Raw genomic sequence first — 72089 nt, 5'->3', positions numbered from 1 at the left:
GTCTGTTAACTTTTCCATAAATTAATTTTCATGTTTTTGCTCTAAGCTTGCTTTTCTATGTTTTTAGTTAATTTAGGGACCCTTTGCTAACACTACACTGTCTTATTTACTATAGATTTACAATGACTCATGATCTGATAAGGACTTTATCAAATTCTAATTCAGGAGTTTCTTGGATCATTAACCTTTGATAAACATTTTAGAATGGGCTTCTCAGATTCCACACAATCCTATCGGGATTTCCTTTGATATCAAATTGGGTTTAAAGGTCAATTTGTGTGATAATTAATATTTATGATAGTGGAATTCTTAATCTATGAATATGGTAACTTATTAAAAATATTAATAAAGCTATACAATTTTGTCTAACATCTTTTGATATTTGTAGATATTTTATTTTTGGATGCTGTTATATTTCTTGAAATTATATTTTTACTTTTTTTTGTCTTTTTGAGGGTTGCACCCACGGCATATGGAGGTTCCCAGTCTAGGATCTAATCAGAGCTGTGGCTGCCAGCCTATGCCACAGCCACAGCAGCACCAGATCCAAGCCGTGTCTGTGATCTACACCACAGCTCATGGCAATGCCAGATCCTTAGCCCACTGAACAAAGACCAGGGATTGAACCAACAACGTAATGGTTCCTAGTCAGATTTGTTTCCACTGTGTCATGATGGGAACTCCCATATATTTATTTTTATTGATTTTTGTATATTACTTAAGTTTAACATTGTGTCATGATTCTTCTAAATTCTATCCATACACAAATCACCTCTGATTAAAGACAGTTTATGTTTTCCTTTGGATTTTATTTTTTTAATCCTTCCTGATGAAGGGACCTCCAGGGCAGTGATGAGTAGAAGTGATGAACAAGAGCAGCCTTACTTATTTTACTGCCTCTGTATAGAAATTTTTAATAAATGGCTTGGTGTGCTTCAAAAGAATATATATTCTGCAGTTCAGTATAATGTTCTATACATCTCAGCTGAATCAAGTTTTTAGTTATATTCAAATCAAATACCAGATTAAGTAAAGTAATTTGTGTGTGTGTGTGTTCTTACACCATCTATAAATTTTTGGCAAAAGCCCTTACATTGATGATGGAATGTTAGTTCTTTGTAATTCCTCTAAGTTTTTGCTTTGTCTATTTTGATGTGATTACATGACACTCTGTATGATGACTGGAACCTTTAACATTCTGTAGGAACCCTCTTTATACTCTTTGTTTCAAAGTCTGGTCTTATATCCATACAGCAGTTTTCTTTTGGTCAGTAGTCACATAGTTCAAATGTTTATTTCCAAACTTTTCTATATCCTTGTGTTTCAGGTGTTTGTTACTTTACAAATCTGTGTTTCTTTAAAATATTTGAGATTTACTTGAAGCATAAATCCATGTATATTCATTTGAAATATTACCACAGAATATTTTGTGCTTTATATATTTAAATTTTTTTTTCCTTTTTGAAGGATTGAGGATTGTTTTTCTTTTTTCTTTTGTCTGTTGCTCTTTTTGACTGCTCTTTTATTGCTTTTGTCATAGTAATACATCACATTGCTTATCAAAGTCTGAAGTCACTCATCCCCTCCTTAGTGATCCTAGTCGCTGTAGAACACTCACCACTGACATCACCCCCTCAGTTACATGCTAGTGTTATCGTGTGCTCTATGTCCAGATTGTGAGTACCTGCAGGACACCATTTCTATTATCTTTCTGATAGATGCCTAGTTAGTTTACCTCACATATTTACAATTTTTGGACATTATTTCATCTTGATGTCTTAGATCATCTCAGTTTCCTTTTTTGCCTTGAGTATATCTTTTAAAATTTCTTTCAGTGAAAGAAAACTCTCTGCATTCTGGCTTTCATTGTAGCTATTGAGTAGTCCACTGATAGCCATTTCTTTGAAGGTTATTTGGCTTACATCTCTGTTTTTATAGTTTTGCCTTAACATTGTTAATTTCTGTAGTTTATAATGTACCTAGGTATCTATTAAGGTTTTTTTTTTTTTCTCTTATTCTACCTGGTATTTTTCTTATAGGTGTATAGTCTGGCCTCTTCCATCAGTTCTGGAAATTTTTGGCTACTTTCTTTTCTTAGACATTGCCTCAACCTCTTTTCTCAGCATTAGATTCTAAGTAACTTATTCAAATATAATCATCCAATCACTAATTCTGTCTTCACTTGCTTCAATCTTCTGTTAAACCCTCACACTTAGTTTTAATGCCTGGTATAAGGTCATGGACAAACAGTACAGTCCTACCAAGATAAATTATGGCTTCATCTTAATGTCTGGTAAATTTTCTAGTTCTGCTTTTGAAAATGTTTGTTTTTAAAAATAATTTCCCGCTCTTTATTAATACATTCAATTATATCTATACTCTGTTTCTGTGGAAAAAACCTAGACACGCAAGATGGGGAAATTAAAAGCAGGGCTGGGACAGATCTTGAGTCAAAAAAATACCTGGGGTGCAAGATTTAAGAAGATATGCTCACAATGCAATGCAGAATCAACCTGAAAATGAATTAATCCCTCTTACATTATGTGCTTATTTAACTATAGTCTTATCCTACTCTTAGCACTAATGAAAGTAAGGAATAGAAAATGGAAATCATTGGCAAGTTAAGTTTGAATTACTTGTCAATGGGAATGAAATGGGATATTAAAACAATCATCACAGTTTTATAAAATTTCCAAATTTTTATGTTATGTGTGAATGCTCCATGAATTCTCTGCCAATACATTTTTAGTATTATCATTTCTCCTCTGTGGTTCTAATAGCAAGAGAACACATGTCTATGTGGCAAACAGTGGTAAAATTTGGCTACTTCCTTTTGTATGCCTTTTCCTTCACTAGCACCACATGATCTAAAAAGTAAGGACCAACAAGATGTTTCTAACTGGGAGCAATATAGATCTTAGAAAGTGGTTGTGGGGGACAAGATGGTGGAGGAGTAGGGGGACACACTCACCCTTTCCCACAAACACAACAAAAAAAGCACATCTACAGAAGAAATGACTCGCACAGAACAGCAACCAATCGCTGGCAGAGGAACCTAAACTCCAATAACGGCAAGAAGTTCGTGACATTACTGGGCAGAACGGGAGAAAAGAGGAGAGTGAGAGAAGGTGAATCTGAGCGGGACGGGCGCTCCCGAAAGGAAACTGTGGAGGAGAAAGGGATCCCGCACCCTGGAAAGTTACCTACCGGGGGAAAGATCAAATGAACCGGAGGAATCTCCAGATGCAGAGAAGAGTGTAGCAGTAAGTTGGAGTACGGAAAAGCCGATAAAGAACTGAATGGACCATCTGAACTACGGGCACAGTCACCAAAAATTGAGATGCCTGGGTGGGGGCTGGGCACCAAATCCTGGGCTCCAGAGGTTAGTCCCCGGGAAAGGGCCAGGAGACGCCTGGGTGGGGGCTAGACACCGAGACCTCGCCTCTGAAGGTTAGTCCCTGAGAAAGGGCCGGGGGATGCCGCCTGGGTGGGGGCTGGGCACCGAGACCTCGGCTCCAGAGGTTAGTCCCCGGGCTGGGTGGGGGGGAAGAGCGGAAACTGCTTGGGAGGTCTAGAAACCATTTGATGGGGCAGAGACTGCCTGGGAGACTAGAAAACAAAGCTGGCGCAGAGGAAGGGAACAATACTCTAGGGGCGGGGAAGTGGAAAGCCGCATCAGAGGGAACCTGGGAGAAGAGCCTGGTCTGCGCCCGTGCTGGGGAGGGGAGAGAAGAAGGGGTGGGTCCCCATAGAATAGCCCCCATGCCACAACAAGCTTACAGGCCCCCTAGCTAGCAGAAAGCTGTGCTTCCCAGTGCATCCCCTCCCCCCACCCCCGCCACGCCCTACGCTCTTGCCCAACCTGGGGCTGCCTGCCATCCAGGAGGGCTGGCCTCAACAATTGCCTGAAGCCTACCACCGCAGGGGCTGTCCCTGCACAGGCCTGCTTGCCCTTTGGAGGGGCTACACTTCCGCAGAGCAGCACCAAACACCACCAGCCCCTGAGAAAAGGCCTGCAGCCCAGAAAAGCTAGAACAAGCCTAGCCAGGCTGTGAATAGATCTGCCTAATTCTTGGATGGGTTTTTCTGAGTCAGGCTGCCCCGGGGAGGAGCCTCTTGGGTCTCCAAAGGCCCTGCTACCCGCCCAAGTCCCCAGGGGGTGCCCTAGTAGATCAGCTGCATAGGACTGCCAGCTCCAGGCAGCACCCCCTGCAGCCCAGAAGAGCTGCAACAAGCCTGGCCGAGTCGGGAAAAGATCTCAGACGGTCTCTCTGAGTCAGGCTGCCCTGGGGAGGAGCCTCTTGGGTTTCCAGCGGGCCTGCTACCAGCCCAAGCCCCCAGGGGGTGCCGAGACCTACTGGATCAGCTGCATAGGACTGCCAGCTCCAGGCAGGACCCCCTGCAGCCCAGAAAAGCTGCAACAAGCCTGGCCAAGTCGGGAAAAGATCTCAGACGGTTTTTCTGAGTCGGGCTGCCCTGGGGAGGAGCCTCTTGGGTTTCCAATGGCCCCGCTACCCGGCCAAACCCCAAGGGGGTGCCCCACTCCCGTGAAATAACTGCTCAGCACCACCAGCCCCCTGGAAGAGCCCCCTGGCTGCAGCCCAGAAAAGCTGCAACAAGCTCGGCCAGACTGTGAAAAGATCCGCCTACATTCGCAGGCTGTCCTTCTGAGTTGGGCTGCCCTAGGGAAGAGCCTCTTAGGTTCTCAGTGACCCAGATAGCTGCTCCAGCCCCCAGGGTGTGCTGCACTCCTGAGAAACAGCTGCCCAACACCGCCAACCCCTTGCAAGAACCCCACAGCCTAAAAACACCAGAGCAAGCTCTGCATGACCAAGTGAAATCTGCTACCATCGTGGTGTGGACCTCCCAGTCCTGTCTGCCCTCAGGAAGCCCTCCTTTGCTTCAAAGAAACACTGTTACCCCATCAACACTCCAGAAAAGCCACACTGCCTCAAAAAAGATTGACCAACAACACCAGCCCGCAGGAAATATTCCATGGCAGTGACGAGGCAAACACTGCCCGATAACGGAGAGTACAACTCCCTCAGGAGAAAGAAAACAACAAGCAAGATGAAGAAGCTGAGAAACCACCCCCAGTCAAACCAACAGGAGAACTCATCTAAAACAGTCAACAATGAAACAGATCTCTGCAGTCTGACAGACCTGGAGTTCAAAAGAGAAATAGGGAAGGTACTGAAGGAATTAAGAGAAGATATGAACAGTAATGCAGATACCCTCAGAACGGAACTAGAAAATATAAGGAGGAGCCAAGAAAAACTAGAACATTCATTTGCAGAGATGCAAACTGAACTAGGGGCAGTAAAAACCAGAATGAATAATGCAGAAGAACGAATCAGTGATATGGAAGATACAATAATGGAAATCACTCAATCCGGTCAACAGACAGAAAACCGAATCAAAAAACTGGAAAGCAATATAAGAGACCTATGGGATAATATAAAGCAGGACAATCTATGCATAATAGGAATTCCAGAAGGAGTAGAAAAAGATTAGGGGATGGAAAATATATTTGAAGAAATTATCGATGGAAACTTCCCAAATCTAAAGAATACTGTGTTCAAGATACAAGAAGCACAGAGGGCCCCAAACAAACTGAATCCAAACAGACCCACACCAAGACACACCATAATAAAAATGGCAAAAGTTAGTGATAAAGAGAGGATTCTAAAGGCAGCAAGATAAAAACAGACTTTTACCTACAAGGGAACCCCCATAAGAATATCAGCTGATTTCTCTACAGAAACACTACAGGCCAGGAGGGAATGGCAAGAGATATTTAAAGTGCTAAAAGGAAAAAATATGCAACCTAGAATACTCTATCCAGCAAGAATATCATTTAAATTAGAAGGGGAAATAAAAAATTTCCCAACAAACAAAAACTTAAAGAATACTGCAACAGAAAACCCAGGTTAAGGAAATATTGAAAGGGCTTCTCTAAACCAAAAAGAAAGGAAGGAAAGGGAAGAAAAAAGAAAAAAAAAAAAGAAAAAGAAGAAGAAGAACTAGGACTGAGGAAACCGCAATCAGAGAGCAGTCACTCAAATAAGCCAGCATACAGATTTAATCAGGAACATGCTTCAAACAAAATAAAATTAAAAAGAAAAAAATAAAAAAAGAGTCATCAAAACCATAAAATGTGGGCAAGGGATGTTAGGAAGTAAATAATCCATTTTTTTGTTTGTATGTTTCTCGTCTTAATTTTAATATAGTAATGAAGTGTTTGAACTTACAGGACCATCAGGCTAAAACACACAATTATGGGAAGGGGTTAGCATACTTAAAGAACAGGGCAACCACAAGCCAAAACCAAATATTGCATTGGCAAAAAATGAAAAAAAAAAATACACTCAAGCAGATAATAACAGACCATCCAACCAAAAAAAAAGAAAGGAAGAATGGAGAACCATAGAATCAACTGGAACACAAGGTTCAAATGGCAATAAATAATCATCTATCAATTATCACCTTAAATGTCAATGGGCTGAATGCCCCAGTCAAAAGACATAGAGTGGCTGAGTGGATAAAAAGGCAAAAACCTTCCATATGCTGCCTACAAGAAACTCACCTTAGGACAAAAGATACATATAGATTGAAAGTGAAAGGGTGGGGAAAAATATTTCACGCCAATAGACATGACAGAAAAGCAGGAGTCGCAACGCTCATATCAGACAAAATAGACTTTAAAACAAAAGACATAAAGAAAGGCAAAGGAGGACACTACTTAATGATTAAGGGATCCATCCAAGGAGAGGATGTTACTATCATCAACATATATGCCCCAAATACAGGAGCACCCAGATACATACAACAAATATTAACAGGCATAAAGGGAGATATTGATGAGAATACAATCATAGTAGGAGACCTAAATACCCCCCTCACATCAATGGATAGATCCTCTAGACAGAAAACCAATAAAGCAACAGAGATCCTAAAGGAAACAATAGAAAAGTTAGACTTCATTGATATCTTCAGGACACTACATCAAAAAAAGCAGAATACACATTCTTCTCAAATGCTCATGGAACATTCTCAAGAATCGACCACATATTGGGACACAAAGCGAACCTCAATAAATTTAGGAGCATAGACATTATCTCAAGTATCTTCTCTGACCACAATGCCATGAAATTAGAAACCAACCATGGGAAAAGCAAAGAGAAAAAACATACTCCATGGAGACTAAACAACATGCTACTAAAAAAACAATGGGTCAAAGAGGAAATCAAGAAGGAAATTAAAAACTACCTTGAAACAAAGGATACTGAAGACACCACCTCTCAAAATCTATGGGATGCTGCGAAAGCAGTGCTCAGAGGGAAATTTATAGCAATACAGGCCTTTCTCAAAAAAGAAGAAAGATCCCAAATGGACAACTTAACCCTCCACCTAAACGAATTAGTAAAAGAAGAACAAAAAAGTCCTAAAGTCAGCAGAAGGAAGGAAATTATAAAGATCAAAGAAGAAATCAATAAAATAGAGACTCAAAAATCAATAGAGAAAATGAATAAAACCAAGAGCTGGTTCTTTGAAAAGGTGAACAAAATTGACAAACCCCTGGCCAGACTCACTAAAAAGAGGAGAGAAAGAACCCAAATCACCAAAATTAGAAAGGAAAAAGGAGAAATCACAACAGATACAGCAGAAATGCAAAAAACCATAAGAGAGTACTATGAACAACTGTATGGCAACAAGTTTGACAATCTGGAAGAAATGGACAGTTTTCTAGAATCTTACAGCCTGCCAAAACTGAATCAAGCAGAAACAGACCAACTGAACAGACCCATCACTAGAAATGAAATTGAAGAGGGCATAAAAACACTCCCTACAAATAAAAGTCCAGGACCAGATGGCTTCACAGGTGAATTTTATGAAACATATAAAGAGGAACTGGTGCCCATCCTCCTTAAACTCTTTCAAAAGGTTGAAGAAGAAGGAATACTCCCAAAGACATCCTATAATGCCACCATCACCCTCATTCCAAAACCAGACAGAGATACCACCAAAAAAGAAAACTATCGCCCAATATCATTGATGAATATAGATGCAAAAATTCTCAACAAAATCTTAGCCAACCGAATCCAACAACATACCAAAAAAATTATACACCATGACCAGGTTGGGTTCATCCCAGGTTCACAAGGATGGTTCAACATACGCAAATCAATCAGCATCATACACCACATTAACAAAAAAAAAAGTCAAAAATCATATGATCATCTCAATAGATGCAGAAAAAGCATTTGACAAAGTCCAATATCCATTCATGATCAAGACCCTCGCCAAAGTGGGTATAGAGGGAACATTCCTGAATATAATCAAAGCCATTTATGATAAACCCACAGCAAATATAATACTCAATGGGGAAAAACTGAAAGGCTTCTCACTCAAATCTGGAACAAGACAGGGATGCCCACTCTCACCACTGCTCTTCAACATAGTTTTGGAAGTCCTGGCCACAGCAGTTAGACAAACCAAAGAAATAAAAGGCAACCATATAGGAAGAGAAGAGATCAAACTGTCACTGTATGCAGATGACATGATACAGTAGCTAGAAAGCCCTAAGGACTCAACCCCAAAACTCCTTGAACTGATTAATAAATTCAGCAAAGTAGCAGGATATAAGATTAACATTCAGAAGTCAGTTGCATTTCTGTATACCAGCAATGAAGCATTAGAAAAGGAATACAAAAATACGATACCTTTTAAAATTGTACCTCACAAAATCAAATACCTCGGAATACACCTAACCAAAGAGGTAAAGGACCTATATGCCGAGAACTATAAAACCTTAATCAAAGAAATCAAAGAAGATGTAAAAAAATGGAAAGATATTCCATGTTCCTGGATTGGAAAAATCAATATTGTGAAAATGGCCATCCTACCCAAAGCAATCTACAGATTCAATGCAATCCCTATCAAATTACCCAGGACTTTTTTCACAGAACTAGAACAAACAATCCAAACATTTGTGTGGAACAACAAAAGACCGAGAATCGCCAAAGCAATCCTGAGAAACAAAAACCAAGCAGGAGGCATCACTCTCCCAGACTTCAAGAAATACCACAAAGCCACAGTCATCAAAACAGTGTGGTACTGGTATCAAAACAGACAGACAGACCAATGGAACAGAATAGAGAATCTGGAAATTAACCCTGACACCTATGGTCAATTAATCTTTGACAAGGGAGGCAAGAACATCAAATGGGAAAAGGAAAGTCTATTCAGCAAGCATTGCTGGGAAACCTGGACAGCTGTATGCAAAGCAATGAAACTAGAACACACCCTCACACCATGCACAAAAATAAACTCCAAATGGCTGAAAGACTTAAATATACGACAGGACACCATCAAACTCCTAGAAGAAAACATAGGCAAAACACTCTCTGACATCAACATCATGAATATTTTCTCAGGTCAGTCTCCCAAAGCAATAGAAATTAGAGCAAAAATAAACCCATGGGACCTCATCAAACTGAAAAGCTTTTGCACAGCAAAGGAAACCCAAAAGAAAACAAAAAGACAACTTACAGAATGGGAGAAAATAGTTTCAAATGATGCAACTGACAAGGGCTTAATCTCTAGAATATACAAGCAACTTATACAACTCAACAGCAAAAAAACCAATCAATCAATGGAAAAATGGGCAAAAGACCTGGGTAGACATTTCTCCAAAGAAGATATACAGATGGCCAACAAACACATGAAAAAATGCTCAACATCGCTGATTATAAGAGAAATGCAAATCAAAACTACCATGAGATACCACCTCACACCAGTCAGAATGGCCATCATTAATAAATCCACAAATAACAAGTGCTGGAGGGGCTGTGGAGAAAAGGGAACCCTCCTGCACTGTTGGTGGGAATGTAAACTGGTACAGCCACTATGGAGAACAGTTTGGAGATACCTTAGAAATCTATACATAGAACTTCCATATGACCCCGCAATCCCACTCTTGGGCATCTATCCGGACAAAGCTCTACTTAAAAGAGACACATGCACCCGCATGTTCATTGCAGCACTATTCACAATAGCCAGGACATGGAAACAATCCAAATGTCCATCGACAGAGGATTGGATTCGGAAGATGTGGTATATATACACGATGGAATACTACTCAGCCATAAAAAAGGATGACATAATGCCATTTGCAGCAACATGGATGGAACTAGAGAATCTCATCCTGAGTGAAATGAGCCAGAAAGACAAAGACAAATACCATATGACATCACTTATAACTGGAATCTAATATCCAGCACAAATGAACATCTCCTCAGAAAAGAAAATCAATCATGGACTTGGAGAAGAGACTTGTGGTTGCCTGATGGGAGGGGGAGGGAGTGGGAGGGATTGGGAGCTTGGGCTTATCAGACACAACTTAGAATAGATTTACAAGGAGATTCCGCTGAATAGCATTGAGAACTATGTCTAGATACTCATGTTGCAACAGAAGAAATGGTGGGGGAAAAACTGTAATTGTAACGTATACATGTAAGGATAACCTGACCCCCTTGCTGTACAGTGGGAAAATAAAATTAAAAAAAAAAAAAAAAAAAAAAAAAAAAACAAAAGACATAAAGAAAGGCAAAGGAGGACACTACTTAATGATTAAGGGATCCATCCAAGGAGAGGATGTTACTATCATCAACATATATGCCCCAAATACAGGAGCACCCAGATACATACAACAAATATTAACAGGCATAAAGGGAGATATTGATGAGAATACAATCATAGTAGGAGACCTAAATACCCCCCTCACATCAATGGATAGATCCTCTAGACAGAAAACCAATAAAGCAACAGAGATCCTAAAGGAAACAATAGAAAAGTTAGACTTCATTGATATCTTCAGGACACTACATCAAAAAAAGCAGAATACACATTCTTCTCAAATGCTCATGGAACATTCTCAAGAATCGACCACATATTGGGACACAAAGCGAACCTCAATAAATTTAGGAGCATAGACATTATCTCAAGTATCTTCTCTGACCACAATGCCATGAAATTAGAAACCAACCATGGGAAAAGCAAAGAGAAAAAACATACTCCATGGAGACTAAACAACATGCTACTAAAAAAACAATGGGTCAAAGAGGAAATCAAGAAGGAAATTAAAAACTACCTTGAAACAAAGGATACTGAAGACACCACCTCTCAAAATCTATGGGATGCTGCGAAAGCAGTGCTCAGAGGGAAATTTATAGCAATACAGGCCTTTCTCAAAAAAGAAGAAAGATCCCAAATGGACAACTTAACCCTCCACCTAAACGAATTAGTAAAAGAAGAACAAAAAAGTCCTAAAGTCAGCAGAAGGAAGGAAATTATAAAGATCAAAGAAGAAATCAATAAAATAGAGACTCAAAAATCAATAGAGAAAATGAATAAAACCAAGAGCTGGTTCTTTGAAAAGGTGAACAAAATTGACAAACCCCTGGCCAGACTCACTAAAAAGAGGAGAGAAAGAACCCAAATCACCAAAATTAGAAAGGAAAAAGGAGAAATCACAACAGATACAGCAGAAATGCAAAAAACCATAAGAGAGTACTATGAACAACTGTATGGCAACAAGTTTGACAATCTGGAAGAAATGGACAGTTTTCTAGAATCTTACAGCCTGCCAAAACTGAATCAAGCAGAAACAGACCAACTGAACAGACCCATCACTAGAAATGAAATTGAAGAGGGCATAAAAACACTCCCTACAAATAAAAGTCCAGGACCAGATGGCTTCACAGGTGAATTTTATGAAACATATAAAGAGGAACTGGTGCCCATCCTCCTTAAACTCTTTCAAAAGGTTGAAGAAGAAGGAATACTCCCAAAGACATCCTATAATGCCACCATCACCCTCATTCCAAAACCAGACAGAGATACCACCAAAAAAGAAAACTATCGCCCAATATCATTGATGAATATAGATGCAAAAATTCTCAACAAAATCTTAGCCAACCGAATCCAACAACATACCAAAAAAATTATACACCATGACCAGGTTGGGTTCATCCCAGGTTCACAAGGATGGTTCAACATACGCAAATCAATCAGCATCATACACCACATTAACAAAAAAAAAAGTCAAAAATCATATGATCATCTCAATAGATGCAGAAAAAGCATTTGACAAAGTCCAATATCCATTCATGATCAAGACCCTCGCCAAAGTGGGTATAGAGGGAACATTCCTGAATATAATCAAAGCCATTTATGATAAACCCACAGCAAATATAATACTCAATGGGGAAAAACTGAAAGGCTTCTCACTCAAATCTGGAACAAGACAGGGATGCCCACTCTCACCACTGCTCTTCAACATAGTTTTGGAAGTCCTGGCCACAGCAGTTAGACAAACCAAAGAAATAAAAGGCAACCATATAGGAAGAGAAGAGATCAAACTGTCACTGTATGCAGATGACATGATACAGTAGCTAGAAAGCCCTAAGGACTCAACCCCAAAACTCCTTGAACTGATTAATAAATTCAGCAAAGTAGCAGGATATAAGATTAACATTCAGAAGTCAGTTGCATTTCTGTATACCAGCAATGAAACATTAGAAAAGGAATACAAAAATACGATACCTTTTAAAATTGTACCTCACAAAATCAAATACCTCAGAATACACCTGACCAAGGAGGTAAAGGACCTATATGCCGAGAACTATAAAACTTTAATCAAAGAAATCAAAGAAGATGTAAAGAAATGGAAAGATATTCCATGTTCCTGGATTGGGAAAATCAATATTGTAACAATGGCCATACTACCCAAAGCAATCTACAGATTCAATGCAATCCCTATCAAATTACTCATGACATTTTTCACAGAACTAGAACAAACAATCCAAACGTTTATATGGAACCACAAAAGACCCAGAATTTCCAAAGCAATCTTGAGAAACAAAAACCAAGCAGGAGGCATAACTCTCCCAGACTTCAAGAAATACTACAAAGCCACAGTCATCAAAACAGTGTGGTACTGGTATCAAAACAGACACATGGACCAATGGAACAGAATAGAGAACCCAGAAATAAACCCTGACACCTATGGTCAATTAATCTTTGACAAGGAAGGCAAGAACATAAAATGGGAAAAAGAAAGTCTATTCAGCAAGCATTGCTGGGAAACCTGGACAGCTGCATGCAAAGCAATGAAATTAGAACACACCCTCACACCATGCACAAAAATAAACTCCAAATGGCTGAAAGACTTAAATATACGACAGGACACCTTCAAACTCCTAGAAGACAACACAGGCAAAACACTCTCTGACATCAACATCATGAATATTTTCTCAGGTCAGTCTCCCAAAGCAATAGAAATTAGAGCAAAAATAAACCCATGGGACCTCATCAAACTGAAAAGCTTTTGCACAGCAAAGGAAACCAAAAAGAAAACAAAAAGACAACTTACAGAATGGGAGAAAATAGTTTCAAATGATGCAACTGACAAGGGCTTAATCTCTAGAATATATAAACAACTTATACAACCCAACAGCGAAAAAACCAATCAATCAATGGAAAAATGGGCAAAAGACCTGGGTAGACATTTCTCCAAAGAAGATATACAGATGGCCAACAAACACATGAAAACATGCTCAACATTGCTGATTATAAGAGAAATGCAAATCAAAACTACCATGAGATACCACCTCACACCATTCAGAATGGCCATCATTAATAAATCCACAAATAACAAGTGCTGGAGGGGCTGTGGAGAAAAGGGACCCCTGCTGCACTGTTGGTGGGAATGTAAACTGGTACAGCCACTATGGAGAACAGTTTGGAGATACCTTAGAAATCTATACATAGAACTTCCATATGACCCCGTGATCCCACTCTGGGGCATCTATCCGGACAAAACTCTCCTTAAAAGAGACACATGCACCTGCTTGTTCATTGCAGCACTCTTCACAATAGCCAGGATATGGAAACAATCCAAATGTCCATCGACAGATGATTGGATTCGGAAGAGGTGGTATATATACACAATGGAATACTACTCAGCCATAAAAATGGATGACATAATGCCATTTGCTGCAACATGGATGGAACTAGAGACTCTCATCCTGAGTGAAATGAGCCAGAAAGACAAAGACAAATACCATATGATATCACTTATAACTGGAATCTAATATCCAGCACAAATGAACATCTCCTCAGAAAAGAAAATCATGGACTTGAAGAAGAGACTTGTGGTTGCCTGATGGGAGGGGGAGGGAGTGGGAGGGATAGGGAGCTTGGGCTTATCAGACACCATTTAGAATAGATTTACAGGGAGATCCTGCTGAATTGCATTGAGAACCTTGTCTAGATACTCAAGTTGCAACAGAAGAAAAGGTGGGGAAAAACTGTAATTGTAATGTATACATGTAAGGATAACCTGACCCCCTTGCTCTACAGTGTGAAAATAAAAAAAAAATGTTTAACTTTTAAAAGACATTAATAAAAAGAAAGTGGTTGTATATCTAATATAGTGTTCATAATTTGATTCTGAAATTAAGGAAAGCAACAGACACATTTCAAATGAAATCATCAGTCTTAAATGGGAAAAAAGTCAGTTTTCCTCATGCCTCAGCAGTTAATGAAAGCAACTATATCCATGAGAACACAGGTTCAATCCCTGACCTCACTCTGTGAATTAAGGATCCGGCATTGCCATGAACTGTGGTGTAGGATGCAGATGCGGCTTGGATCCTGCATTGCTGTGTCTGTGTCATAGGCATGCAGCTGCAGCCTCAATTTGACCCCTAGCCTGGGAACTTCCATATGCCATGTGTGTGGACCCAAACAGACAAAAAAGGGGGGGAGGATGAATATGCAAGAGAATAAAATGTCAATCTTTATCACTTTTATGAATGAAAACATTTAACATTAACATATTACTTGAACAAAACTATTCCCAGTGCCATGTAAGAATTATCAATTTAATAATATATCTAAGGTTAAACTTATGAAAATCAACATTTAAAACTATAAATTATTTAAAATATGCTTCACAAATTTGTCAAAAATATCGAAAGCAGGAAACATACATTTAGCTAGAGAGTATGGGAGCAAGTATATTTTACTTCAGTAATCAGTGAACTTAGACTCAACTTCTCTTTTATTGAGATAGAGTTGGACCATATAGGAATTTTAAAAAGAAAGATGGTTAGCATGATATAGCTTTAAATAATATCTTGGAAAACAGGAAACAAAAATCAGTGTAAGTGAACTACTCTTGTGTTAGTGAAGGACTGGCAATATCATATTATTGAATTTTTTCCTAATTTACTCATGTTATATTACAGATGAAGAAACAAAGGCTCAAAGATTTACAGGACTACACTAAAAATATTTCATTTGACTAAAAAGATTCATGAGCATTGTAAGAAAGGTAACAGATCCATAGCAATTTTCAAGAGGAAAAACTACCAAGAAAATAACAAATGGAGGAGTCCTGCTGTGGTGCAGTGGGTTAAGATTTGGAGTGCAGTGGCTCAGGTTGCTATGGAGGCACAGTTTTGATCCTGGCCTGGTGCAGTGGGATAAGGGTCAACATTGCTGCAGTTGAGGCATAGGTCACCGCTGTGGCTAAGATTTGGTCCCAGGCCCAGGAACTTACATGTGCTATGGGTGCGACTATTAAAAAATAAATAAATACATGGTGATCTGGAGAGTCAAACCATATTTTTGTTTTTACAATGATGTTGCTCTAGCCTCTTAGAATACTAATAAAATGACTAAAACACTCCAAATAGAAACATCTGGGGATTGAAAACAACAGCAGTCCAAGAGAAGAAATCTCATTAATTTAGTTAGTTTTCTTCCAGGGGATATATGTGTGTGTGTATGTGTGTGTGTGTGTGCGCACGCACGCATTCATGTGCACACACACATGCTTGCATGTGTGCCTTATCTGTGGAAAGAGGAAATTTAGGATGAATTTTTACTCTTCCTTGTTTATCAGACTGCCTCAGTGTGACCAGACTGGCTTCTAGGATCAATGCATTTGCAATCATTTCTGACATATGAATATTACTATTTATGTATTTTCCACTTCTCCAGTTTAATCCCCATGTAAAATCTCCACTAGAAATTTCTTTTAGAGCCATTCCATATACTTTCTGAATACAGCCCAGGATAAACAAAATTTTATCAACAGCCACTGGAATATCACTGGCAACTGTCAAGAAGACCCAGAGCATTGCCTTATGATCATATATTTAATGATTTGCACTTCTTGACAATTCTATTGTGCTTCTCTATGCATTTCTAATTCAGTAGTTCTGTATTGTAAAGGGTCTTTTCACACACATTTTCAACTACCCATTTGAATCCTTCATTCTCCTGTCATCAGTTGATCTTGAGTATACATGTCCCTGATTTTCCAGTCTGTAGTATCAGATAGTTAAAAGATTGTTATAATGGTTATTGAGTACATGAGAATTAAATAGTTTTTGGTAAGATACTAGGTGGAAAGCATAATACGGTTTTATTCAGAAATATTATCTTGAGAACACTGACCCAGAAATAATTAAGAGGATTTAAAGCTATGAAAATAGAGGCATCTTGGAGGATGTTCATTACCTATGTATGTGTGTGGACAGCACAAAAAATGGTGGCTTTTTGTTTTACCTTGCATGTTGTGTGAACCTCGAGCACTTTTCCTAATCCTCAAAAATAATAAATGACTGTTCTCTCAGCTAAAAGTGAGGCAGTTGCTCTTCCAACATGCTGATTTTTCTGTAATTTAAAGCATATAGTGTACATAAAATAACTTGTACAAGCTCTAGCTTTCATAACTCTATAGTTACTAAAATTAAATGAAAAAAAGTTTTATTCTTCTGAATTTTAATCAAATTTCCACACAACATGAAATACTACTGTGAAATTAACTATTCTTTGTATCATGTGATTAATTAGGGAATGGAGTGTGGGTTAAAGAAATCATTAAGTATTATGAAAATCCCAAACAATTTAAATTTTAAGTTGCAAATTCTCATGAATGTTCTGACAATATTTTTTGTTGTAATATTATCTTTACTCTGTGAAATCTAACACCTATGCTATGCATAGCTATTCAGCCTTTAGTGTTTCAATTTGCCTGATTCATTTTTTTTTCACCTTTAATGGACACAAAGTTATCTGAGAGGTAAGGGCTCTGACCCTTTTCATTTTTGGGATCAATACAGATCCAAAAAAAATACAGTACAATTAATATATGTTTAGTATTTGATGTTGGTTGAATGAACTCTCTATTTTTTATCTGCCCTTACTCCAGTCCCCTACCAGGAAGTAGATAGTTGCTTTAATTGAACATTATTTGCAATAAAATACATCTTCATTCAATGTCTTGCATTATAAAATCAGATATCAGTAGTCACGAGAAAATTATTATGGACAAAATTATCAGAGAGATTTAAGTTTTATCATCATGTCCCACATCAGGTTGCAATGAAAGAGATGCATTTTTAAGATGCTGTATATATCATTATATATTGGAATTTACTGGGTTTAATCACATAAGAATGATATTTTAATGTATGTTCTTTCATATAACTTAGGTAAAACTAAAAGGAAGATACTTAGATTTTGGTTTAGATTCCCTTGCTCAAATCTTGACTTCATAGCTCATTAGTTATTCAGTTTGACCTAAGAAAAATTTGGAAAAAAAAGTCATATTTCATATGTTAGATTCTTTCATATATAATTAATACTTTAATAAAACCTATTTGAATGTACCTCTTAAATTAGAATTTTGTAATCCAGCTATGTTCATATAGTTGACCAAGACATGAATAGACATCTTGGTCAATCTTGGTAATCCTTTGATTTGAAGGATAAAAGTACTTTTCTAGGTCACACTAGGTGGGAAATCTGAGATTTCAATATAAGGTTTAGAGTCCAAATATAATTTTTTTTTTTATTTTCCACATAGTGTTCTCCAAACACATGAGTTAAATAAAGATTAGAATCATTATAAGGCTAAAGTTTCCCAAAAAGTATGTCAATTAACATACATATTTTAATGGATTCCTTTAGTAGATCACCTGTGGGTGAATTTTTCAAAATTTGCTTGTGTATTTTTATTTATTTTCACTTTCTTTCTATCACCTAAATCCTATTTTGTATCTGACTCTCTTCTGTATATATTTTATATATAATATATGGATTATTGAAAGAAAGAGGACAAACAAGAAATTTTGATTATTTATTTATTTACTTACTTATTGGCTGCACCTGAGGCATGTGAAATTTCTTACATCAGGGACCAGAACTGCCACAACATTGAACTAAGCCACTGGCAGTGACAAAGCCAGATACTTAAACTAATTTACCATAAAAGAACTCCAAAATTTTTAAAACATAAATGTATTTTTAATGTACATACAATACTTTAATGAATTTTAGTGCTAGTAATTATTTATTTTATAAGATATATTATTAATATAACCATTCAAACTAAACTAGAATTTTTATAATACATTCATGTGTGTATTTATGTTTCCATGAGTAATATGTCAGTGGTCTGAATTAACAAATAAATCAATATTTGGCTTAATTATATATTTTTACTGTATAATTCTATAAGGAGTAAATGAGCCTTTTTTTCTTTTTTTTTTTAAGTTTGGTAACCCCACATTTAAAAAGCTATTATTTCTATGTATTAAGATAAATTTTTGCATGAATCTGGGAGGAAATTTCTGGGGAAATAAAAATATGTGACTTTAGTTTCCTTCAAATGGTAGTTTTAAGCTGATTTGCTCATCTTCTGTTTGATATACAGAAGCCTCAAAATAACAAAAATATAAGTGTTTAATGCTATGAAATCATTGGTAGGTCATTGGATTAGACTTAGTCCTATGCACAATAGATTTTTCACTTTTTATTTTGATCTATAACGCCCAGAGGAAAAACAATAGTCACCATGCAGAAATCTTGTTTCTAAATACAATAAATACAATATTTAATTGTTTCAATGATAGAGGCTTTAGATACAGATACTAGTGACTCTAACGTTTTGATTGTTATGCACCTTTCTTTCTTCACACTCCACAAAATAAGCAGCAATCTGAAGGCATGGGGAAAAAAGGCAACAATAAAACACTACATTGTGACTTATAGAGTGATGTACTTCTTTAGCAATAGCTTCTATAAATAGTTTTATCTACTATCAAGAGTTATTTACAGTCAGCCCTTTGGATACAAAAATTCCACTTCCTTTGATTCAATCAATTGTAGAGCAAATGTATTGGGAAAATAGTAATTTTCAGATTTTCCAAAATTTTGATTGCAGTGAGTCAGCAACTATTTACATAGCATTTACACTGCATTGGTAATTTCAAGTATATGGGAAGAAGTGTATGTAGGTTATATGTACCATTAACCCACTTTAATAAGAAACTTGAGCATCCTCTCATTTGGTTATGGGGGAGAGGGGTTCTGGAACCATCCCATCCCCCTGAGGGAAACTGTATTTTATAGTAATTACAGAAACTTCATAAGCAACTCTTATATATTAAAGGAATAACCATAAATAAGTTTTGACAGTAATATGTCTCAAAATACACCAAAGGATTTTGTAGGAATAATGAGAATAATCATAGACAATAAATTTAATTGGAATTAGGTTAAAATTTGAAATGAATGACAGTAAAATAAACTGCATTGGCCAAAAATTTACAATTTTCTTTTATGTGTTTCAAGAAACAGAACTATAAAACAAAAAACAAAAACAACAAAAACCCCAGTAACCTGTATTTTTTCCCAAAACTTTGTGCATTTATCTCCAGAATAGTCAGTTCATTATATCCAGAAATATAATGAAAAGAGATCATAACCAATAAACAGGACATAAAATGATTTTATTGGAAAAAACCTTTCTCATATGACAATTTGAAAAGTAAATCCCAATAATCTGGGACATTTTAGAGTAAAATAATTTTCACATTGATTATATTCAATACGATCTTGTGATATAGGAGTATTTGTTCCCATTTTACCAATTGTAAACTTCATGCATGTTGCAGAAAATCTACGATTAGCATTCAGATGTGTACTTTCAATTACAATATTTTGTATTAAAATTCCTACATTCATTTTTTTGTGAATTCTAAGATGATGTGATATGAAAATAAGAGGTGGTAAATTTAACAGAAAATGAACTTGAAATTATTCCAATGTGCATAAATCAACACTATTTTAATCATGACATACTTAACCAATAACAAAATTAAATAATGTCTTCAATTTATTTATACAAGGTAATGCATCCACTTTGACTCAAATTTATCATTACTGCCTATTCCTTCAGTGCCTGAATCTCTTCTTACAAGGTCAACAGTTATATTGCATAAGACCCACCCCAAAGCCATAATTTTCAGTTAATTGCCTCTTCAAAGACCCTCTCTGGAAAAACAATTATATTCTGAGTTATTGGGGCTTAAGATTTCAGCCTGCAAGTATTGGATTTATTTGTATACAAGCACTCACACAAACATGCTTGTGTACATGCATGTGAACATGTGCAGAGGCATATGCATGTTTGATCTTAACAATGAATGTATAGTGTTATCTTTCTTCTCCATAAAACTCCAATTGGATAGGCTCCAATTGCAATTATAAGTTACCTTCCAATTATATCTGACAAGCCTGAGCAATTACCATCTCATGTATAGCAAAATCACGGCTCATGAATTCCCGATCCACTTTGCATGGTAACATTGGCATTTGACTCCAGATTAAATCACTTTGCTTCATCCTTATATCTACACATTTACAGCAAATAAATCCCAGCCTTTAATTCAGAGACCACAGATTCTGTGTTCAAGTTCCTGCTGTCATGACCATGCCATTTGAGAGGATGTATTTATTTTGCCTTTATTTTTTCAATCAGAGCACTGACATTAAACCCATTCTGTATTTCTTCACAACATACAGAGACTAGATATTAAGATTTATCAAGATCATATTTAAATTTAAAAATGACAAGACCAGGAATTCCTGTCGTGGCGCAGTGGTTAACGAATCCGACTAGGAACCATGAGGTTGCGGGTTCGATCCCTGCCCTTGCTCAGTGGGTTAACGATCCGGCGTTGCCGTGAGCTGTGGTGTAGGTTGCAGACGTGGCTTGGATCCTGCGTTGCTGTGGCTCTGGCGTAGGCTGGCGGCTACAGCTCCGATTCGACCCCTGGCCTGGGAACCTCCACATGCCACGGGAGCGGCCCAAAGAAATAGCAAAAAGACAAAAAATAAATAAATAAATAAAATAAAAATGACAAGACCTATCATCATTGGTTTCCCTGCTGGTTCTGACTCATCTTTGGTTCTGTTCTATTGGTTCTGACTTTCCTGAGAACTCTGACTAATGCAGACTTTGCTACTGAGAATAGCTCTAGAGAATCAGAATTTTAATGATTAATTACCTAAATGTGTTTTGGAATCTCTGTGGTTGGCTGCCTAAGATGATTAAGCATTAGTATTATCTAAAGATGCTAATATAGTTTCTAGTTATATTCTAGTTTTCTTCACTGATAGTCTATGACATGGTCTGACAACAGATATATGAAATTATTGCAATTGGTTATTTGTAATAAAGTAGAAGGAAAAAGGATCTGGGGGACTAGATGCCTGATATTTTCACACATTTTAATCTGGCTAATGAATAGAATAAAGTTGACTTCCTGATTCTAAAGTCATTGGAAAATTTAAGGAATGGAAATGACAAGCTTATGGATTAAAATTCCCAACTTGAGAGCCACATAAATGGCTTCAAAATTTCAGTGCCTGCTCTTATCTCCAGTAGCTGCAGAAATGAGTTTTCTGAAAATACAACCCAGTATCCCTCATCCTCGCAGAGTGTCTACTGTTAAAATGAGGGCACTGATTGTAGGAAAAAAATGGAATCCTTAAAACTGTAACAAGAACATGTGAGAAGACCCTGATGAAGTTGAGACATTGATCCTACAAATTTTCATAAGTCTATATGTCCAACAGAAGCACCATTCTGATTACTCTGTTGGAGATAACTCTGAAGATATAGCTGATAACTCTGCAATGGCTGAGGGAAGGGTTATGGCCTCTTCTGAGGCAGTCATTGTGCAAATCAATGCTGATTCTCATCAGGACCCACCCCCTCCACCCTTCTTTGCTTCTGGACCTATAAATAGACAGGAGTCCCATAAGCCCATAAAGGTGAGGTTGGAAGTATGACCCATATGGAGGTACACTACACTATGAAAGAACTGATTTCTCTCATTTATATAGACAGTAATATGGGGAACATGGCTATTAAGGGTGAGGGACAATGGTGAAAGGAATATAGTGTTAGAGTAGACCAAATTTATTGCTTGGGGCCTACAAAGGCAGAGTTAAAAATAATTCTAACTCCGGCTTTCCTATCTTATCCATTGGCATGACATATCTTTTCCCATCCCCTCATTTTCAATTTATATTTGTCCTTTGCCCTAAGGCAAGTCTCTTGTAGACAGCATATTGTAGGCTCTTGCTGTTTTATCCAATCTGCCCCTCTATGTCATTTGATTGGAGCATTCAGTCCATTGGCATTTAAGGTAATTATTGATAAATATGTATTTATTGTCATTTTAAACCTTGTTTTCCAGTTGGTTCTGTTTCTCCTTTGTTCCTTACTTTCTTTGGTTGGTTGATTTCATTTTATTTTATGCTTGTGCCTTTTATTTTAGCTTTTGTGAATGTAAAGTTTGGATTTGATTTCTGATTGCCCTGTTTTTAAAGTATGTTAATGATTTCCTATATCTACTTGCTTTAGCCTGATAGTCACATAGGTTAAAACACATTCCAAAAAAAAAAAGTCTAGATTTTCTTAATTCGTTCCTCATATTCTATTATTTTGAAGTTCTTTTTAAGCATATTTGTCCTTTTTCTGTACCTTGTGTGTATCATCACTTTTACAACAGTTTTTTTTTTTTCTTTTAGATCTATATACTGGCTGATTTAAGTGATTGCTTTACAATTGTGATTTCCCCAACACTATTTCTTCTTACTTCTTTTTTATTTAGAGAATCCCATTCAGTATTTCTTTTAGAATGGGTTTACTATTGCTGTACTCTTTTAGTTTTTGTTTGTGGAGAAATTCTTTATTTCTCCTTCTATTTTAAATGATATTCTTGCCAGGTATAGTATTTCAGGCTGCAAATTTTTCCTTTTGACCTTTGAATATATCTTGCCACTCTCTTCTGGCCTGTAGTGTTTCTGTAGAGAAATCAGATGACAGTTTTATGGTGGTTCAGTTGTAAGTAATTCCTTATTTTTCTCTTGCTGCATTTAGAATCTTCTCTTTTCTTTATCTTTTGCCATTTTTATTATGTCTTCATGTGGGCCTATTTGGGTTCAACTTGTTTGGGACCCTCTGTGTTTCCTGAATCTTGATATCTGTTTCCTTTAGATTTAGAAACTTTTAAGACATAATTTCTTCCAATATATATTCAATCAACTTTTTTTTCTCCCCTTTCTGGAATCCCTATTATGTGTAGATTGGCACAATTTTTATTATCCCATAGATCTCTTATATTGTTTTCATATTTTTTTCATTTGGTTTTCTATCTGCTGTTCTGATTGGGTGATTTCCATTATTCTGTCTTCCGAATCATGAATTAGTATCTCTGCATTATTCATTCTGCTCTTTAGTGCCTTTAACTCAGTTTGCCTATCTGCAAATTAATTTTCTCTTTTTCTATGTTCCTACTTATATTTTCTAATTATTTTCTAAAGTAATTTGCCTTACTGTTTACATCCACTCTTAATTCCTTCATATTCATCCTTAATTACTATCTCCATTTTTAACTCAGTGTCTATTACATTGAAGAGGTCTGTTTTGTTGCTTGCTGCTTCAGCTAAATTCTCCTGCTTTTTTAACTGGGAATGGTTCCAGAGCTTCTTTATTTTATGTGAGTTTAGGGAAACCAAATATTCTAGTCTGGGCAGGCTATTTCTATGCAAAACACCCCTTTGTATTTTGTGGGGTGGGTTACTATTTATTTTTGGTGTTGTATTTTGGATACTTGTCTCTTTCTTCAGTGTGATCAGTACATCCCCTTGATAGAGTGCTGAGTGTGTTTCCAGGGAGAAGGAAACATAGGGCTAGGAAACATGGTCAGGGCTAGTTGTCAATGCCTTGTTGCTGGGCTCTTGGCAGTAGCAAAGACCTAAAGGAAGGTGGCACAGGCTACTCCTAGTTTCAGGGCCCTGGGAAGTTGTAGTGAAACTCAGGAAAGTTTGGGCTTTGCCTGGAGCATTTGGCAGTGGCAGTGGCATGGTGTGTGAGTTGCAGATGAATGAGAGCAACAAGGGGTGGTGCTTGGTCACAATGCCCCTCTATGGTGCCCTCTGAAGTGATTGGCACTGCAAGTGGTACCTGTTCACAGACCCCAAGTGGTGGCAGCCACACCTACCTCTAGTGTTAGAGATAATTGTAGTGGTTTTTCCCTTCCACCTGCAGACCACTCAAAAGGTACCCTGTCCTATTTAGCCCAGGCAGGAGTTGCTGCACAGGATGCTTCTAGTTGCAGGGTCCTGGGAAGTGACCATAATCAAGCATGTGTGGGGCTTCCAGGAAAATTTAGCAGTGGCAACAGCAGGGTGGGTGGGTTCAAGGAAGTGAGACTGTCAATGGGTGGTGCTCGGTTGTAGTACCCTCCTTTTTGCCAAACTCTGAGGTGTCTTGGGCTACAGGTGGAGGCTGTTCATAGACCCCTAGTGGTGGCAGGCCATGCCCCTGCTCTGGGTTCTGAGATAACTGCTGTGGTTTCTTCCCACCACCCATAGATCACGCAAGAGGCACCACATTATGCCTAGCCCCCTGCAGCCCTTAACCCACACAAGACAGGAAAGCAGGAGTTGCAATACTCATATCAGACAAAATAGACTTTAAAAAGAAGGCCATAGGAAAGACCAAAAAGGATGTTATTTAATGATAAAGGGATCCATTCAAGAAGAGTATGTTAACAACCATCAATATATATCCCCATCATATAGGAGCACCTAGATACATACAACAAATACTAACAGATTTAAAAGGAGAATTTGATAGGAATACAATAATAGTAGGAGACTTTAGCACCCCAATCACATCAATAGACATATCCTCTAGAACATCAATAAGGCAACTGAGATCCTAAATGACACAATAGAAAAGTTAGACTTCACTAACATTTTTAGGTCATTACATCCAAAAAAAAAATCAGAATGTTTATTCTTTTCAGGTGCACTTGGAAAATTCTCAAGGATTGACCACATACTAGTACACAAAACTAACCTCAAAAAATTTTAGAGTATAAGTATTATTTTAAGTATCTTCTCTGACCACAATGGCATGGCTAGAAGTCAACCACAGGAAAAGAAATGAGAAAAAAATGACTACACAGAGATTAAAAACATGCTACCAATAGGTCAATGATGAAATTTTAAAGGAATTTTAAAATACCTTGAGACAAATGATAATGAAGAAAAAAATCATTCAAATCTATGGGATGCCACAAAATCAGCACTTAGAGGAAAGTTGATAGCCATACAGGCCTTCCTAAAAAAAGAAAAAAACCTCAAATTTCCAAATTAACCCACCACCTAAATAAATTAGAAAAAGAAGAACATGATTTCCCATTGTGTTGCAGCAGAAATGAATCTGACTAGTTACCATGAGAATGTGGTTAGATTCCTGGTTTTGCTCAGTGGGTTAAGGATCTGGCATTGCCATGAGCTGTGTTGTAGGTCACAGAAATGGCTCAGATCCTGCATTACTTTTTCTGTGGCATAGGCTAGCAGCTATGGCACCAATTTGACCCCTAGCCTGGGAACTTCCATATGCTACAGGTGTGGCTCTATAAAGAAAGAAAAAAAACAAAGAAAGAAAAGAAAAGGAAAAAAAAACCCTAAAGTCAAAAGGAGGAATTAAATCATAAAGATCATAGAGGAAATCAATAAAATAGAGATTCAAAAGACAATAGAAAAAAATCAATAGGAAAAAAAAATAAGAGCTGGTTCTTTTAAAATGTAAATAAAATTCACACTCCTCTGGTCATACTCACCAAGAAGAGAAGGGAGAAAACCCAAATAAACAAAATAAGAAATGAAATACGAAAAATCTCAACAGATACTACCAAAATACAAAAAAAAAAGAGAGAGAGAGAGAGAATACTATCAACAAATATACCAATAAATTTTACAACCAAGAAGAAATGGACAACTTTCTAGAGACTTATAGCCCACCAAAACTGAATCAAGAAACAAGAGATCAACTTAACAAACCAATCACTAGAGAGTAAATTGAATACATAATAAAAACAAACCCTCCAAACAAAAGTTTGGGGCCAGATGGTGTCACAGGTGATTTCTACCAAAAACGCAAAGAAGATTTTATACCCATTATTCTTAAACTTTTTGAAAAGGAAGAAGAAGAAGGAGCACACCCAAAGACATGCTATGAAGCCACAATCACCCTTATACCAAAACCAAAGATACTACCAAAAAAGGAAATCATAAGCCAATATCTTTCATTAATATAGAGAAAAAATTCTCAGCAAAAATTTATCCAATTGAATCCAACAACATAAAATTATTATACACCACAACCAAGTGGGATTCATCCCAGGTTCACAAGGCTGGTTCGACATATACAAATCAAACAATGTCATACACCATATTAACAAAAGAAAAGTCAAAAACCACACGATCATCTCAATAGATGCAGAAAAAGCATTGGCCAAAGTCCAACCTCTATTCATGATAAAAACTTTTTACCAAACAGGGTATAGAAGGCACATACTTTAACATAATAAAAGCCATTTATGACAAACACAGTAAATATACTTAAAGGAGAAAACTGAAAGCCTTCCTGCTAAATCTGGAACAAGACAAGGATGCACACTCTCACCACTTTTATTCAACATAATATTGGAAGTCCTAGCCACAGCAATCAGATGAATAAGAGAAATAAAATGTATCCAAATTTTAAGAGAGGAGGTAAAATTGTCACTGTATGCAGTCGACATGATACTATATATAGAAAACCCTTAGCACTCCACACAAAAACCACTCAACTGATCAATGAATTCTACAAAGTATCAGGATACAAGATTAACATTCAGAAATTGGTTGTATTTCTATATACTAACAATGAAATATTAGAAAAGGAATGTAAAACAACAATAGCTTTTAAAATAACACCCCCCAAAAATTCAAATTCAAATACTTGGGAATAAACCTGACTAAGGAGAGGAAAGTCTTATATGCTGAGAACAATAAAACATTAATCAAGGAAATTAAAGAGGATTCAAAAAAAAGGGAAAGATATTCCATGATCCTGGATTGGAAAAATTAATATCATAATAATGGTCATACTACCAAAAGGAATCTATAGATTCAATGCAGTCCCTATCAAATTACCCATGACATTTTTCATAGAAATACAAAAAGCAACCCCCCAAAATTTTATGGAACCTTAAAAGACACAGAATTGCCACAGCAATCCTTATGAACAAAAACCAAGCAGGAGACATAACTCTGAGAATTCAGGCAATATTAGAAAGCCACGGTAATCAAGACAATGTGGTACTGGTACCAAAACAGGCATATAAACGAGTGGAACAGAATAAAGAACCCAGAAATAAACCCAATTACCTTTGGTCAATTAATCTTTGACAAAGGGGGAAAGAACATAAGATAGGAAAAGGACAATCTTATCAGTAAGTTGTGCTGGGAAAACTAGACAGCTGCATGTAAATCAATGAAAATGGAACACATCCACCTGTGCTCAAAAATAAACTCAAAATGGCTTAAAGACATAAATGTAAAACAAGACATAATCACTCTCCTAGAAGAGAACATAGGCAAAACATTTTCTGACATCAACCTTACAAATGTTTTCTTAGGTCAATCTCACAAACAAATATTAACAAAGGCAAAATTAAACTAATAAGACCTAATCAAACTGACAGTTTTGCAAAGCAAAGGAAACCATAAAAAAATACAACCTGTGGAATGGGATAAAATAGTTTCAAAAGATGAAACTGACAAGGGCTTAATCTCTAAAATATACAAACAACTTAACAACAACAACAAAAAAACTAATGACGCAATTGAAAAATGGACAAAAGGACTGAATAGACATTTCTCCAAAGAAGATATACAGATGGACAACAGGCACATGAAAAAACGTTCAACATCACTGATGATTATAGAAATGCAAATCCCAACTACTCTGAGCAGTTCCCATTGTGGTGCAGTGGGAAAAAAATCCAACTAGGAACCATGAGGTTGCATGTTCAATCCCTGGCCTCACTCACTGAGCTAACTATCTGGCTTTGCCATGAACTCTGGTGAAGTTCACAAAGCAGCTTGGATCCCATGTTTCTGTGGCTGTGGTGTAGGCTGGCAGCTGTAGCTCTGATTTGACCCCTAGCATGGGAACCTCCAAATACCGCAGGTGTGGCCCTAAAAAGAAAAGAAAAACAAAACAAAACAAAAAACAAAGCAAAACAAAAAATACTATGAGTTACCAACTCACTGATCAGAATTGTCATCATTAACAACTCAACAAATAACAAATGCTGAATATAGTGTGGAGTAAAGGGAAATCCCCTACACTGTTGGGGTGTATAAATTGGTTTATCCACTATGGAAAACAGTAGGGAGGGACCTCAGAAAATTAAATATAGAACTACCCTATGATCCAGCAATCTCACTTTTGGGTATATATCTGGGCAAAACTTTCCTTGAAAAATATACATGGCCCCGTATAGTCATTGCAGCACTATTTACAATAGCCAAGACATGGAAACAATCTGTGTCCATTGACAGATGATTGGATTAATAAGATGTGATATATATACATAATGGACTACTACTCAGCCATAAAAAAGAACAAAATAATGCCATTTTCAGCAAAATGGATGGAAGTAGATACTCTCATACTAAGTGAAGTAAGTCAGAAAGAGAAAGACAAATACCATATGATATCACATATATGGAATCTAATATATGGTACAAATGAACATTTCTACAGAAAAGAAACTCATGGGCTTGGAGAAAGGACTTGGGGTTCCCAAGGGGGAAGGGGAGGGAGTGGGAGGGAATGGAATTTTGGGGCTTATATATTCAACTATTTCATTTGCAGTGATCAGCAAAGATATCCTGATGTATAGCCCAGGGATCATTATCTAGTCACTTGTGATGGAACATGTGAGAACATTATGCTCCATCATGTTCCATATGTAGTGACCTATATATGACTAGGTCACTTTGCTGTATAGTAGAAATTGAAAAAAAAAACACTGTAAATCAACTATAATGGAAAAAAATCATAAAAATAAATTCTAACATGTTTTAGTGGTTAGTTGGATAAAACACAGAGCAAAAGTTGAACTAATTTGTAATGGGGAACCTGCCTTGGTTTGATGTAGGTAAAGTGACCAAAGTCTTATGGAGACTGGAATGTTAGAGTGGATTTCTCATTCAAGATCTATTCACTCACACTGGGAGTGTGCAAAAGACATACCATTCACCAGCAAGGTACAAAATACATTTGAGAAAGGAGCTCCAGCATTCTTAAAAACATCCATGATTGCTCTTCTCTATAGTTTAGATCTTACAAGGGCTGCAGCTGCTAAACTGGGTATTGTAAATACAGTGATATGAATTGGATCTCAGAGTGGCAGGAGCCACCTGGCTGTGCTCAACTCTTAGAAGTAGAGTGGTCGTTGGAGTTCCATTGTGATTTGACAGTTTAAGGATATAGTGTTGTCACCACTCTGGCTCTGGTTACAGATTGGGAATGAGTTTTATCCCTGGCCCAGGAACTTCTACATACCACAGGTACGGCCAAACAAAACAAACAGACAAACAAACCCAAAAAACTGAGGTGGTCCTAGTTACTGCAATGAACAGCAGAGTCAGAATAATTTGATTCATACAGATCTATGACATTGGTTAATTTATCATAGTTTTCTTAGATGTAAAATTAGGAAACCTATTAAATTTTTACTTGATCTACATAAGCAGAAAAGATTCAGATCAAACCAAAGTCTAAGTAACATTATTAAAATGCATAGTCACAGCTCCTTAATTCCCAGACTTGAGCCAGTTCACAGACCCGGAATCCTTTCAATGAATTGTTCCCTTTAAGGAAGCACCCTAGTTAAATACCCCAAGTTTATATTTGTAATATTTACCCTGACCTTTATTAAATGGAGATAGTTTTTCTGGGGTACCTACACTTGGGAAAGGAAATTATCACAGTTTTCTGGAACTACTGAGCACTTACACTGACCTGGTATTGATTCCAGTAGAGACCCAAACTATCACTATGGCCTTCCAGTCAGAGTAGAACTTTATGGAGGGCAAGTGAACAATAGAGTTTTAGCTCAAGTCTGTCTCACAGTGAGTCCAGTGGGTCCCTGAACCCATCCTGTGCTTGTTTTCTATCAGTTCCAGAAGACATAACTGGAATATATATATACTTAACAATTGGGAGACTCCCCACATTTGTTCACTGAACATTGGAGTTAGTGGTATTATGGTGGAAAAGTCCAAATGGAAACCATTTGAACTGACCATGCATGGGAATATGGTGTGTCAAAAGCAGCACCATATTCCTAAAGGCATTGCTGAGATTAGTGCCACCTGCAGGGACTTAACAGATGCAGGGATGGTAATTCTAACTATACTCCCATTCAACTCTCTTTTTCGACTGGTGCAGAAGACAGAAGTTGAAGGAAAATAATGATTATCATAAGCTTAACCAAGTGCTGACTTCAGTTGCAGCTGATGAGCCGGATGTGGTTTCATTGCTTAAGCAAAAGACCGCATCCCCTGGAGCCTGGTCTGGATGCAATGATCTTCACACTTGTCTTTGAGATCTACCAGGAACCATTTGCTTTCAGTTAGCAAGACCAGAAATACACTTTCACTCTCTCACCTCAGGGGTGTGTAAATTCTCTGACTCCATGTACTGATTTAGTTTGCAGAGCTCTTACTCACCTATCCCTCCTAAAAAGATAATACTTTTCCATTACACTGATGGCAAGATGCTGACTGGTGCCAGTGAGAAAGAAGTAGCAACTACTCCAGTTTATTGGTAAAGTTCTTTCCAATCATAGGATGGGAAATAAATCCAGGTAAATTTCAGGGGGCTTCTACCTCTGGAACTTCTATAGGGTCTGTGATGTGGAGCATGTTAATGTCTCTTCTAAAATGAGTAACAATTATGCATGTATGTGTGTGTGTGTATTCACTTGGTTGCACAGCAGAAATTAGCACAATATTGTAAACTAACTATACATTAATTTAAAAAATAACAAAAATTCTACACCTGGTGTCTTCTACAACAAATAAAGAAGCATAACATCTAGAAGGCCTTTCTGGATTTTGGAGGCAACATATTCCATATTTGAATGCGTTCCTACTGCCCATGTACTAAGGGACCCTAGAATCTTCTGGTTTGGAGTGGAGCACACAGCATGAGAAGGTTCTGCAACAGGTCAAGGCTACTGTGCAAGCTACTCTATCACTTGGTCCGTATGTTCCTGTAGAACCAATGGTACTCATTGTGTCTGTGGCAGATAAGAGTGCTCTTTGAAACCTTTGGCCAAGCCTTTTAAGGTGATTACAGTTCAAGCCCTTAGGATTTTGGAGAAAGCCCCTTTCATCCTCTGTGGATATATACTATTCTTTTTAACAGTGACTCTTTGCCTGCCACTGGGCCTCAGTAGACAATGAACACTTGACCATTATCAAGCAAGTTACCATAAACCTGAGTTACCTATTAGGAACTGGTATTATATGATCAAAAAATTAAAATAGGAATTCTTGTGGCCCATTGGATATGAACCTGACTAGTATTCACATCCTTGGCCTCATTCAGAGGGTTAAGGATCCAGAATTGTATTGAGCTCTGGTGTGATCACAGATTCATAGATGTAGCTCAGATGTGGGTTTGCTATGGCTGTGGCATAGGCCAGCAGTTGTAGCTCTGATTTGCTCCCTAGCCTAGGAACTTCCATATGCCTCATGTGGGGCTCCCAAAAAATGTTAAAAATATTTTCCTTAAAGACACATATGTATTAAAATTAAAATAAAAGCATAATGTTAGATGTTTATTCTTATAATTACTACATTTTATATTTATTTCTAAATTGAAATTTCTACTTGCATCATGCTACTACAGGCAAAAAAATTTGTTTGACATTATTGGTAGATCAATATTGATAGGAATAGATTTTTTGTGTTTGTTTTCTTTTACTGAAAGTTTCTAATGTTTCTATTTGAAATCTTTAAATTATTTTAACATTCTATTAATGTGTAGCTGAAGCATAATAAAAAGCAGATATTAGAAGCTCATAATTTGACATAATTTATATGTGTATATACCAGTGAAGCCATCATCTCAAACAAGGTGAGGAACATGTCTATCATACCTCAAAATGTTCTCATGCTCTCCCTTTTCCCCATTCCCCAAGCCTCAGAAATAATGATATTGAAATTTAATTCTGTTGTAGCCATAGAATATATTGTGTTATTTTTTAATAATACTATTTTTAATTAGTGCTGTTTTTGGTCTATCTTGATGAATATTTCCTTTAAAAGATGCACATGGCATTGTGTTGGGAACTGCAGACTAAAAATTTTAGGTCATGCACTTTGACCTCAGTTTCAATATCTAATAATGTGTGTGATTTGTGCTGTTGTATGATTACTGATGACTTTTCAAATTGTGATCTTGACTATTCAGCAAAGAGAATTTTATTTCAGAGAAGAGTCAGGTTGTGAAAGAAATGTCCATATATAAAGCAATTCAAAAATCTACCATGTATGAGCATTCCAAAATAACAACTAAAATGCACATTGCAAAATAGAAAGAGATTGTTACATTTTTAAAGTCTATGAATAATATACAGTATAGAGAATAATAGAGACATCTGAATAATAGATCCCCAAACTCTTTAAGTATCACTTTGTAAATCTATTGAAATTTCATTACATCTTTATATCATGAGCTTTGTTTTTTGCTGTAGTTCTCTTTCATTTTCAGAAGTCTAGACTGGATTTTTGACAAAGGGATGGAATGATTTCCATTGTTGAAGAGGATAATTTGGAATGATGAAGTGCTACTCATGTTTCTTAATGTTCCCTTGGCCAAAGTAACCACATAGATAAATCAAGAGCCAGTCTAGAAAAGATGATAAAAAAGTGGATACAAGAAGAAATCATGTATGGGGGCCTTTATTATATAGATATAACATGATTTTCTAATGAATCCATAAATTTACATTATAATAAAAATAATATTTATTAAAATATTTCTCAACATGAACTTTATTTGCTTTTTTTGCTTAGAAAAACAGTACAGCTATAAACATTATAATACACATAAGTTATTTGTATTACTACTTTTTTACACTTATATCCCTATACATTTAGCCCTTTTTTTTTCCTGTGAGGAAGTCACTTAGTAGTGAGTCTGCAGCATCTAAGAGTGTTTTGTTTCTGTAATAATGTTATGGTAGTGTATATAAAGGCATTAATAAAATATAAAAATGGCATAATTTCAATCATAGAACATATTGCCTATCACATCATCTGGTTTAATTACACATTTCTATACACTAGCTTACTGTTGGAGGTATTCATCTTTATTTTATTTATTTATTTTTTTAATTTTTATTTTTTATTTTTTGTCTTTTCTAGGGCCTCTCCCACAGCATATGGAGTTCCTAGGCTAGGGATCTAATCGGAGCTGTAGACACAGGCCTATGCCAGAGCGACAGCATTGCTGGATCTGAGCCACATCTGCAACCTACACCACAGCTCATGGCAATGCCAGATTGTTAACCCACTGAGCAAGGCCAGGGAGCAATCCCACAACCTCATGGTTCCTAGTCAGATTCATTAACCACTGAACAACGACGGGAACTCCAGAGTGGGGAGGATTCATCTTTAAATTAAAACATTGCCAAATAAATGAACACTTCAGCCTTAAATCTTAGGACATAAGGCTCTACTAAAAGGAAACTATATCACTACCTTATTAAAAATTTTAAAACATTACTGAAAAGTATATTTCAATTAGGACTACATACTAAATAAATACTTGAAAGAATAATTTGTATTTTCCAAATGTCTCACAATGCCAATAATTTTGGAAGAAATTTCCTCATTGCCTTTCTCACATCTTTGTTCTGCAGATTAAAGATTTGGGTCAAAACTGTATAAAAATAAAGGGCAATTTATCTATTCCTTCATGATGATTTGACTTAGGTTTTAAATATGTGACAGTGGCTGATCCATAGAATACAAGTACAACTATGATATGAGAAGAGCAAGTGGAAAAGGCTTTGGTTCACCCTGTTTTTGATGACAATTTCAAGATAGTGGCAATAATTCTGATATATAACCCAAGAATCGACATAAAAGGAAGAGTGACAAATAATGCAGCAAATATATATACCACCATCTCATTCACAAATATGTCTCCACAAGACAGCTTCAATAATGGGGGTATATCACAGAAGTGATTGATTTGGTTAGAACCACAAAATGGCAGAGAGAAAATCTGGCATGTTTGTCCTATCTCAACTGGAGTTCCACTGATCCATGAGGCAACCACCAGCTGGAAACAGACCTTGGAGTTCATGATTAGAGGGTAGTGTAGAAGGTTACAAATGGCCACATAGTGGTCATAGGCCATCACAGATAGAAGAAAAAACTCTGTGACTCCCAGCATAAGGAAGAAGCACATTTGTGTAGCACAGGTTAAAAAATAAATATTTCCTTTCCGGGTCCAAGGCTCCATGAGCATCCTGGGAAGAGTGACAGATACATAACAGATTTCTAGGAAGGAAAAATTCCTGAGGAAAAAATACATGGGGTCTGAAGAGTGGCATCTACTTTTGTTATTAGAATAATGATGCTACTCCCCAATGGACTAATCAAATAGATGACTAAGGAAACCACAAAAAGAAACCAGTGAAATTGGGGTCTATCAGCAAAGCCCAAGATAACAATGTCCATCATTATAGTAAGATTTGTTTTGGTAATTTTCAAACTATTTTCTCTCTGTGCATTTATATTTCTTGACTGCATTTTCTTCTTTTATAATTGGATCAAGACATGGGCTTTCATTGTAGTAAATTCTTAGTTACTTTGTCACCTTGTGTTCTGTGATTCTGGGAGATATGTGAAAGCAGAAGCTATAAACTCATCTGCAGAAAAAATAAATTCAATAAATAAATTGCTTAAATTATGTTCCATGTTAGATCTGCAATTTAATTATGCAAATATTAGTCCTATTCCTAGATATTTTAATTTAAATTGTGGTATGAGAAGAGAGTATGCAGATGACTTATTTTTTTTTTTTTGGTCAAAACTCAAATTCAACAATTACTTGGCCACGTTCATGGTTTTCTTTATCAATTATCTGGTCCATAGCATAATATCTGTCCTATAATATCTAATGCAATGTCCTACTGACTATTTACATATCTGTTCTAACCTTGACATTAAATGCAGTGATTCAATATGTAAAGAACACAGCACAAGGTTCTGTCTAATATGTTACTCCACAGATGCTTCTGAATTAAATTAAAAATAAAAATTACAATTAAATCTAGAAGTGAGAAAGGATTATTATAAATACATAAAAGTCAATTTTTTTTACTTTTCATCACCCTGTAATTTTCAAGTAATATTATTTTTAATTTTTGGTATTAAACTATATCACATTGCTGAAAAAAACACAACTTTTGGCCTTTAACTAATTTTTATTCTAATAATATTTGGGATAATGTTTTATTTCAAGCCAAAATTAAATGTTCCTAGGGAAAAGTAAAATCAATAAATTGAAGTAAGTACTAGAGAAACAAACTTCCAGCTGGAAATGTAGCTATGTGCCTGTCAGAGAGACAAGCCATATCATTAATTCAGTGTGCCACAGTGGGAACACCAGAACCTGTGAATTTTTAGATTCAAATAATCTTCTACAGATCATAAATGGTGAAAGTCCATCAGAAAAAAAAACCCCTGACAATTATAAGTATTCTACATGGTTAATTTCATGCTCTGTTATTACTTTTATCTCTAAATACTTAATCTTTTATTTCCCTAACCAAGATTACTTGATAAATAATCCCTATTTTTGAAAACTTAATGGAAATAAAGAATGATTGGATAAAATATCCATGTTCCCAAATAAACTTGGTAATTTCTACCTAATTACATATTAATTCTTGAGTAATCTTAGAACATGATTACTTAGAAAGTATCCTAATATATTCTAACTGTAAACTTGATCTACCATTTGAAAGTTCACTGATTTCATTAATACAAAATTTAGTTCAGTAAACTAACCAGTGACAGAAATGAAGGGACTTTTTCCTAGTAATTACATTCCATAGAGCTTTTTTACTCCCTTATCCTGAGTCTGTAGATCAGAGGGATCAGTATGTGGATCACCACTGTGTAAAACATGGAAGCTCCTTTGTCCTTATTGAGGGAGTAGCTGGAAGTAGGTCTCAGATAAATATAGATGGTGGTGGAATAGAACAGAATCATAGCTGTTAGGTGAGAGGCACAGGTTGAGAGGGCTTTGTGCCTCCCCTCCTATGAATGCATATGAAATATGGAGAAGATAATGTAAGAGTAGGAGGTGAGGATCACCAGCAGAGTCCCAACCATATTCACATCAGCAAAAGTGTAAAAGATGCTTTCATTCAGGTGTGTGTCAGAACATGACAGTTTAAAAAATGGAGTGATCTCACAGAAGTGATGGATGACATTGGAAATGCAGAATGGCAAGCTGCTTACATAACTTGTATTAAACTTGGAGTTCAACAGTCCAGCAGTAAGAGCCCCTCCTGGCATTTTTTTTAATGCAAACTGTCTTGGACATATTCAGGGTGTAAAGTAGAGGTTTGCATATGGCCACATAATAGTCATAGGCCATTCATCCAAAAAGGATGCATTCTGTTGTGGCAAAGTCTATAAAGAAGAACATCTGCAGGAAGCACCCAGCAAAGGAGATACTTTTCTTTTTTGATAATAAGTCTACTAGCATCTTTGGGGCGATGCTGGATGAGTAAAAAATGTCCACAAAGGACAGGTTAGTGAGGAAGAAATATATGGGTTTGTGAAGGTGAGAATCCATCCTGATTAATAGGATCATTCCAACATTCCCCCAAACTGTAAGTGTCTAAATCACACACATACAAAATGCATAAATAGGGTAATCTGTAGCTCCAGTGTGTCTGATAATTCCAACAGTAAGTAAAATATCATTTGTTCTGGCCATTTATTACAAATATCATGTGCTTAAGTTTACATTGGGTGTAAATATTTTATCATCTAAAGTTAATAAGAAAGGTAGAAACGTTAATGATTTTAATCACATAGAAAAAATTCTAGGATATTAGAGCATAGTAAATAGAATGGCTGAAGTAAGAATAAAATTAGTGGACAAATGAATAAGCATTGGGATTTGTTAAGCAATTGTCTGTATTGAATCTGGGTTGTGGGACTCTCAAATCACTGATGTAAGCCCACATATTTCCCTTTTGTGTCTGCAAATGCAACATATATGTTCTATTCTTTCTCTTCTACCCCACATCCAAAATTCAAATTAGAAATATCCTTGAAATCTTTCTCATTCTCCCAACAGGTATGTGTATTTAACTCAAATGCATTTATTCTCTTCAAGACCATTCTTTATATTCCCAACTCCAAACTCCATGCATTGCCACTCCAAAGTCAAAAGCAGCAAAAATAGCCCATTTCAGATAACTGATATTTTGACATCCATCATGATTTTCAGAATATTTTTGTAATGTTTTTAACAGTGAACCAAACAACTGTTCTCATTACAAAATACACTATCAAATTAATGCCACAGTATCAGTAGCAGACACTGTACCTGTGCGAGGCAGTGAAAGACAGCACCAGATATTCAAAGTATCTTCCCAGGTCTTACTTGTGTAGCCTTTTATTTTCTTTTTTATTAGAATCAATTATAAATCAGTTGATGTGTAAAAAAATGGAGAAGAAAATTTTCATTTGTTCAATGAAATGAAAATACTGAAAAATCATAATATATTTTTGTAAAAACTTTAGACACCTTCTGAGTAAATACACATGCTGCCCTTTTATTTTGTTTTCCTTAAAGATGATTGGTAAACCAAGGGGACTAGATTAAAGGTTTTAATTGAAGAATCAATATTCTAAATATGGAAATTGCAGTCTCAAAAGGAAATAAATACAATCAAATGGAATCAAGCATTGTGTGGGACTTGCAACATAAAGGAGTTCTTAATCTCTAAGGTAATCTCAGTTACTTCAAAGATTTTGGCCAAAATTTTAAAAATAATAATAATTTCAATTTGCTATTTACTTGCACCTTTCTTTGTAACTATCTTATTCCAAAAAGGTACATAGCCCACTACCAAGTTTTTATCCTCCCCTGTGTGTGCACCTCTGTGTGTGTTTTTATGTGTATGTGTGTATACCCCTCCCTTGTCTGGGTAAATTAAACCTCCAATCCAGCTCATGAGAAGGGGACGCTAATTACATCTATTGTTTAAAAAAATGATACACTGAGCAATTAAGACAATATGTAAGAAAATCTAAGTTTTTAAATATCATTTCACAAGTAATGTTGGTTGGATTGTCTGTGATTCTGATCTTACAAGGAGATGAAACTCCTTGTAGCAGTGGGTGAGGAGAACATTCCTAGAAGGTGGGTCAGCACTGACAGAGGATTTCTCCCTAAGCTTCAATGCTGCAGTCCCTCCATACACATAACACAGGGAAATAGGGGTCATTCAGGAGGAGATGCGGGTTCCAACTCGGCCTGGGGCAGGAGAGGGATGGCCACAAGAGCCAACATAGACTATGAGAAATGTTTCAAAAATGCCTTCATCTTTAAGGGATAACTGTCATAATTCTGCTTCGTGGGATTATTTATCCCTTGGGTAAGTGTTCTGTCCTCAGAGATTGGAACTGTCACCCAAAAAGCAGAAGCTAACATACCAGACCTATGGTACTGATAATATGCTTGAGGTGGAAAATGAAACAATGGGAGAAATGTGACTGTAGCAATATATCCCATGAAAACCAATTTGAACTACATCTGAAATTATAGGTACTACAAAGTGGAATAATCTTGCTATTATAAGAAGAGTTATCGAGAAATATTTGGGATAAAATTAGGAATACCTGATGCTCTAGAGACTGTTCCTGGGGCAGTAGTAGCAGCTTTCTGCCAGATTTAAGATATTTTGAAATCTATTTGGAAAAGATAACAAATATACCATTTAAAGAATGTTTTTAAATAAATTTTATTGGAGTATAGTTGACTTACACAGAATTCTTAATTGAAGCACAACACTGCTGCTCAGATTTTTTAGAGGAACATGGAGACAAAGACTAAACCCAAAAGATCCAGTTACTAAAGATAGTTGGCAATAATTTCTTATTTTTTAAGTTGGGAATTTGTTGTATCTGTGGACAAATAAGCTCAGCCAATTCTATGATAAATGTTCAGATAAAGATCAATTCTCAGGACAATTTCCTAAACAGGTTGGGGGACAAGCCACATAACAACATCCCATGCAGAGATTAGGGCAACCTGGCTAGTTATCATTTCTGTAGTTTCTACAACCCTTTGGTTAACATGGCACTTAGGCTATCTTCCCACTATTTGGCATGCAATTCAAATACTAGACTATGTCCAGATCCTTCATATTTTACCCAGAAATTTTGTAGATTTGCTTGTCATCAAAAAATTGACAAACCACTGGCCAGACTCACCAAGAAGAAGAGAGACAAAACCCAAATAAACAAAATAAGAAATGAAAAGGAAGAATCTCAATAGATACTGCAGAAATGCAAAAAATTGCAAGAGAATACTATAAACAACTATATGCCAACAAATTCAACAACCTAGACAAAATGCAAAGCTTCCTAGAGACAAACAGCCTGCCAAAACTGAATCAAGAAGAAATAGATCAACTGAACAAGTGATCACTAGAAATGAAATTGAATATGTAATACAAACACTACCTACAAACAAAAGTCCAGGACCAGATGGCTTCACAGGCAAATTCTAACACATGTGCAAAGAATAATTTATACCCATCTTTCTTAAATTTTTTCTAAAGGCTGAAGAAGAAGGAACTCTCCCAAAGACATTCTATGAAACTACCAGAACCTTAATACCAAAACCAGACAAAGATACCACCAAATAAGAAAACTATAGGCCAATATCTTTGAGGAATATAGCCACAAAAATTTTCAACAAAATTTCGGCCAACCGAATCCAATAACATATCAAAAAGATCATACACCATGACCAGGTGGGATTCATCCCAGGTTCACAAGGATGGTTCAGCATATGCAAAATAATCAACATCATACAACACATTAACAAAAGAAAAGTCAAAAACCACATGATCATCTCAAGGCTGGCCGAGAGGCACCAGATTTGGCCTGTGGAGACTTAGCTGGAAAGGAGAGCTGCACATCCATGTGAGAACTTCTGCAGCACCTGAGTAGCTCAGAAACTTCACACACGCACCTCGCTTTCTTTGATAATAGGTGAGCGTGCTAAAGACTCCACTGATCTGACTCTGTGCTTATTTCTTCCGATTTGTGTAGATGTGGTGCAATGAGAGGCAAACTGCTAAGGGATAGGATCTTTGCACTAGAGTCATGAGTTTTCTTAGATGTTTTGTGCCCTAAAGGAGTTCTGCCCTGAGGTTGAATGTACTTGGAATAGGTGCCCATTGGTTAATCTCAAGGCTAAACATTTGTAATTGTGCTATGACAAAATTTGTCTTTTTTTTGGAAGAGAAACTTGTAAGATCTAGAAAGAAAGAAGGAAGGAAGGAAGGAAAGAAAGAAAGAAAAGAAAGAAAGGAAGGAAGGAGGAAAGAAAAGAAAAGAAAGGAAGGGAGAAAGGAAGAAAGAAAGAAAGAGATCCTGTTTTTTTCAGTGCTTTTTCTTATTCCAAGTGCTTTCCTATAGGAAGTTAACTTTCTGTTGTCTCTGTAAGATTTTTTGATCGCATTAATGTGAATTGTGGAGTTTTGGAAAAAAGGACCAATTGTATCCATTAGGAAAATAAACTCATAAATATTTTCTATGCAATTAAATTTTTTTAATGTGTTTGAACTATGGTTTTATTAAATGACTTTTGTTAAGCAACTCCCTGGTGCCTGGTAGAGAAGTTTTTGGTTTGTTTTTTGTTGGATATTTATAGTTACTATTAAAATTGGAAGATTTAAAAGACAAATGATCTTCAGTTATTTTTATATCTTTTACAAAAGCTGATTCTTAAGGCTTCATATATTCAAAAATAGGTTTAAGTAGTTTAAGAAGATATCTATCTGCAGGTGTGAAAATTAGGTAATGGTGACGTTTTTCCAAATTACTCTTAGAGTTGTGGTGCTCCAATACATCCAGTTACTGCAATTACTCATAAAATGTGTTTCTCCAGGTCCGTAGGTTAATTCTGATGTTTGGCTTTGTGCTTTAGAAGGACAACCTGGTTCCACAAGCAGAATTATTATCCCCCTTTCTTTGCTATGTATTTCAGCTTTATGATGAGTATAAAAGTACTTAAAACATTACATAATTTTTAAAAGCAATTAATATAACTAAGTTATGTCAAACATGGCACCTAATGCAGTCATTGTGTGGTTTGACTTCAATAAAGTGTGCATTTATATATTCATTCCTTGAAAAATGAATATCTTAAATGATACAAATTATTTGTTACTGTGACAGGAAGTGAGATTTTTAGAGAACTTCAGAAAATCTCTCAGGCCACCTGTATATGTATTCATTGGTATCTTTTAATTTCTTACTACAAACACTCCTAGAGCAGTTTCATCATGTTAATAGATATTTTAAATCCATGTTATGGACAGGTGTCAAAGAGGAATCTAAAAATTATGTACATGAGTTCCTGTCTTGGTGGTTAACAAACGTGACTAGTATCCATGAGGACACAGTTTGATCCTTGGCCTCACTCAGTGGGTTAAGCATCTGGTGCTTCTGTGAGCTGTGGTGTAGGTCACAGATGTTGCTCAGATCTTGTGGCTGTGTCCTAAGCTATCAGCTGTAGCTCTGATTCCATCCCTAGCCTGGGAATCTCCCTATGCCAACATTGTGGCCCCAAAAGACAAAAAAATAAATAAATAAAAATTTTAAAAATTACATGCAAGTAATATTGTTCTTTTTCCCCAGATCCCATGCCTTCCTAGTGTATGACTTTAGGAGTCAACTCTGAAGCAGTCTTTCTTTGAATGTTAGAAGTGAAAGGGATATTACAGATTACTTTAAATCCCTTATCAATTCTACCAATACATGTTTTTTAATCAAGCTTGGCTAGTTTTACATAGAATCAATAAACCTAAACAAATTAGGCCTAATTTGTGGCATCAAGGACCTGAATTCAGCCATAAGGCTAGGTGTCTATTTAATCTTTATGAGTGGGAAATTGCTATAGGTAAGATTTCTTTTGACTAAATTATGTAGATGATGAAGCCAAACTGTGTCTTTTTGTCTCACTTACTTGTTCAAATTGCAAGTGTTTATCCCAAAGCACTAGTAAGGAATTTTTGAAATGAGTGATGTAGGTAATAGCTAAGATCAGAAAACTGTCTTTTTTTCCCCTCTCCTGACTGAGAGAAGCTCTTTATTTCAAAAATATATTCAGGATAAGGGTCAATATGGCTGAGGAGTAAGACTAGTGTTCACCCTCTCCCACAAACACATTGAAAAAACTGAGGAGTAAGACTAATGATCACCATCTCCCACAAACACATTGAAAAAATACATCTACATGTAAAATGACTCACATAGAACATCTATTGAATGTTGGCAGAAGAACTTAAACCTCTCCTAACTTTCATTATTTGGAAACAAAGACCATGGAACCACCTGAGCTCCCAGGTAGGCATAACCTGAAAGTAAAGTTTCTTAATGTCCCAGAGTATGAGATTTGAACAGTAGGAGATGAGAGCTGTTAGATAAATTATTTTTTTATATCTTACCTCATTGAAAACTGATGATTGGATGATGTGCCTGTGTGGATGATTGATGGAGTCAGTACATCATTTCTCATAAATGGGTAACAAGTGATATGCAAGTACATGTCTATGTGGGTAACATATTTGGAAACTTTGAACCACACATTTCTTGTTTATCTTTCCTTCAAAGGAGGCTTTGTGTATAGTTTGTTTGGAACAGATTTTGTCACTAAGTAATGCAGAAAGGGTATACAATTCATAAACTTTGGTGAGACTATCTTATTGAGTACTACTAACAAGTGTAAGATTTTAGATTGTCCTATTTCACAAAATATGCCAATATGCATATTTATGTTTTAGATGGAGTGACACCTCCCCCTCATCCCAGGCTGTCAAAGATGTCTAAGATTGAATCCCAGAATCTGTGAACATGTTGCCATGGTGTAGGCTTGCTGTTGTGACTGATTTATGGACTTTGAGATGGAGATGCTACCCTGGATTATCTGAGTGGGTCCAATGTAATCACAAAGAATAAAAGGACACAAGAGAGGAGGAATTAGAGAGGAATATGTGGTAGTGAAAGCTGAGTTAAGAATGATGACCTTGCTGGATGGAAGATGACACCAGGCATGGGCTGCGGGCAGCCTCTAGGAGAGGCAAAAAAACAGATTTTTTTCCCTACACATCCTGAAATGCATACAACCTCCTGATACTTTGACTTTAGCCTGGAAAGACTCATTTTGAACTTCTGCCCTACAGAACTGTGGGATATGAAGTTCTTGTTGGAGTTCCTACTGCGACTCTGTGGTTAATGAACCGAATTAGTATCATGAGGATGCAAGTTTGATCCCTGACCTTTCTCCCTGGGTTAAGGATCTGGAATAGCTGTGAGCTGTGGTGTAGTTCACAGACATTGCTTGGATTCCCAGATGCTGTGGCTGTGGCTGTTGTGTAGGCTGGCAGATACATCTCCCATTTGATCTTTAGCCTGGGAACCTCCATATGCCTCAGGTGGGGCCCTGAAAGGACCAAAAATAAAGTCCTTTCTGTGGCAAGCCACTGAGTTAAAGGTGTTTTTTTTTTCATTTTCTTTTTTTGTGAGAAAAACTGCAGAAACACTATGAAACCAATACAAGGGGCAGTGTAATTATTTTTAGGAAAAAAATGTATATGCAAACCAAATTAAAAGTAGGAAACACTACAGCTTTCATTCTTAACTTTAATTCATTTTTAAAAATATGGGGAGTGTAGTACCACATTGGCTGGACCCAGAAGCTGATAGTGTCCAAGAGCTCAGGTGCTGTGCCTGGGGGAGGCTGTCAGGGCGTATGTCCCACGGACTGGGGGAGGTGGGGAGGAGGCTCTGAGGCAGCTAAAAGTAGCCCTGGGGGTGTTTGTGCAGGCAACCTCATAGGGCAAGACCCCAGCAGCTATGAAGGGCCCTCATCACAGAGTCATGGGTGATGCAGCAGGAAGAAAAGCCACAGGTAGCTGAGGAAGGAGAGGCAGCATCTGAGGAAGGCCCACTGACTCCAGTGGACTGCAGGCCCTGTGCAGGGCCTGGGATATGGTGGTGGACCTGGGAGAGTGAGTGGACCATGGGCAGAGGCAGGGAATTGGAAGGGCTGCCAGCTGGCCCCATGGGTTTCAGAGGGACTGCAATATCCCCTGGCCCAGGCCCCCTACCCCAGCCCTGGCTAAGAAGCCCCCTGGTAGGTTCATGGGCCCTGCAGTCCTTAATGAGCAGAAACAGGTGCTTCTGGTGGTCAACTAGGAGGGAAATCTGGAGATCATTTAGCTGGAGCAGTGCCTTGGCTTGAACAAGTGCAGAAATAAGGGCAAAGGGAGCTCTGTGCTGCTCAGCTTTGTGCTTGTTGTGCTTGACTACATTCTGAGAACCCTGGAGTCTGGGAAAAACAGCAGCTTATGTGAAAGTAGTAAGGAGGAGGAAGAGGATGCAGGACAGAGGCACCCCTAAAGTGATGTAGAGAGTGACCCAGAGAACAACAGGGAGCAGGAGGATGTGGAAGAGGAGAGGGAGAGGGAATTGGGGGTGCAGAGTGAGGGTAAGGAGGGGGAGGAGGACAAGGACGTGGAGGATGAGGACCTGGAAGGGGAGGATGATGACCAAGAAGAGGAAGAGCAAAAAGCCAAAGAGAGAGGAAAGAAAAAAGGAAGGAAAAAGAGAGTTTGTTTTGCTGAAAATGAAGAGAGGAGTGAAAATTCCTCAAAGGACACTGACATAACCAAACAGTCTGAAAATGGTGGAAAGTACATCCTGTCTCATGTGAGGTTAGCAGAGGAGATAGTGGATGCTCAGAAAAAGGAAGAACTGGATAGGTTAAAGAAACAGGTCAAAGATCTGATAAACAGGTTGAGTGACTAAACATGGCCTCCATAAACAGCCAGCTGGAGGAGCTGTACATGGCACATAGCAGGAAGGATCTGAAAGACACTGTGACAGGTGTCCTCCTGAGTGCCTATGCCCCAGTCAAAGCCATGCACATAGGGCTGGTGATGGAGCATGTGCTCCTGTTCAGCATCTTTCACCACATGGTCAGTATCAAATTGGTGACAACATTTTGGAGGCTGTGGTGAGGAGGTTTGATGAAGTCTATACAAGTAGTTGTGATGGAAAGGAGTGTGATAACCTGGGCACCATCATCACCCACTAGTAAAACTTCCACATGGTGCAGTCTCTCCTCATCTTGGACATTTTGAGGAAACTTGTTGGAATTGTCATGGAAAAAGATAACAAACTGATCCTGTTAATGCTGAAAAATGTGGGCTTTTCACTGAGAAAAGATCATGCTTTGTCACTTAAGGAACTGATCACTGAGACCCAGGCCAAAGCCAACGAGGCAGGTAGTAAGTTCCTGGACCAGACTAGAATCCAGTTCATGCTGGAGTTACTGCTGGCTCTGAAGAACGACAATGTGTGGAAGATCCCAGGCTACAAACCCAAGCCCATGGAGAAGCTGTGGAAGCTGCAGAGAGCCCTAGCATGCAGCACTGACTCAGGGATAGAAACCAGCTCCAAGTCTCCTGGGATAGTGTCCTGAACACCAATTGGACTGGGCACTGGTGAATTGTGGGGTCTGCATGGAGGAGTGCTCCTATGATCAATTGGGGTCAGCAGAAGACCCACAGAAGTAGCTTACAGGGATAGTCAGCACAAATTTCTAGAACTTTCCCAAAAGCAGAGAATGAACACCAATATCCAGAGAAACATATTTTGTACAATAATGACTAGAGAAAAATTTTTGGACATGTTTGAGAAGCTTCTGAAGCTTGGACTTAACGGATTATCAGAAGAGAGAAATCATTCATGTCCTTGTGGACTGTTGCCTTTGGGAGAACACTTACAACACTTTCTATGCCTTTCTGGTGGACAAGTTCTGCAACCACAAGAGGAGGTTTCAGGTGACTTTCCAATTCAGTGTATGGGACAAATTTCTGGACTTAGAAAATTTTCCAGCCACTAATTTCTCTAATTTGGTTCATCTGGTGGCCCATTTGTTGAAGACAAAATCACTGCCATTTTCCATCTTAAAGGTCATTGAATTCAGTGAATTGGAAAAATCCAGAGTCCATCTTTTGTGAACAGTGTTAATGGAAACAGAATTTGAAGACCTTGGTTTAATTTTTGCAAGGGGGTCCAACAAGCCTGTGCTGGGCCTGTTGAGGGAGGGCTTGAAGCTGTTCATCAGCTACTTCCTTCTGAAGGGCAGTCAGGTGCTGGGGAGTGCCAGTGCCTAGGAGGCCAGAGAGCTGGAACTGTGGGAGAGAGCAGAGCTGAGCACTAGGGCTCTGCAGGGCAGGGCTTCCCTAAGGATGTAGTCTGGGGCCCAGGAAAGGGGGCCTACATGAGAGCACTGTGTGTACAACTTGGTGGAGCTATGGCACAGTCTCTTGTACTTAAAATAGTATATTCTGGTCCAAGGTTATATTGTATTTGTGTTTTTAGCCATATTCAAATAACTAATCTCTAGGAAGAGGGAGAGAGGGAGGGAGAAGCAGGCCCTGGGCTAGCTTCCATAGGTGATGATACTGGGCAGGGGTGTGCCAGTTTCTCATGGTTTTTATAGACAAAGTAGCACTTTAGAGGGGGTAGTTATAAGGAAATTGATGTGTTTTTATCGTTTTTATATGTTGTTTAAAAGTTCAGAAACCATCTTCTAAGCATGCCTGTTGTTACATTGATCATTCCAAGTACCTGGGATATAGTGTTTGGAGAAGCCAGCAAGTGACTCAGTCCTTGGGAGCAGGACATTGGAGGAGTTCATCATAACTCACCTACAGCTCTGATATGGTCAAAGACCTCTTCCCTGTTTGTGTCTGTCACTCACACCTCTTGATGCCAGGTTTAGATGCACTTTCCTGAATGACTTCAAAGTCACCTAGCAAGTACTGGCCACTTAGTGGGTGAGGTTCACTGATCTAGGCTCTGGGAGTTGTAGATATGCGTAGAGAAAAACCACCTGAGGGGGTGAGTGTTTATTTTGTGAAACACCTGACCACCAAACACATAATGGATCAGCACTAAGAAATAAAAAATGCTCCTATACTTAACCACTTGCCACAAATTCACAAAGGTCTTGTTTTTCCTGCCTTAGAATGTACTTCTCTCTCCTAAATGCTGAGTGTAGAATAATGAGCTCTATAAATGCTTGTGAACCAGGAGTGTGTGTGCACTAAACCTCAGGCTGGCTTTCCTACAGAAGATAAACTTCTGTAGATGGAGTCCCATTTTTATATTGTCTTTTATTATTAAAACATTTTTTAAAGTCTTTCTCCTTGTCACAGAATTTATTGGTGACTTAATTCATTGCCTAGGTTTTACATGTATTATATGGTAGGTCATCAAAAAATATGCCCTCTCTAGGTGTAAAACCTCCCTTTTACAACAAAATATCATGGATTTCCACATAGAAACTATACTTTCAACTAGCTTGACCTAAAGCTACTGTGAAATCATAATTTCTTAAATATATAGGTTTGTAATTTATTACAATAATTCACATTTGAAAAATATTGCAGGGTGCTTATACAATCATTGCTTGGTGTATATATGAATTTTTGAACTTAATTATGATGCAGGTTGAGAACAATGTACACAGATTTTGAAAAAAATAAGCTGTCTCTTGGGGATTTATCATTAAACGGGGCATAAGAAACTTTTTAATGCATTAAAATGTGTTAGTAAACTCTATTTTATATATTTTTAGAGTGCCAGTGCAGGGTATTTTTAAAGAGGAGGTTTTCTGCTAGTCAAAACACTGCACTTTATCTTTCTATTTTCAGGAAGTTGCCTTATCACATGGTTTAGGCTGAACAGTCTAAACAGTCTCCTTCCCTTGCTCCCTCTTTGCCCCTACACAGAGAGAAGGCACATAGGCAGAGGGTTCTTGTTGGTGAATCTGGGTGAAATTTGTACAGATGAGTATTTTTATAACTTTTTCTCTGTTTTAATTTTTTTCAAAATAAATGTTTTTTTTTTTTTTTTTGGCTTTTTTAAGGGCTGCACCCACAGCATATGGAAGTTCCCAGTCTAGGGATCAAAACTGAGCTGTAGCTGCAGGCCTACACCACAGCCATAGCAAGTCAGGATCCAAGATCTGTCTTAAACCTACACCACAGCTCACAGCAACTCTGGATCCTTAACCCACTAAGGCCAGGAATCAAACTTGCATCCACATGGATTCTAGTTGGGTTCATTAACTGCTGCACTATGAAGGGAACTACACTCAAAAGAAAGAATTTTTATAAAGCACACACCAAAAAATATGGAGGACATTGATGAACCTAGAGATTATCATACTGAGTGAACCAACCCAAAGACAAATATTGTATATCATATCTATATGGAATCTAATTTAAAAATAGTACAAAATAACTTTTTTATAAAATTGGGACAAACTCACAGATTTCAAAACCAATCATATGGTCACCAGAACTGAAACCACTGGGGGGGAAGGAAGAATTGGGAGGGCAGGAATAACATATTCACACTGCTTTGTAAAGCATATTATTAATGAGAATCTACTATATAGCAAAGGAAAATATACTCAATAGTTTGTAATAACCTGTATGAGGAAAAAAGAATGGATATATTTATACATATGTCTGATTCATTTTGTTGTAAACCTGAAATTAATACAACATTCCTGAAATTAATACAACATTGTAACTCAATCATAATCCAAAAAAAATTAAAATAACAAATAAAAATAAATTTAAAAATATAGAGTATTTGTAGCAATCAAATTCAATCATGTTGTTCCAATTCTTTACCTAAGAGGATCATTTTCTGTTGGGGATTATACATTTCTAAGTGCAAGTGCCTAAGCTGGTGAAGGCAAATACAACCATAATAAAGTAAAAACAAATAGACAAAATAAAATTATACTTCATGTACTTTCATATATTTATAAATAATACAAAATAAAAATCCCAAAGGCTAATGCTATCAAATGATTGCTACTTTTGTCCCTGAAGACCATAAATTCCCATCATATAGTGTAATACGTCTCTTTTCAGCTATACTGATTATTTGGGACTAGTGTTAGAAATTAACACATGAACCTGAGTCTCATGGTTCCATGTTTGATTTATTTCTGACCTTGCTGACAATGTCATCAACAGTTTATCTTTTGATGTTGTCTACCTCCCATGACATGCTCACTCTCCCCCACTCCACTGTATGTCAGTAGCATTTTATGTGTACAGAGATAGGTCACAAAACGACATAATTATTTCATTTTTTGCAATGAGAGCTTTTGATGATTGGTGTCATTTGGAGAACTGTGATAATTTTTTGTGTTTGTAAAAATATTTCAATCCAAAACACACTGAATAAAAATGTTAAAAGAAGTATTAATGGTTATGATTTTATAAAAAATAATTATTTTCACAATTTTTAATATAAGAACATGATGGCAGGTAAAATTATTCTATGTCATATTTGGTTGAATATGAAATTTTGTTTTGTGTATGTATGCCAAGTGTGAGAAGGGAAAACTCTTTTATAATCTTTTTTTTTTTCAGGCTGTTTTGCCACATGGACTATTTTCAAATATATCTAAGCATTTTATGTTTAGTTTTTATTTTCCCCAAAGGTTTATTTCATTCTCTGTGGTGTAAATTTATTTTAAATCAAAGATAACAGTCCAAAAAGTTGATAAACTGATGGGTAAAATGTGGCAAAAAATTATAAAACTTTTAACAGTTGAAGAAAAGATATTAGTGACAAGGAAAATGATTTACCTGACACTTGACAATCATCCAAGAAATGATTCCTGCATGCATTCTTCCATCATGAGCTACAATGCTTTCTCTTACATGTTTAGCAATTCTGGAAACCCTTTACTAACTCTACTAACTCATATACTAAAAATAATTTTATTGATGTATAATTGATTTACAAGGCTGTGTAAGTTTGATGTGTACAGCAGTGTATATACATACTGCAGTGTGAACATAAAAAGCCAAAAAAAGCAAAAAATATTGAGTATAGTTTCCTGTGCTGTAGTGTAGTAGGTCTTTGTGGTTATCTATATATATAGTGTGCATATTTTAATTTCCAAATCCTATTTTATCCATTCTCTTTCCCACAAATATTTTTCCTATCTCTGTGAGTCTATTTCTGTTTTGTAAATAAGTTTGTTTGTTTATTTTATTTTTAAGGTCACACCTGTGGCATATGGAGGTTCTGAGGCTGGGGGTCAAATTGGAGCCACAGCCACAGCAAGAGCAACTGGTGATTCTGAGCCCCTTCTGCAACCTATACCAGAGCTCAAGGCAATGCTGAACCCTCCACCCAACAAGTGAGGCCAGAGATTGTACCCACATCCTCATGGATCCTAGTAGTATTCATTTCCATTGTACCACAATGGGAACTCCAGTTTGTAAATAAGTTCATTTGTAAACATGTTACTCTAAAATGTGTTTACTCTCAAATGATTATTTTTTACTTATATCAGTGCATTTTCTTTTTACAATGAATACATTTTTCCACAGGGAAATTTAAATTTGGTATTAAGAGAATTAAGGGATTTTTTCCATTGAAAATAATTGATTTTAAAAACTATTGCCCTTTCACTTAGCAGGAGAAAATAAACCCTTAAATAAGGGGAGGTGTCACTTAAAATTTTCATTGATTTGAATGATTGACAGAGAATATCCAGAAATCTCTTCAATGTCTCCTTTACATCTTTGTTCCTTAAGCTGTAGATGAGGAGGTTCAGCATTGGTATCACTAGGGTGTAGAAGACTGAAGTCAACTTATAAGTGTCTAAGGACAGGTTGGTCCTTGGTTACAAATACATGAAGAGAAGTGTCCCAGAGAACCCAGTGACAGCCATCAAGTGAGAAGCACAGCTGGAAAAGGCTTTTTGTCACCCCTCTGAGAAACGTATCCTCAAATTGGCAAGGATGTTGTTGTAAGAGGATGTTAGAGTGATAATCAGAGAGAAAAACAAGTTGGCCCCCAAAAAGGTAAACACTGCTCTTTCTGGAATGTATGTATCAGAACAGGACAAGGCTAACGAAGGGACATTATCACAGTAAAAATGGTTGACCACATTGGACGAGCAATACCACACAGAGAACACACAGGAAGAGAGCGTCAGGGTGGTGGTCAGATTGTAGAGGTGGATAAGGGACAAGAGGAGAAGGCAGATCCGTGGGAAAAAAACACCACCAAGTAGAGCAGGGGCTTGCAAATAGCCATATAGTGGTCATAGGCCATGGAAGCCAGCATGAAAATCTCACCCATGATAAACACTAGGAATCCACCTAGCTGGGCTGCACACCCATATTAAGATATGGTTTTGTTTTTAACCATGAAGCAAACAGCATTTTAGGGGCAATGACAGTAGAATTTCCAAGGTTGATGATAGCCAAATGCTGGAGGAAAAAGTTCATGGGGGCTTAATATGAGAGTCGGCACTGGTGAGGGTGATGATGCCCAAGTTTCCTGCCAAGGTCAGAGCATAGATCACCAGGAAAATGCCAAAAAGGTTGATCTGGAGTTCTGGGCTGTCTGAGACCCCCAGAATGAATTCAGTCACTTGAGGGAGATTCTCTGGAGTCATTTATTTTGTTGCTTTTTATCTTCCAGTGGGGGAAATGGCAAGAGTAATAGACGGTAAAACGTTTTTGTTTTTGTTGTCTCCTGTTAGATACGAGATTCTTTTTTTTTATATATTTTTTTTTATTTTCCCACTGTACAGCGAGGGGGTCAGGTTATCCTTACATGTATACATTACAACTACATTTTTCCCCCTACCCTTTCTTCTGTTGCAACATGAGTATCTAGACAAAGTTCTCAATGCTATTCAGCAGGATCTCCTTGGAAATCTATTCTAAGTTGTGTCTGATAAACCCAAGCTCCCAATCCCCCCTCCCATCAGGCAGCCACAAGTCTCTTCTCCAAGTCCATGATTTTCTTTTCTGAGGAGATGTTCATTTGTGCTGGATATTAGATTCCAGTTATAAGTGATATCATATGGTATTTGTCTTTGTCTTTCTGGTTCATTTCACTCGGTATGAGATTCTCCAGTTCCATCCATGCTGCTGCAAATGGCATTATGTCGTTCGTTTTTATGGCTGAGTAGTGTTCCATTGTGTATATATACCACCTCTTCCGAATCCAATCATCTGTCGATGGACATTTGGGTTGTTTCCATGTCCTGGCTATTGTGAATAGTGCTGCAATGAACATGCGGGTGCACGTGCCTCTTTTAAGTAGAGTTTTGTACGGATATATGCCCAAGAGTGGGATTGCAGGGTCATATGGAAGTTCTATGTATAGATTTCTAAGGTATCTCCAAACTGTTCTCCATAGTGGCTGTACCAGTTTACATTCCCACCAACAGTGCAGCAGGGGTCCCTTTTCTCCACAGCCCCTCCAGCACTTGTTATTTGTGGATTTATTAATGATGGCCATTCTGACTGGTGTGAGGTGGTATCTCATGGTAGTTTTGATTGCATTTCTCTTATAGTCAGCGATGTTGAGCATTTTTTCATGTGTTTGTTGGCCATCTGTTAGATACGAGATTCTTAAACGTTTCATTTAAAATTAATTTACTTAGGTTCACAAACACTTAAAAGTTTCAGACCTCTTTAATTTTTTTTTCCTCTCCACATTTTCACAATGCTGAGAAATACAACTCTCCAGAGAACCATTTCTGGATCTTAGACGTGCTTGAACAAGTTATTAATGTATTTATACATTGCAAGATATATCTTATATTGGATAAATATCCATTAATTTATTATATGTTTATATATAGGTATTTTATGAATATGTAATTTATTAATATAAATTTCAGGAATATATACATGCATGTATATATATGTATGTATTTACATATACATATGCATGTCTACATGTGTGTTTGTATTTCTAATGATAAAACAGTGCTACCTATAAGGTGATGATGAGCTGCAGTGATATCTAGTTGTTTTTTTTTCCCCTTAGGTGCTTCAGGCCTTCCCTCCAGCTCATCCTTTGTCATCATCCTTGTATTTTCTTTTTTTAAATTGTAATCAATTGTTATTTCCCCAATACTTTTTTTCTACTATACAGCATAGTGACCCACTTAACACAAACCTGTATACAATTTTTTTTCTCACATTATTATGCTCCATCAAAATTTACTAGACATATCTCCCAGTGCTACACAGTAGGATATAATTGCTAATCCATTCCAAAGGCAATAGTCTGCATCTATTAACCCCAAGCTCCCAATCCATCCCACTCCCTCCCCCTTCTCCTTGGCAACCACAAGTCTATTTTCTTAATTCTGTGGGAAACTCTTTCAATATTCTGGGTTTTTCCTTAACAGTCATTGCATCACCACTTTAATTCAGTTTCCACCCAGGAGACTTACACTTCAAACTGTTCTTTCTTATAATCTTTCAGAAATTCTGAATATGCTTTTATTAAATAACATTTCCTTTCTTTGACCAAATGAAACTCTTCTATCCTTGTTCTATCCCTCTATCTTTTAGATTCTTAGACACATTTTAATTTTTTTCCAGAAGCACTTTCTTTTCTTTTTTCTTTTCTTTGCTTTCTTTCTTTGCTCTTTTCTTTCTCTTTCTTTCTTTCTTTCTTCCTTTCTTTCTTTCTTCCTTCCTTCCTTCCTTCCTTCCTTCCTTCCTTCTTTCCTTCCTTCCTTCCTTCCTTCCTTCCTTCCTTCTTTCCTTCCTTCCTTCCTTCCTTCCTTTCTTCCTTTCTTCCTTTCTTCCTTTTTTCCCTTTTTAATGGCCACACCTGATGCATATGGAAGTTCCTGGGCCAGTGGTTGAATCTCAGAGCTGCATCTCTATCCTATGCCACAACCACAGCAACACAATCTAAGCCATGTCAGCAAACAATACCAGAGTTTGCAGCAACACTGGTTCCTTAGTCCACTGAGTGAGACTGGAGATCGAACCCAAAACATCACAGAGACAACATCGAGGCCTTAACCCACTGAGCCACAACAGGAACACCCACTTTCTTTTCTTAATTAAAAGACAATTTACACCTCTCTTTTTTAAATAGGTTAAAGCCTGCTTTGATTTTTTAAAATGTGTAAGGTGTAGGTTGATCTGATTATTTTGCTTGTAGAGAGAAATGAGTGGAGGAGGGGCTATCATTATTTAGCATGCAATATACTCTGTGTCCAGAACATACCAGAATCTTTGAAATCATGATTCATTATTCTGCAGAAGTGACCTAGAAGGTGGATATAATTATTTATATGTCTGATGAGACAATTTAGACCCAATGAGATTTACTTTCTCAAAGAGTCTCTATAGAATATTTGTTAATGGCATGGTATTATGATTTTGTTTTTTTGTGTTTCTTACACATAAAGCAACTCAGTGCATGTTTCATTCTGAGATAATATATTCAATAAATATATACTTAATTTAAACAGATGAAAAAGATCATTGATAGCATTCATTGTATCTAAATTTGTGCAAATAACTATTGAATAGGAGGGCATTTGTATGTATCTTTATCTGTTATTAATTGCATTTTGTGAAATGTAACTGATGACACAATGAGGACTTTTTAATTTGGTCAGTGTATGCCATTGAGATGAGCTTCTGCAGAACAGCCCCAGTTTTCTCCTATTTCTTTAGAATTTTGTTTGATTTAGCATTTTCTTTTTATAAGGGCTCTTTTAATTTTTCCAAATAGTGTTTTTGTTTTGTTTTTGTTTTGCTTTTTTAGGTACACACTTGCAGCATATGGAAGTTTCCAGGCTGGGGTGGGGAATCAAATCAGAGCTGTAGGTGCCAGCCACGGCCACAGCCATAGCAGTGTCAGATCTGAGCCATGTCTGTGACACACACCACAGCTCATGGCAATGCCAGATCCTTAACACACTGAGTGAGGCCAGGGATCAAACCCGCATCCTCATGGATCCTAGACAGTTTCATTATCACTGAGCTATTATGGGGACTCCTCCAAATAGTTTCTTATTTGCTTTTGAAAAAAATTAAATGTTTCCTAAAATAATAAATTCTGAGTAAATATCATTTTAAAAGATACATAATGTTAATCATTTATGTCATTATTTACCAGAAATTAATTTTAATAGCTTGTGATATGATTTCAAGACTATGGTCTATTGGTCTCTATGAAAATAGATGTGTATTGTGATAGGGACAAACACAGCAACGCAATATGGATTCTCAGCATTCATTAGCAATAGAGAGACTGACTATTGACACCAGGAAATCTTTTCATCCTAGGGTTTATCACCCTGGGCACTACAGAAAGCAGGAAGGGGAGAAAACATGTTTTTGTTGGCATTAAATAACTAAGAAGTATTTCCTGGAGACACAGAATCCTGTATTTCAAAGACACTTAGGAAGATTCTGACCTGGGTAGAGCACCTGTAAATACATCCATCAATTCTGCCAGTTCTATGGCAGAAAACATTCCTTTTTAGGTTAAGGGGAAATATACTCCCTGTGATGTCTGGTCATCACTCTGTACAAAGGCTCAACCAGTCCAATTTATCAATAGAGATGATAGAAACTCTTGCTTAAATTGTATCACCACCACTTCCACTTAGCACTCAGTGGACAGAGATGTGAGTGACTTGGAAAAGAGAACAGAGTAGATACCATCTCTGTTCTGAGTCTGATTTGAGTTGATAGTTTGCCAGATACTTACTGGCTCTTCTCATCCAGAATTAGTAAGAAGTAAAGAAGTAAGGTATTTGGTATTAGATACCTGAACACAGAGATTGGCTGAGACTGCTCCTAAGGGGCTTTGTGTGAAGGGTGATAAGGAGTTTTTAAAGTGTCTGAAAGTCCCTGAAGATCTTCACACTGAAACCTCTGCTCATTGCCCCAGTCCCTGAACATGAAAACATGAATTCCTAGCTATAGGTCTGAATTCCCATGGAAAGAAAGAAAAACTGAAGGCTCATTAAAGTTACTTGCTACAATAATTTAAATCCTTGAGTTTCATTCTAGAGTTCAGATATACTTTTTTTAGAATGATTTTTATTTTATCCTTTATAGCTGGTTCATCAATTTTCTAAGACACAACAAGGTGACCCAGTCACACAAACAGGTATACATTCTTTTTTCTCATATTATCATGCTCCATCACAAGTGACCAGACATATTTCCCAGTGCTGTAAAGCCTGATCTCATTGCTTATCCATTCCGAAGGCAATAGTTTGCATCTATTAACCTCAAATTCCCAGTCTCTCCCACATCCTCCCTCTCCCTCTTGGCAACCACAAGTCTGTTCTAAATGTCCATGTTTTTTCTTTTCTGTGGAGTTTCCTTTGTGCCCCATATTATGTTTCAGATATACGTGATATCATATGGGATTTGTTTTTCTATTTGACGTACTTCACTCAGTATTAGTCTCTAGTTCCATCCATGTTGCTGCAAATGGCATTATTTTGTTCTTTTTATGGCTGAGTAGTATTCCATTGTGTATATATACCACATCTTCCTAATACAATCATCTGTGGATGGACGTTTGGGTTGCTTCCATGTCTTGGCTATTGTGAATAGTGCTGCAATGAACATATGGGTGCATGTGACTTTTTCAAGGAAAGTTTTGTCTGGATATATGTCCAAGAGTATGATTGCTGGGTCATATGGTAGTTCTATGTATAGTTTTATAAGGTATCTCTATACTGTTCTCCATAGTGGTTGTACCAGTTTACATTCCCACCAACATTATAGGAGGCTTCCCTTTTCTCCACACCCTCTCCAGCATGTTATTTGTGGACTTATTAATGATGGCCATTCTGACTGGTGTGAGGTATTACCTCATAGTAGTTTTGATTTGCATTTCTATAATAATCAGTGATAATGAGCATTTTTTCACATGCTTGTTGGCCATCGTTGTATCTTCCTTGGAGAAATGGCTATTTAGCCCTTTTGCCCATTTTTCAATTGGGTTGTTGGCTTTTCTGCTGTTGAGTTTTATAAGTTAATTGTATATTTTAGAGATTAAGCCCTTGTCAGTTACAACATTCAAAAAGATATACTCTTGAAGGTTATGTTGTTCCATCTTCTGTAATGTTCATTGTATGTTGTCTTATGTGACCAAAGACACTGCCAGACTCAGCTGACAATACTGTCATTCCCCATTCCCTTATCAACTCTGCCAAATATCAATTTAGCATTCTATAACATAGTAAAGATTTTTTTAAAAAAATATTTAGTTTACCATTTTCATTGTTATTGATGCTTTATTTTACAACTTGATCTCTCATTTGTAGCTTATTACTTATTGAGCAAGAGGTATTTTCTATTTCCCAAGTCTTCAGTATCCTATTTAGTTAACATACATTGATCAACCAGACAAAACTCTAAACACTAAACATTACTGGATCACTAAATTTCACTTTTCAAAGTATTTGTAAGACATTCACACACATAAATAAATTTGCTGAAAAAAATGGCTGACACTGTAGTTCCATCACACAAACAACAGATTTGTCTTAGGGTTCATTATTTTCAAGTATCTCAGTTATATATAAATTAAATATACATACACACACACACACGCACACACATATATATATATATATTTTATATATATACACATATAAAATTATCATAGGAGTTCCTGCTGTGACACAGTGGGTTACGAATCCAACTGGAGCAACTCCATTCTCTGCAGAGACTTGGGTTTGATCTCTGGCTAGGTGCAATGGGTTGAAGGATCCAGTGTTGCCACAGCCATGGTGTATGTTGCAATGTCTCAGATTCAATCTCTGCAGGGGCAGACATAAAAAAAATAAATAAATGTAAAAAAATGAAAATTTATCGACACTTTAGATGTAATATCTAATTAATGTATCCAATTGTTAGTTATTTTTTAAGTTTAGGGTACCTATTTTACACCAAGAACTGTGTTATCTGTCAGTTCACATTTATTAATAAAATGGGGAAAACATGTAATAGATTTTTTCCTGCATGGAATTTATATTCTCATGATAGAGTCAGACATAAAGAAGGAGACAGTTTAATAAAGTAGGGGTAGTCTTATTCACCATTTATAAGGCAACAAATAGGGTACTGGACAGGAAATGAGGGAAAATTCTATTATGGATAAAGTAATCAGAAGAAGACCTTTGCTAAAAGGTGATATTTAAGCTGAGATTGAAAAGCTAAGAAGTGGCTGCCCCTGGAAGCACTGTTACAGACAAAGAAAGTAAAATTAAGTAAAGTTACCACACTTCAGAGATCAGCATATATATGTAGAAAACTCAAAGAATTTCATGGAAGTTTTTATTACAGTAACTCATTAAAAAGAGTGAGGAGAGTGTGCAGTCCTGTCTTGTATCTGATTTTAATGGGAAAGCTTCCAACCTTACAATGTTGAGTTGAGGTAAGCTGTGGATCTGTCATATATAGCCAAATGATGTTGAACCCTAAGAACATATTAAGAAAACAATTCCAAACCTGAACTCCTACTAAAGAAAGTTTAGTTTTCCCTCCAACCCCATGAAAGAAATCTATTCCATTTACAAAAGCATCAAAATAATAAAATACTTAAGAATAAACTTAACCAGGGGGTTCCCATCATGGTTCGGTGGTTAACGAATCTGACTAGGAATCATGAGGTTGCAGGTTCGATCCCTGGCCCTGCTCAGTGGGTTAAGGATCCAGCGTTGCTGTGAGCTGTGGTGTAGGTTGCAGATGTGGCTCAGATTCCAAGTTGCTGTGGCTCTGGCATAGCTACAGTTCCAATTAGACTACTAGCCTGGGAACCTCCATATGCCATGGGAATGGCCCAAGAAATGGCAGAAAGTCAAAAAAAAAAAGACAAAAAAAAAGAACAAACTTAACCAAGGAAACAAAGTCTTGTATGATGAAAACCACAAAGCATGGCTGAAAGATATTATGGAAGACACACATACATGGAAAACATTCATGAACTGGAATATTTAGTGTTATTGACATGTGAATACTCCCTAAATTGATCGACAGATTCAATGCAATCCCCGCTAAAATCCCCTCAAAATAAATTTTAGGATAGATTTTCCTGTTTCTGAAAAAAATACCTCGAAATTGTTTTTTGCCAAAACAGAAAAATCCATCCTAAAATCTATGTGAAATCTCAGAGGATTCCAAATAGCCAAAACAATCTTGAAAAACACCAAAGTTGTTAAACGTATACTTCCTGATTCCAAAATGTTATGCAGCTATGATATTCAAAACAATGTGGCCTTGGCATATGGAGTGAGTGGTTAAAGAGGATGCAGTAGGAAAACCCTGAGCTCACCTCCTACCCAAGCTACAACTGCTTACATGGAAACCAATCATTGAGAACAATTTGATAATGAGCAGAAAAGATCCCCCACAACTAAAAATATTTTTTAAAAAGTAACCACAACAAGACAGGTAGGAGTGGCAGACACATGGAATGGTCAAATCACATCCTCCAGAATCAGTGACCCACAGATGGGAGAACAACTACAGTTTGTTTAGTTTCTTTCTAAGGTGTCTGGGGCCTGAGCCTCACATTAAGCTCCCCAGTTCCATAATTACTGCACCAGGAAGATAAGCCCCCAAAACATTTACCTTTGAAGGCCTTCATGGTTTACTTTGGGGAGAGCCAGAAGGCTGTGCAAAATAGAGACTCCACTATTAAAGGCACAAACAAAATCACACATGTTCCAAGACCAAAGGCAGAAGCAGTCATTTGAAAATGCCTGGATCAAAATCACTTGTTGACCTTGGAGCATCTTCCTGGAGAGGTAATGAACAGCTGGGGCTCACCTGGGGAGATAGGTGCTGGCAGCATCCATTTTGGGGGGCTTACAAAAAAGGACACTGGTGCTAAGAAGCACCATTTTTGAATCCTTCTGCTAGCTTTTTTTTAAATGATTTAAAAAATTTTTTTTTCCATTATAGTTGGTTTACAGTGTTCTGTCAATTTCTTTTGTACAGAAAAGTGACCCAGTCATATCATATTTTTTTTCTCACATTATCCTCCCTTGTGTTCCATCACAAGTGACTAGATATAGTTCCCTATGCTAATCACAGGATCTCATTTTTTATTCACTCCAAATACAATAGTTCGCATCTATTAACCCCAGACTCCCAGCCCATCCCAATCCCTCCCCCTCCCCCTTGACAACCACAAGTGGTAGCCCAACCAATGGCCACCAGCCCTGCCCAGCATCCAGTCAGCATCATTCCTAGGAAGCCTCAGGCCAAACAAATACCTGGACTGTGACATAGTCCCAACCACCAGCAAGCCAGCTAATAATGTAGGAACTCTTGAGCCTTTAGATGTCCCTGGAACCAGGCTCCATTCACCAGTGGGCCAGCACCAAACCTAGGATTGGCCCCACTCAGAGGTGTAGGCACTGGCCCCGGGAATAATTGGTCCCTGAACCCATCCTCCTACATGCATGTATCAGCTCCAGGACCCAAGGACCCCAAAAGCAGAGACTCTAGGACATGGCTCCACCCATGTGTGAGGCAACCCTAACCCCAAGACCCATTGAACCACTGCCTCAAACACCAGTAGACACCAGGCATGGGACCATCAAGGCTCTTCAGCCAGCTATGTTAAGATCAAGTCCACTCACTGGTAGGAAGGCACTAGCTTCAGAATGCCTGCGATCTAGCATCATCCATCAATGAGACAACACAAGTTCTGGGACCCCTGGCCCCACAGCCAGAGACCCTAGAACCTGGCTCCACCATCAGTGGGCTAGCACCAGTACCAAGTTCTGGTCTCATCAACTAGTGGGAAAGCACCAGCCTCAGGATGCACTGAGTTAAAGCTTCCTTCCCCCAACAACAGCCACATACCATCATGGCCCTGCTGCCAGTCCTTTCAATCCCACCCACTCACTGGGCCAGCACCACCCTGGCCTGACCCTTCCCACTGGCAGAATGACACCAGCTCCAGTACACACTGCTTTGTGACTAGACTACTTTAAACTTACTTTTTGGTTGTTGTAACTTTGTTTTATTTTGCTTTTTGAGAAAGAAAAGTGAGGACTTATTTAAGTAAGAAAAACACCTCTTAAAGAGAGGTGGGCAGAGAGCTAAGGCACAGTCCTGCATTTCTCTGGAACACCAGTTATGGGGGCACCCAATTGCATAGGCAGAATATTCACTGGGAAGGTGGAGTTTGAAAGTCATATTCCTTAATTTTCAAGAATCATATTCCTTAATTTCATTTCAGCTCCACCTTCCCAAAGGGAGGAGGGATTTTTTTCGCCCTTATTTAAATTTGATCTGAAGTGCCATGGTATCAGTGAAGGATGGGTACTTCTTATCTGCATAGCTAAATTTGTTATAATTTTATTTTAATGAGGGCTTCATGAGTTTAACATAACTGTAAACTTATTTTGATTTTAAACTACTCTATTTAACTTATTTAAATTTAAACTTATTTTATTTTTAATAATTTTGAACCACAAATATGCAAGACTAGGCATAATTCTGAAAAATAATAGTAATGAAGGACTGCCAGTCATATCATGCATCAAAATCTGTTATATATCAAAACAATTATATTATGTATCAACCCACACATGAATAAAGAGATCATTGAAACAAAATAGAGGTCTTAATTGGATCCAGATATATTGGGACTTTAGTATTCAATAGCCAGGGTTTCAAATCAATGGCAAAAAGATGATGATGCAAATTTTTTTGTCTTTTTATCTTTTTAGGACTGCACCTGCAGCATATAGAGGTTCCAAGGCCAAGGGTCTAAGCAGAGGTGTAGCCACTGGCCTATGCCATAGCCACAGCAACTCAGGATCCAAGCTGCATCTGTGACCCACACCACAGCTTAAGGCAATGCTGGATCCTTAACCCACTGAGCAAGAATTTATCAGTATTTATCAGGTACTAGTAGTTGAGAATGTGAACAAAAGCATTCTCACAGACTGTGGGCAGGAGCATAGCTGTACTTACTACAACTTCAAGATGGCACAACTATGAATACCCACAACTTAAATGCATATATTATCTGACAATTGATTCAAATATGTATATCAACTGTTCCATTTCCAGGAACCTATACTTGCACATGAAAATATGTATACTTACTGCGAAATTTTATGTAATTGAAAAAATTAAGGAGCAACATGAAAAGGAATGGTGGATTAATTTTATTGTACATTTATAAGGGAGTATTGTGCAGTATCAGAAAAACTAAGAATTAGACCTACATGGACTGCTATTGAAATATTCTCCAGATATTGCACACACACACACAAAGTAACTTTACATATACAGAATAAAATACATATATTTAAGCAAAATTACATTCACACAGATTATTACATCATAGATCTTAAGAAACAGATTAAGTGACTCCCTCTGGAGAAGAGAATGGAAAATATGCTGAGACAAATAGGAAATTTATTCTATACTTTATCCCATTTTGTATGGCTTTCATCTTTACTATTTATTATTATCTATTACATTTCAATTTTTCTTTAAAAATTAGCATTATATTAAAATTGTGTATATTATGCAACTAAAATTTATAAAGAAGATAGCCTTATATACCATTAAATATTTCATATAGCATAATAAAAAGAATAACTTAACTGGTAAGAATAACAAAAATAATACAGCCTCTGAAAATAAGTAAAATATAAAATGCATAAATTGATTAAAAAAGTGTAACTATATAAATATGTCCTCACAATTTGTTACATCTTATTGATTCTTCGGTATATGCATTACACCATTCTAGATGATGCAGTAAACAAGACATTATAGACCTTACATTGTACAATGGAGAGAAATGGTTATTTACAATACAATTGTAGAACTGTATTCTTTAATTGTACAGTTGCATTATTAATTATAATTATTTGATGGAGAGGAAATCAGAATCAGATCTAAGAAGAATGATGTCCAAAGAATGATGTCAAATGACCTCTTTCATGATGGATTATGCACTTATTTACAATGAGATATATCTCTTCTCCAGAGCTTCCTCATAGCATTTGTCATCTCTGAATTTCTCAGAGTACAGATTAATGGGTTCAGCATGGGGGTTATGACTGTACAAAACACACTTACTGACTTGTCAATTGAGAAGGTCTTATCAGGTCTTCCACACATGAAAACACAGGGAACAAAGAAGCAGACAATCCCATTGATGTGGGAACCACAGGTCTCAAGGGCCTTCTGCCTCCCTTCCGGACTCAGGTTCTGTAGAGAGTGCAACATAACTCCATAGGAGATGAATAAGAGCAGAAACACAAAACTTCAGATCAGTTCTCCACTGGATGCCACTAAGAAGCCAATGATAGAAATGTCAGTGCAAACAAGTTTCAATAAGGGGTACATGTCACACATATAGTGATCAATGACATTGGGGCCACAGAATGGAAGCCCATAAATAGTGCTAAGTTGAATTACTGAGTGCAGAAAACTTCTAACCCAGGACACCACCAGCAGCATGACACACCCATTGCCTCACAATAACCAAATAATGCAAGGGCTTACTGATGGCCACAGAGAAGTTTTAGGCCATCACCAACAGAAGGAAGACCTCTGATCCACCAAAAAACTGTTCAGTAAAGAGCTGCATCATACAGGATTGGAAGGATATGGTATTTTTCCCAAAGAACAAGCATGAAATCAGGTTGGGAGAAACAGATGTGGAATAAATGACATCCATAAATGATAAAGTAGCAAGAAAAAACTGCATCGGTTAGTTCAGGGTCTCACTGTAAGTTACAGTCACTACAATAAGCAGGTTGCCCACCATAGTCAATATATAAAAGAGCAAGGACATCAAAAAAGGACTTTCTGTTCCTTTGAATTCTGTGTGAGGCCCAAGAGGATAAAGTGAGTCACAATGTTCCTTGTTTCCATTTCTTTTGTTCTATCTATTCTGTGTAGGAGCTGATGTCAGATATTAGAAACAGTTTACCTATAAACCAAATGATTTTTTTAAATTGCATGCATTATAAGCTTAAATTCATTTGATCAAAAATGCACCTAGCAAATCTATTTGCATCAAATCTGTCATAGACATTATGATTACCAAGTTGAATATTGTTCTCATTGATAAGATATATAATAAGGAGTCAGCTCATACAGACTAGTTTTATAAGTTTCAGTATAGAATATTCACATGGATATGGGGTCACAGTTCAAGAACATTTAAATCAACTCTAGGATCTGGGACGGCTTCCCAAGGAAAGCAATACTTCAGCTGAGTTTTAAAGAAGTGACAGAACAAGAGTGGATGGAAAGGGCATACCATGAAAAGATGCCCCATGTATAAAGTCACTTAAATTAATTGACATATTTGAAGTGAGAAGAACAAATGGTGAATTGATCTATGTATACAACTACCCAATTGACATCTCCAAAGGGATATCAATTTAATGTTTGTTAAAATAAATTTTTAATTTTCTAAAACAAATGTATTCTTTCCTAGGTGTTCTCCATCTCATTACATGGTAAGGAACAGTTTCATGAAAGAGAAAGTTAATATTGCAAGAATATCTACCAGTTTTATGCAAAACTATATGTCATATACTATGCTCATGCTTAAATGCTATATATATATATATATATATATATATGCAGCTATCTATACATATATATGTGCATCTATATAATACATATACTTATAAAATCACACGATGTATAACATTTAATCTTTAGCAAGTATTACTATCCTCAATTTTTTATGGAAGAAACAGGCTTAGAATACATAATTTTCTCAAAGTCATATTTTTCAGTGAGAGGAATGGAATTATAAACTTACTTCAAAATGTCTATTATTCCAGAAACAGGTTTTCAATTTTTCAATTTTTATAAATCCTAGTTTATAATTTCCTACATTTTGAATTAATTTACACAACAGAAAAGCCTGGCATCCACTATTAACTGTTATAAGTTTATCCTTTTGATTCTTGTTCACAGTTAGCAGGGAGTCCTTTTAACTACCTCATAAGCATCTGGAAGTGTCTTTTCAATCCAGTGGAACCACCAAGGATAAAAAGCTGTATCAGTTCTTAAAGACATACTTGATTTCACATGATTCTGTCTGCCCATTTTCTTCAGAGTCTTCTAAATATTTCAGAAAATCGTTATTACTCACATTGTAGATTTATCTTAAAAGAATTCCACAATGCACACGGGAAAAAAAAATCCACATTAGGGAAATTAATCCAAAGGGCAAAAAATCTTTATCATATAAGAAGCTAACTACCAGATATTTTAAAAGGGAAATTGTAAGCAGCTTTTTTCCTGATCTCTTCAAAAATTTAAAATAAATAAAAAAACTTACCATGAAGTTTTATTGGCCATCTCTTTCTATGTGTTACTAAGGCAGAACCCACCTTACTGAAATATTAAGAAGTCACTCTTGAAAAAACTCACATTTCTGAAGAGGATGAAACCTTCTCTCTGAAGGAGGCAAAGATTCTGGGTCATCTTGTGCCTTCTAACCATATATAGCAACTCATGCACTTGGAGTGTGTCCAAGATTGATTCTTGCATAATTATATTCACTGTGATTTCCATCAACTCTTAAAAGAACATATCTGTGTAAAAAGACTGTTAGATCAGTCACATAATTAGAGTCAGGAAGATGTAATAAAGAGAAAAACAAAGCTTCAGAACCAATGTCAAACTTTTGCCAGTAGAAAATAAAAACCAGCCCTGTCATTTTGTTCCAAAGAAAATGAATTTATCACTTATTTCCTGACCTAGCCATAGGAATATGTCTTTAGTTTTATTTAATATTCATTTTCCCCCATAAGTGAGGGCTTGAGTATGTTAAAATTATATCTCCAATTTAGATGCAATAACAGTATTTGTGCATTTTAAAAATTTTATCGAGGACCTACTTTGTGTCAGGCTTTAAGCTATGAATTGGAGAATAAAGCACTTAGTAAACATAGAAAAAATTAGGATAAAAGTACCTCCTGCATTGAACTTATAATACAGTCAGTCATTTAAAAAGTGAACAATTTAATAAGGTAATTATAATCTGATCATGCAAATAAAACACAGGGTACTGTAAGGAAATAAGAGGGCAAGTCTACTGTGGATAGTAAGTTAGTAAAGAAGAGATCTTTATAAAAGGTAGTATTTTAGCTGAGATCCAAGACATGAAAAGCAGTCACCATATGAAGCACATGGTTTAAGCTCCAACATCGAAAAGAGCCTGGAGAGTTCAAGACACTGGAAGGTCATTGTACCTTAAGGAAAATAGGAAAGGGAGAGAGAGGAACAAACTGAGGTTGAAGAGGTGGGCAAGAATGGAACTCTGCTGAGTAGTACAGATCTTGGTCAGGAGTATGGATTTCACTTAATCTTCCTTTAAGATTAGAGAAAATAAAGCTAGAAAAGCACATTTTTTTTTAGTTATGGAAAGTGTCCATCTACTAAAATACCTCAAAATTAATTTAAAAGTGCTCCTTGAATTTTCTACCAAGTCCTCTGTTACACTCTGCTAAGTGCCGCAAGGTAAAGGACTATTCCATCATTTGTGTTTCTGTATCATCACTAAACATAATTACTACACTGCAGATGTTCCATAAAGATAAATAAATATAATAATAGCTTTTGATGGTATCCATAAATTTCCTCTCTGTAGATTCTTTGTGGTTTCTTATCTGTGTATTTCTTTTTGTCTGAAATTTTCTAGGGATGAACAACTAGTTATTAGATAAAGGAAACTCATTTTTAAGAGATGCTAAGCCCAACTGTAGTAAACATTGAGAGTGAGTGACTACCCCAAAATTTCTTAAATGAAATCTGCACAGACTATTCATTTCCAAAGTGTGAATCCATTTTCCCAAAATAGAAGCCAAAGAACTACCTTTCTCTATATCCCTGAAAATTGGGTGAAGACATGTGATGGTGTCTGACCACCAGAAGCATTTTGCAAGTCTTTGTGTGGATATAGTATTCTTAGTCTAAAGAGTTCTGAGAATCAGAGTGGTTCCGAGGAAAGTGGTGACACCTCTACAGTTTAGCCAGTGGCAGCCCGATCTTAACTCCAACAGGACAGTATCTCCCTGAGCAGCACTCTCCTGATTGAGAGTGTAATACTTAACTGCAGCTCACACTAAAATCTGTGACTCAAGTATTTCCAAATCTTCTTAAAGCCAAGTAATTACATATACTAGATACCTTCTACTAAGCTAAATAGATGTGATTCTGTGCCTTCAGAGGAGAACATTCACATGTACCAAAGAGACCTAAAACTATCCATTTCAATTTATTACCATTAATGGAATGTTATCAATTTCAGATGTATTCCAGTTAAAGAATAACCCCACTAAAAAAACAAAATGGGGGGTTCCCATTGTGGCTCAGCGGTAAGAAATCCAACTAGTATTCATGAGGATGTGGGTTCAATCCCTTGCCTTGCTTAGGAGGTTAAAGATCTAGTGTTGCTGTGAGCTGTGGTGTAGGTCACAGACTCAACTTGAATCTGGCCTGGCTGTGGCTGTGGCATAAGTTGGCAGCTACAGCTCCAATTCAACCCTTAGCCTGGGAACTTCCATATGCCATGGGTGTGGCCCTAAAAAGACAAAAAAGAAATGTCCCTCCTTTTTTTCTTACAAAAGAAATTACTCTTAAGAGGGTTAAATAAAGATGATAGTCATTAACTCAATAAATGTTTTTAAAGCATTGATTCTAGGCCAAGCTTTTTTTCTAAGTTCTGGACATGTGACATTGAACAAAGCACACATTCTATTTCTCTTCTGAATAAATAACTTCCTACATTTTGTTTTACATATTCAGCTTGCATGCTAAATTGACTTCACATTCTCAGTAAAATAATGTTTTGACACACACATACTGGTGGTGTCAGGGGAATGAGACCTACACCTGGATCATGTCTGAGTTTTTGGAAGTACAGGGCCAATGTAGAGCAGAGATCAAGAAAGAGGGATTCCAGTAAGGCCAGGGAGAAAGGGAACCATTCCAGCACTAAGAAAGCTCATAAGGCCAATTAGCTTTCAGAGTGTTCTTTCTCTCAGCAAACACAGAGGAATTAGACACAATCTTTTATAAAGCTAAGTATATGTATTAGCTCAACACTTCAGCCAGGCAAGTAATTCTATTACAATTTAAAAAATTCCAATATGTTCATTATAGTTAACATTTATGAGCATTTCATTATCTAAAAGCTTATACAGATTATTTTACTTGATCTTGAAAATTTTTTCCATAATTTCCACTCACTGAAACTTAGTAAAGCTGTGTTTTCCAAAGTTTACATTGTAAGTGGCAAAGCTAAGAGCTGAACTCAAATCATCTTCCTCAAACACTATGCTCTTTACCATTATAGTCCACTAGACCTTATCACCCATTCCTCAAAGATGTACATAAATTATATGGTACATAAAATCTCAATCAACAGTCAAAACTGTAAAAATGAGGTTCTTAAAATAAAAGACTGCTATAATAATGATTTTTTACACAAACAATAGAAAAAAAAATAGATTGTAGACTTTATCTTTTGGAGGAAGAAATACAAAATAGAGACTCTGATAAAATGTGCCAGTAAGTTAAGTGCTAGTATGTGCCAGTATGTTAAGTGCAAGTCTAAAATTTGTATTTTCCCCAAATGCTTTATTTTTGCTTTGTAATTTCATAGGTAGTAAAAAATGCCTTTTAACAAGAAATAATACTGGTTCTGAGAGCACTCCAACATTTAACCAACAAATAGGTGATAAATACATCTACATGGTATATTTTTATAATGATGATTTCTTATTAAGACCACTTTTCAGACTGCCTAATGCCAGCATCAATATATTTTTGACAAATAGTGTTCCCTTGGCCCTGAGAAATAGAAATTATCCTCAAATTTTCCCCATTTAAGGGATAAATGTTATTTGCATTGTTCTCATTATTTCCCCATTAAAGTCATCTTTTGACTCAGAGCTTCTTCACATCTTTTTTTAACTTCTGCAATTCTGAAGGTATAGAATAAAGAATTTAACATACGAGTTAGCATAATATAAAATATAGCTATGGCTTAATTGATATGAAAGTTAATAATTTTAGGCAGATACACAAATACACAGTGCACAGAGAATAAATTGACCAGAGTAATGAGAGATTTAGATGAAGAGGCCTTTTCACCCACCATCCTAGTTGTGAGATTTCATTGTATATAGCATCACATTAAGAGACCATCAAAAAGAGTAAGTTCAACAGGAAGATGAACCTGTGTTGGTAGCAACAACAACAACAAAATAAATGTATGAGTGTCCTTGATGAGTTTCAACAGAGTTCAAATCACACATGAACAGATCTGTATCATTGGTACCAAAAAAGGGAAGCCAATTGGTGAAGAGGATTTCAAGTGTGGCATGGACAAAGCTTCCACCCGAGGTGACTCCTGGGAATAGCCACATCTATTTCAACTTATGATGGTCAGGTAGTACAGATGGGCACATAGTAGTTAGAGGCTATACCTGTCAGCAGAATGATCTCAGCAGAACAGAAATGTGATCAGCAAAGTTTGGAATCATGAACTTCCAAAAAGAGAGGATTTTTCCATCAGTAAGTGTGTCAGTTAACATTGAAGAAGTCAGGGAGGAAGAGCCACAGGTACCTGTAAGAGATAAATAACACAGAAAGATGGAGTTCCCATTGTGGCTCAGAGGTTGATGAATCCGACTAGGAACCATGAGGTTGCGGGTTAGATCCCTGACCTTGCTAAGTGGGTTAAGGATCCAGCATTGTCATGAGCTGTGGTGTAGGTTGTAGACATGGCTCAGATCCTGCTGTTGCTGTGGCTCTGGCATAGGATGGTGGCTACAGCTCCAGTTTGACCCCTAGCCTGGGAACATCCATATGCCACAGGAGTGGCCCTAGAAAAGGCAAAAAGACAATAAAAAAAAGAGAGAGGGAGAAAGAAATAACAGAGAAAGAATATGTAAAGCACCACTAAGGACCTAAAAAAGACTTAATGAAAACACCTACTTTCCTCATGGATAGGAATTGTGAAACTGCTAAAGATATAAACCCTTGAAAAATTAATCATGCTAAATCAAAACAAATGGAAAAATATTTGTGACTAGCTTGGCTTATTGTAAATTTAATTTGACAACATGAATATGCAAGAACATACATAATTCTGAAAAAGAAGAGTAATTAGGAAATATTAGGCTTGTTGAATTTTAAAATGTATCATAGGTGATTTATAATTATATCATGCACCAAGTGGTTCATCACTGAAGAGAACAGTTGAACAAAATAGAATCCTGAATTGCATCCAAATATATATGGAGCTTTAGAAACAATGAAGTTAGGATTTCAAATCAGTGGTGAAAGGCAATTATGCAACTACAAAAAATTAGTTCATTCAGAAAACAACAAAACAATCTGTATCTCACTCCTCATATATCAAAATAAATATATTATGGCTCAAAAATTTCATATAAAATATAAAATCACAAAAGTGCTAAAATTATTAACTTCTAAAAAGACATGGGAACTTGGTGTTAATAGATACAGACTATTGCCTTTGGAATGGATTAGCAATGATATCCTGCTGTGTAGCACTAGGAACTATGTCTAATCACTTATAATGGAGTGTGATAATGTGAGAAAAAAGAATGTATACATGTATGTGTAACTGAATCACCATGCTGTAGAGTAGGAAAAAAAATGTATTGGGGAAATAAAAAAAGACATGGGAACTAATTTGGTTAGGGGGAAATGAGAAAGATCTTTAAAGATGATATAAAAACCACATAAAATATTCATAAAACTGACTAGATCAATAACCAAAAAATATATATCCAAAAAATTCCGTATTGATTAAGAAAGCCAAAATCAAGCAACATACCAGAAAATTAAATACATAATGATTTTTGAAAGATTATTTTCTTAGTGTGCAATTGCTCATGAAAATCAGTATGGAAAAGACTACAAATCAAAGAAACCAAGTTAAAAAACATTAATACATAATTCAAAGATAAATACATTTAAATTTAAAATGGGAAAAGTGGCTTAAATAAATTATATTTTGAGAATCTCAATTAAAGTACCCAAAAGAATTACAATTGGTTTAATAAGTTATATTGCTACATACAAAAAAATGTTTAGCACTGATTGTTGAGAAAATGCACAAGCATATATTCTCAAGGCCTATGGGCAGAAATGTAGGTACAACCTCATGAATCACATTTTGGCAATAACTGTGACTATCAATATTTTAAATATGTATTCCCTGTGACCCAAAAACTCTACTTCTAGGAACAAACATTTCTAGGAACATATAAGCCATAAAGAATAGATTTATTGCAGAATTATATGTGACAGTAAAAGTGAGAATGAGTTAGATCTACATAGACTGGTATGGAAAGATCCACAAGAAGTTGTAGAGTAAAACACAAAAGTTTACATGAAGACATCTATTCACATACCCATATGTAAATATGCCTGTATTTACAGAGATTAATACTCAAAGAATCATAAAACAGAGACTTTTGTGTCTACTCTGTGGAAGAACACTGGGAAGCACTAAAGAAGATGGAAAGGAGGTTGGGTGTGGTTTAATTT

General features: G+C 36.8%; 5 pseudogenes; 1 reads left to right on the top strand and 4 right to left on the bottom strand.

Annotated features, from left to right (window-relative positions):
* Positions 1 to 34157: 34157 nt before the first annotated feature.
* LOC110259061 lies at positions 34158 to 35118 on the bottom strand (annotated as a pseudogene).
* A 1250-nt stretch (positions 35119 to 36368) lies between these two features.
* On the bottom strand, positions 36369 to 37308 carry LOC110259053 (annotated as a pseudogene).
* A 149-nt stretch (positions 37309 to 37457) lies between these two features.
* Positions 37458 to 46895, top strand: LOC110259052 (annotated as a pseudogene).
* Positions 46896 to 48394: 1499 nt separating this feature from the next.
* LOC110259051 lies at positions 48395 to 52150 on the bottom strand (annotated as a pseudogene).
* An 11335-nt stretch (positions 52151 to 63485) lies between these two features.
* LOC106509283 lies at positions 63486 to 64409 on the bottom strand (annotated as a pseudogene).
* Between the last annotated feature and the right edge of the window lie 7680 nt (positions 64410 to 72089).

This window comes from Sus scrofa, unplaced genomic scaffold (genome assembly GCF_000003025.6).
Source record: "Sus scrofa isolate TJ Tabasco breed Duroc unplaced genomic scaffold, Sscrofa11.1 Contig702, whole genome shotgun sequence".
In the NCBI taxonomy this organism is placed as follows: domain Eukaryota; kingdom Metazoa; phylum Chordata; class Mammalia; order Artiodactyla; family Suidae; genus Sus; species Sus scrofa.
The sequence above is the reverse complement of the archived record's forward strand: the minus strand, read 5'-3'. Positions and strand labels throughout refer to the sequence as shown.